Genomic DNA, 72,089 nt, shown 5'->3' on the forward strand with positions numbered 1-72,089 from the left:
TTGCCTATACATTTTGACTCAAAGCAACAAGAACAAAAATGTCACCAATCCAGACCAATGTTATGTAGTTTTACCCTATTTATTTTCTTCCAGTAGTTTTAATGTTTCAGGTCTCATGTTGAAGTCTTTAGTCCACTTAGAATTGATTTTTGCATTAGATGTTCAATAAGGAACTAGTCTCATTGTCCGGCACATGGATGTCCAGTTTTCCCAGGGCCATTTATTGAAGGGATTGTCCCTTTTCCAATGTATACAGTTGTGATCTTTGTTAAAAAATCAATTGATATATCTTGGATTAATTTTAAAGCTTGCTGTTCTGTAACATTGCTTGAGTTAATTTTTATGCCAGTACCAGACTGCTTAAATTACTGATGCTTACTTACTGTTCTACCCACAGAGAACCCAGAGTGAAGAAGAATGATGAGCATGTAATACTTACTAGAGTGACCATGAATTAAAATCCAAGTTATCACCAACTGTGGAAATTCAAACAGGTTTCTATTTTCTTTAAGCACAAATGCCTTGGCTAGTAACTCGGATATAGAAATAATTACACTTGACAACTGCAATATAGACTCCATTTATATTAATTTTCTTCCTGTTCCTAACACATCAGAATTTATTTGTAATAATCCAGAAAAGGTAGAAAACAAGGAGATCTTTCTGGTGATTTCTGGGTGCATGTCTTGAATAGCAACATCATAATCAGGTTTAACATAGTCAAAATAATGACTAACATGTGGGCTTTTATGTAGCATAACAAATGATCACAATTTAGTGGCTTAAAGCATCACACAAAGTATAGCATGAAAAGAAATATCTCCATACCTCTTCCAGTGTTTTCTATTATGTGACTAGGTTCCCTAGTCACTGCTTGTTTTCAGAGAGACAGGTTTGCTGGGAAAAAAATTGGTAGTGATGTTTCATTTTATAGTTTTGCTTTTCCTATAGCATTTTGAATTCATACTTCCATTCTCTTTTGGTTTGCAGAGTTACTACAGAGAATTCCAATAGAATGATAGAAATATTTGAAATTCATTGTCATTTTTTAAATTTAAGATTTCTAAGTAGATTTCATGTGAAAATTCCATATATATATACACAGGGTGTTTTAAACAAGTTCACCACATCTATTATATCCCTTTAGCCACTTCCATCTTTTAAAATAAATTTTATTAGGATATATTCATTATACAGGGTGGATTCATAGTAAGAATTCGGATTAGACTTCTGTTGTACATTACTTACATTGCCCTCATCATCTCTCCCTCTCTACCCCCTCCCAACCCCACTTAAACAATTGTAAGAGGTTTCTTGGTTCTTTTTTACATAGGTATATGAAGTCTGTCTACTACATACGGTCACCTTAATCTCCTTCCTTCACCCATATTTGGACATTTTTGTAGGTGAGGTATCTATCTATTGTTGTTCTGAGAATTTTTTTCTTTGTCTTTGATTTTTGATAGTTTGATTTTTATATGTCTTAGTAAGCTCCTCTTTGGATTGAATTGGAATAGAAATCATGTATCCTTGTGTCTGTATATTGGTGTCCTCCTGATCAGGGAAATTTTTGGCTATCATTTCTTTGAAGAATGAATATTTGGATTTTCTTCTTTTGAATTACAAATCACTTGACATTATACCAAATTTCCCATAGACTTTCTTCACTTCTTTTCCTCTGAATAATTTTAAATGTTTAAATTTGAGCTCAATAATTCTTTCTTCAGCTTGGTGGATTGTGCTTGATACTGAGTCTCTCTCTCGTTCTTTCACTCTTTTGCTATATTGTCCAGGGCTGGTCTTGAACTCCTTTGTTTAACTGATCTTCCTGCCTTTCAAGTAGCTGGGGCCAAAGGTGCATTTCATTACATCTGGCTTTCTAATGAAGCTTCCTACTACACTTTTCATTACAGTCTTTCTATTTTTCATCTTTAGGTTTCCAATTCAGTATTTATACTTCTATGTTTTGTTAAAATTCTTCTTTTGTTCATGTATGATTTCCCAGATTTAATTTGTTGTTTCTTAATTCTGTGAACTACTATAAGAAGATTATTCCTAATTCTTCATTAGCCATTTCATAAATCTCCCTTCCTTTAGGGTCTATTTTTGGAGATTTGTGAGTTTCTCCTGGACATGCCATGATTTCCCAAATATTTGTTTTCAGTATGTCCTTTCATTGGTGTCTGTGAAGTGTAGAAAACAGATACTTTTTTGGCTACCAAAAGTGTTCTATGACAGAGATTTACATTCACTGTTTAGTCTAGCCTGTAAATCTGAGTAGGCTAATAAGTCACAGTCCTGGAAAGAAGTACAATTGGCTGTGCCCCAGGCTCCCAACCAAAATATACTGCCCTTCTCCCCACTAGAGGCTTGAGAGCACACAAACTTGGACTGAAACCTGCAGGACTATCAGGCCAAATAAACCTTTCATTTTCTAAAGTTGATCAGTCCCATGTACTTGTTATAGTAACTGAGCAACACAGTTTGCTTGTCTTCCCATTTTGGAAGGCATTGGATAGTTTGAGAAAGATTGGCATTATTAATCATTAAATATTTTGTGAAATTTAGAGTGAAGACATGAGGTCCTTAGCTTTTGTTTTGGGGGTAGATTTTTTTGATAACTGATTCAATCTCCTTCCTCATTATTCGTCTGTTCAGATACCTATTTCTTCAGGATCCAGTCGTGGTAGGTATATGTTGTTAAGAATACATCCATTCTTCTAGATTATCCAATCTGCTGGGATATAATTGTGCATCACAGTGTTTTATGATCTGTCATATATCACTTGTAATGTCTTCTCTTTCATAATTTTATATGTGTGACTCTTCTTCTCTTAGTTTAGCAAAGGTGCATTAATTTTGCTTACATTTTTAAGAAACCAAGTATTAGTCACTGATCTCTGCTGTAATTTTCTAGTCTATATATCATTTATTTCTGTTTGATCATTATTATTTCTTTCCTTTTTCTAACTGGTCTTAGCATGCACATTATCTTACATGTCACCTGCATTATCTATGTATTGCTACATTATGTATTAAAAGAAATGATTACTTACTCTAAAGCTAGAAGGAGGAAGTTTTAAAAATGAGATACTCATGCCAAAATACCAATTTGTCAATTACTCTGCTTTGGAATTTAGCTGAAGTTGAATTGTGAAAAATTGGGTATATACTTTATTATGTAATCAATGAAAAGTAGATGATTTTTCAATTGTGGGTCTGGATTACTTTCCATAAGCAAAACAGTTCACAGAATTGGCTTTAATTCTTAAATAATACAGGCATTTATAATGTTTTATAAAAATTTAAACTTATTTTAAAAATTCCTGGTAATAGAGCATGCTATACTGCAAAATTTACTTTTAAATTCATCTTAACATAATTATAACCTACTAATGATAACATTACTTTATCCTGAAAAAAAGTGAAATGACAAAACTTTCTTTTGGGAAATTTAAAATAATGTATGTATCTCTTGATTTAAGTAAGATTACATAAAGCTGTTGTTATCCAAGCCAGAAATATTAAATTTCTTGAGATAATGATAATAACAATCCAATGAAATGTTCAGCATTTAAAGATTTAAATGATTTTAGCAATTATTCATAATTCTTTCTCTTTATTTAAAAAATTTTCTTAGGAAATAATGTTTTGATTTGCAATAGGTGAAAAGCCTTGCAAATTTTAAATAATCTGCATGTTTGCAGATTATTTATTATCACTTGGTGTGATAGGTTTTTTTTCCCACACATGAAATAGATGTGATAATAGGCTATGTATTGAAATCAACACTATGTGTATAAAAGTTTAAAGTGAAATAAAATGTCTTACAGTGTAGTATACAAATAATTGCTCAATTTTTCAATATGGCCACATCAGCAGTCATGTAATATGATTCACTTATTTATACAACACTGCATATACCCACACTTGTTTAAAGTTTATTTTCAAAAATTACTTTCAGGATCTGTAGAACTATGTGCTTATTCTAAATAAGAAATACATACATTACATCCTATTGTATACATACACCCTAAATTCCTAAATGATCAAGATGGATAGAAACAGTCATCAGAGTCCTTTGCAGTACATACCAGAGTCTGAAGGCAAGTTCAAAGACAAAGTTAACAATGTCATTTTATTTATTGTTGCCCTCAAAAATACACATTATCTGAACCCACTGTGTGTGATAGAAGTTGGTATTGAATTTGAAATAAAGAAAATACCAGATATATTTTTATTCTGTGATTATATTCCAGTGAGACCAACCAGCTTAAAAAAATTAAACAGCAACAAATATATATTTGCAAAATAAGATCATTGCTATAAAACCCAAATATAAAAACTATCTTAGGAAAAATAGTATCATATGGGAAATCACAAAGTTAAGAATCCACTTGCTGTCATCCCTGACGTGTACAGCAGATTTTGAGAATAACTTGTGAACTGATGAGATGTGGAAGATCAATCAGAGTTCCAACAGCTTAGTAAGGAATGTGAACATGGACTCAAATTACTTGGAAGTCAGTATGACCATAATAAGTATCCATTCTCCAACAGTTACACACTTAAACATTCATTTATACTCACTTCTTTAGATGTGTCTTTTTCTTATACACTGTAAAACTATAATCCTACTACACACTCACAAACACAATAAATAATTAACATACATGGGACTCCAGATAAAATACACTTTGAAAAATAATTCCTCCCCTCTCCCTGCCTCCCCCCAATGGAAAAACTTCATATGTTTAATGAAAGAGACTTAGAGCAATGTATTATTCACATGTGGGTAATAAAAGAATGTAGAATGCTCAGGCTTTTCCTGGGGAGCTGAGAAGAGTTCACATAAACCCCTAAGAGACCTGCCTCTAAATATTTCCACACTGGAGTACAAAACAGGGAGCACCATCTTCAGATCAGATCAGCAACATTCACGGGCGTGTCGTCGATGTGAGTAGACTAGCATTGCTCAATGTCTCTTAGTATGACATGTCATCATTTTTTATAAATTTAATGGCCACAACCTTCTGGACGTAACAACCTGAACACCTGATCATTTGTATGTACAGTTGTCTATGATGATGAGGAACGTCCAGCCTACGGGCCCAGATGTCTGTGGAAATGAGCACTCGCCGGGTGAGGGACTCTCACTCTTTTGGGGGCATAGATCCATGAATTAAGGACACGGTTTACCACATTTTCACTGTCAGCCAGTCAACCTTCCCTTTGGTTTGGCAAAAAATGAGTGCCTAAATGATTGTCAGTGTGTCACAGAGGTCACACAGGGTATCGAATTTCCACTCCTCTCTTTCCACTGCCACAAAAAACTGCTCGATGCCTTTCAGGGTCAATTCATCCCGCTTCACCAGGATGCAGATGGGGTCCGTCATGAAGTTGTTCATAACTCCAGGATCTTGTGGGGCAGCATGGTACTGATGAGGACCACTTGTGTGGCTGGAGGCAGGTGCCTGTGCACATCGTAGATCTGCTCTTTGGAACCTTTATTCAACATTTCATCAGCCTAATCTAAACCCAGCATCTTGATAGCACATATCCTTGAACTTCTGCCTCGAATCACGTCAAAGACATGCCCTGGCTGCCTTCGACGACATGCTGTCCACAGTCCAGTTTTGGATGTCCTCCCCATTTGTGGTGCCCGATGCAGGCCTGGCACTGCACAGTGTTTGTCCCCAGTGCAAGCTGGACGTTTGGATCCGTACAGCTACCTCTCCTGTTGCAGCCAAGATCAAAGCCTGTGCTCCTCAAACCTGAATGTCCAAACACACGGAGGACTGAGATTCTGAAGGTGACCATCTTGCCTGTGCTGGATTGAGACTGCAATGAAACCTCCTTCTTTAATTATTTGCTTGATAGCTTGATGTTGGTTTTTCAAAACACTAGGCATAGAGGCCATGCAACAGTCCTCCTGCAGGACCCAGGTGTGGAACGTGGGCATCAGGTCTGCCTCCTCTCTAGTCTCGAACTCCACTTTAGTCCGGTCCTCCTCTTTACCGGGCTCGCCAGCCTGGCCCCGGCCACCGTGACCCTAAGCTGCTGAGAGCCCAGCACGCCTCGTCTGGAAGCACCGCGGCCACCATGCAGAAGGTCAAAAATTAAAAATAACCCCCTGCTGGAGATAAACATTCTGTCTTGCTTGATAGACACGTACACATATAAACATACAGAAAATCATTCAAGTATGTGAATGCATGTGCATTCATGATTCTGTGTATATATTTCTACATTTGTGCATATGTGTGTATACGGTATGAGAGAATAAAGGACTATTTTGGTCTATTTTTTGTTGTTTTGCAGATATATACTTTTTCACTAAATTAGGGAATTCTTAGGGTGTAGTAACTGTGATGAGAATGCCTACAATAAAAATAGAACCGCTGCTTTATGTAAATATTTCATCAGGGTAACCTTTATAATCAGTAAATAAAATGTCACAGCTTGTTATAACATTTCTCTTCTTTAAGCTTCTTATTTTCACATAGATTTTGTTTACAGAAAAGTTCCAGGACACTTATAAGAATTTTCATGTACCCTTTACTCACAGCCTCAGATGTCAACATTTTACTATCTATGTGTCATTATTCTGAGTACCAGCTAAAATTCATTTTCCTAAACCATCTAAGATTAAGTTCCAGATCTGTTTTCGCTTTACGATACTTAAGCATGTTTTTAAACATACTTAAGTATGTTTCATAGAAACAATAACTTGTTCTATAAAAATACAGTTATCAGTATCAGGAAACTAACCTTGATATCCTATTATATCCACTACCTAGAGGTACAGTGAATTTTAATTTCTCATTTTATTTAATAATATTCTGGTCCTTTTAGCATCCTCCTTTGTAGTGATGCCACAACTGCTCTTCGCCTGTAGATATTTTTGAATATCTAGTTGGTAAAAATTTAACTCCATAAACTCTCCCATGGCAGTTTCCATGTGTAAGATAAGCAAAATTTGCTGAGGGTATTGTGTGTTTGTGAAAAGTATTTATGCTATGATTTTATTCAAGAAGTTGTTTTTTCAATCCAATTGTTTTTCAGAATTTTAAATCTATAGACAGGTAAAAATTATTCAGGGATTTCACTTAAACAAAAATAATTAAAAATTCCATCTACCATTAGGTCTTTTATTTTTCTTCATTTTTTCTTCTTTATTTATATTTTTAATAAAACATAGTGACTTATCTAGGAAAAAATATAGCTTGAACAGAATTAGCATTTATACATTATTGGTTTATTCATTTTATACTTCCTGGATTTTAAACTCAGTGTTAAGTAATTTATATATAATTTGAAACCAAATACTCAATTTATGCTTTTATACTTCTAACAAACATATGCATCTGTATCTCTTGCTAAGATTCCCTTTCCTTTATGTATCCTACAATTTATAAAAACAAAAGTTTACACTTTGTAAAAAAAGTGTAATCATTCTCCTATTTTACTTGGATGTTATACTGGAGATTATGATATATAAAACTTCATGGTGTATTGTCTCATTTAAGAATAGACAGTGAAAATGAAAGCATATGATGTATTTGTTCATTAATATCTCATGTTGGTTTCAACAAATCACTTGATCACAAATAATGGCTCTTCAACAGATATCATAGGGCCTAGCTGCACATATGCCTATTTCCATGTGCATGATGTTATTCTAGAAATATGCAAACCATTCTTGTAATAGAGTGAGTGTTTATGTGCCCTGGATTCATGTGTAGAAATCCTAATTCCTGCGATGACAGCATTAAGAGGTGGAGGTTCTGGGAAGTGATTAGGTAGGTCATAAGGGTGGAACTTCCATGAATGAGATTAGTGCACATATGAATGTGAACCTAGTCAGATCCTCTACACCTTTTGCCATGTGAGATTACAGTGAGAAGGAAGCCATCTATGAGGACTTGAGTCCTCACCAAAATTTGAATATGCTGGTGCCCCATAATTGGACTTGTCATCCTCCAGAACTGTATGAAATTAACTTCTATTGTTTATACCCCAGTCTAAGGTATTTATGGTATAGCTGCCTGAGTGGATGCTTTCTATGTCTTCTTATGAAAATACATCTAATTTTCAAGTGCAGTGAAATAAAGTGTGGATGTTGACTCTCCACAAAACTTCTCATTGTGGTAGTCTTTGGCTGCATTAAACAGTCTGTCACCTTCCTGATCATCAATATCCAGTCATAGCTGACAGCTGCTGTCAGAGAAGGCTGGAAACACCTACTTCCTAATTAAGATGAGTTCAAATAGATACAAGAGAATAATTCTTGGGGCTGGAAAAATTGATTACTATGATAAAATTATACAGCCAAGGAACATTTTGATGCAATATTTCTTAAACTGGTTTATTGTGAAGAACCTGCTATCCATGACTATGTTAATATTTAAATAGTTTTAAAAATGTTAGTAGATCACATTACAAAACATTTTATTTATGAATCACCACTTAAGGAGAAATGCATGATCTCTAAGAAATACTGCAGAATAAATTAACTTTCTGTATTCATTTATGCAATTTTAAAATAATGGATTGAACATAATTTATTTTTCAAAGCAATGGCTACTTTTTGATTCCAAATAGAATTTTTTCAAGGTATTTTCCTCTTATTCTATATTTTACTGTTATTTCCTTTTCCCTATCACTTTTGAAATATAAATGGGCTTTTCACTAAGTATGTTTAGCTTATATATTACTAGTGGAAATGCAAATTAGTTTACATAGTAGCCATAAATGAGAATTTGATATAACTTATAAAACTATATATGTCTTTACCCCTTGACACAGAATTCCCAATTCTAGGAATGTAGATTCTGATAAACTGCAAAAATGTAAACAAATAATTAAATATATGCATGATAATATTCCTTATGACACTATTTTTAAATGCTAAATTGCAGATACAATTAAAATGTCTATCAATAAAGTACTGGTTTAATAAAATACAATGTAGCCATAAAATGTAGTATTGCAAAGCTGGAAAAGGAACAGAAATTATCTCTATAGATTCTTATAGAAAAAACTTCTAGGGATATCACATTAAAATATGGTTGGAGAACATGCACATGGCTTGAATATTGGTGCCTTGAATAGCTAAGAGAAGTTTAACATAACATGCACAAACTTAATATGCATTTACTGGGTTGAGAGTGGGATGAACGCTAAAGGTTGTGTGCAATGACAGACCCTGCAGTTTCAGGCCAAGCAAAGTGGACAAACCTCATTAAGTATCTGAGGTACACAAATCACTCAGTAGGAGGTGTATCCTTAAAAATATGAACCTGTACTAAGATAAATGTTATCTTAGTATCTAAGCAATTCCAAAACCAAGCTTCAACAAAACCACTTTAAGCTGCTCAACAGACTAAACCAGGTATGGTGTTATATTTCTGTAATCCTGGCTACTCAAGATGTGGAGTAGAAAGTTTGCCATTGCCAGCCTGGCCAGACAAAAGTTAGTGAAATCCTACCTCAAAAACAAGCTAGGTGACATGGTGCATGCCTGTGGTTCCAGCTACTTGGGAGACAAAGGTAAGAGGATCACAGCTTGACATCAACCTGGACAAAGACAAACATGAGAACCTGTCCAAAAAACAAATAAAACAAGTAAAAGGATTGGGGTGTGGCTTACATGGTAAAATACTTGCACATTCTTCTCAGCAATATACAGTGTTCTACAAAATAGACCATATTTTAGTATATAAAAGCCAGTAGTAACAAATGGCTGAAAAATGAAATAATTTCTTACATTTTTCAGACCATAAGGTGATAAAATTAGAAATTAGTAGCAAGAGAAACTTTAGAAAACATTCAAACACATGGAAATCAAACAATTGTTTCTTGAATGATCTATGGATATCAGAGAAAAGTAGAAAATTCCAAGAATCAAATTAAAATGAAAACAAAATTTACCCAAACATTTGGGACACAGAAAATATAGTGCTAATGTCACAGGTTATAGTAATGAGGCCTTCATTAAAAAATCAAAGAGGTGCCAAAAAATATAATGATATGCCTCAATGTTTTAGAGAAAAAAGGACAAGTCAAAACCAAAAGCAACAGACAGAAAGAAATATAAAGATCATGGCACACATTAATAAAATGGAGACAAAAGGAATAATACAATCAATGAAGGAAGAAGTTGGTTCTAAAAATGATAAATGAGATTGACAAACCCTTAGCTAAACTAGAAAAGAAAAAGAGGCAGAAAACCCAGATTAATGAAATGGTCAAATTTCTAGATGCATATGATGTACCAAAATTGAACCAGGAGAATATAAACCACCTAAACACATCTACAACAACCAATGAAATTAAAGTACTGAAAAAGAGTCTCCCAACAAAGGAAAGCCCATGATCTAATAGATTCTCTGTTGAATTCTACCAGAACTTTAAACAAGAGCTAAAACCAATGCTCCTCAAACTATTCCATAAAGTAGAAATGGAGATAATAATATAAAACTCATTCTGTGAAGCCAGTATTATGCTTGCACTCAAACCATTTAAGGAGACAAGAAAAAGAAAATTAAAGGCCAATTTCCTGATGAATATGAACACAAAAAATTCTCAATGAACTACTTGGAAACAAAATTCAACAGCACATTAAAAAGATCATAAACCATGGTCAAGTTGGTTTCATTCCAGGAATGCATGTACAGTTCAGCATATGTGAAACAATAAATGTAATGCAGTACTTAAATAGTATACAGTGCAAAAATTATATGATATTTCAATAATGAAGAAAAAACAAAACTCAACACCCTTTCATGATTAAAAAAATAACCTGGTCATATTAGGAACAAAAGGAAATAGTTTAGCATAATAAATACTGCATTTAAAACCTACACCCATAATCTTCTTAATAAAGAAAAACTGAAAGCATTTCCTCTAAAGCCAGAAATAAGACAAGGATCTCCATTCTCTCTACTCTTGTGCAACACAGTGCTCAAATCATTATCCAGAGCAAAAACACAAGAGAAAAAAAATAAAAGAGACACAAATAGGAAAGTAAGAAGTTATTCCTACTTACAGATAATATGATCCTATACTTAGAAGATCCTAACAACTGCACCAAAACTCTTAAATCTGATAAATACTGTTGCCAAAGCAGCAGGATATACCATAAACATAGAAAAGTCAGTAGCTTCTTTATACCAATAATTAGCAGTCTGAGAAAGAAATTGGGAAAACAGTCATATTTGCAACAGCATAAAAAATATTAAGTACTTAGGAATAATCTAACAAAGGAGCCAAAAACTTTCCAAGGAAAACTAAAAAAAATCTTGAATAAGTAAATAGAAGACACTAGAAGATGGAAAGATCTCCCATGTTCATAGATTGGCAGAAATAATATTATGGAAGTGGCTATACTAACAAAAGTGATCTATACATTCCATGAAATTCCCCTAAAATAGCAGGGTCATTTACCACAGAAATAGAAAAATCAGTCCTAAAAGCATAATTGTAAGAGATTCCAAATAATCAAAGGAATTCTGAGCAGAAGGAGCAATGCTTGAGGCATTATAATACCTGACTTTAAATTAAAATATAGAGCTACAGTAACAAAAACATCATGGTACTGACACAAAAACAGACATATAGACCAATAGAATACAATAGAAGATCAAGAAATAAGCCCACACAGCTAAAACCATATTTTTTTTTGACAAAGCTGAAAAAACATATATTGGAGAAAAGACAGAATTTCCAACAAATAGGTATAGGGAGAAGAGTGATGTGAGTCCCTATATCTCACCTTGTACAAAAATTAATTCAGAATGGACCACAAATATAAAGTTCCAAAAGTTTGAAATCACTAAAAGAAAGCACACTCTTGAAGATGCACAAATACTAGACAAATTTTATTAATGTGAGTTTAACTATTACATAAAAAAGATAACATATAATAATTAATTGGTATATAGTCTAAGGAAGCTAGGATGGATTACTAGTGAAATATCAATCAGTACACTGACATGGTAGCAAGTAGCTAAAAATGAGAATACAACTCATCATCGAGGATGCAGAAAAATCATTTCATAAAAATGTCCCATATCATCTACTGTTTATGACCTAACCCTCCCTCTGCAGTAAGTCACCAAGGTCCCAAGATATAAATGAGAGGTGGTTGGTAAACTCTAAACACTTGAAGAAATTTACATTATTATTTAAATAACTTTCTTTTAAGACAGAAAATTTTATTCATTTATCTTAATTTTTATTAACATGCATGAATTCCACATATTAATTAATGGATTGCAGTGTGATATCACTGTACATGCACAGAGCACCATGTGGTGACTGAACTAAGGTAGTCATAATTTGCGTTTCATCATGTCTTCATGTTTGAAGACTTTGAGCTCCTGTGTTCTTGGTTTTCATTCAAAATATGTGTGTATATGCATTTATAGACACATTAGTATGTCTATCTATCAATCTATCTATTATATATCTATGTATTTACCAGTTATTGTGACTTCTTAGTCACCTCACTGTGCATGGAACACCAGATTTTATTGCTTCTCACTAACTGTGTTTTGGAACATGCTATATAGCTCAATTCAAGCTGGATTTTCCCTTGGAGCTGAAAATTCATAAAAAAATAAAGGAAATTGGGGGATTCCAAAATGACAACTGGGTGCAGAGGCAGACAGCATGAGCTCTGTAAATCAGCGACCTTGCTGAGATGCTGGAGTCACACTTGGTGAAGGTGAAGCACTAAGGAGATTTGAAACTTCAACACCCTGAACCCCTGAACCCCTAGCTCATGAAAGGCTTCTCCATGCCACATTTCACTGAGAAAACAGGTGGGCTGCTGCTACCACCAGTTGCCAGCTCCAAACCTGCTTGGGAGATCTTCAGCAGTCCAAACAGGTGAGTGCCAAGCATCATGCAGTATTCTCCAAGCCACTTTGGGATAAACCAGCACAGCCTCTGTGCAGACTGACCACTCTCCTAGAAAAAAAAAATACTGAACAACAAACTGAAAAGTAGGGCACACTGCAGGGGGCAGAAACACAGTACTAGAGAAAGGGGAATGGGCAAGGAGCTTATCTCCATGCAAACTGTCAGTAAACAAATGGCTGGAAAGACAGGAGGGCCTACAGCAAGCTGGTGATAGGCTGATCTCCTGGGCCAGTGAGCAGCACCCAAAGTCAGACTGCTCTGCAGGGTTGAGGAACAAACAGCAAACCATCACAATATGCTGACAGCAGAGGAGCTGGCTGACAGACCATTGACCTTGCCCCAGGGAAATGGGGCAAGACAAAGAAACAAGCCCCCAGTAAAAAAGCACAGCAAAAATCCAACTCCAAAGTAGGACAGCTGGTGGGATACAGAGCTGATCTTCTGAACCTGACTGAGGACAGCATGCAGGCTTAAACTGCCACACCTCACTAAGGGAGGAGCTGAACAAGCAGCTGCTGCTGAAAGACAGAACAACAAAAAAAGAAAACACTAACCACAGGACAACCACCTACTGAGACTACTACCACAGAACTTCTGCTTAAATACCAACACTAGGACTGAATACTGGAGGAGTAACATCAGAACATAAACTAAGATTGAAATTCTATTATTCCTGAATCTGGAGGGTTTTATTTGTTGTTGTTTACTTTGTTTCTTGTTTGTTTGTTCATCTCTCCCCACTGATTTCATTTTTTTATTGCTGTTGTTGTTGTTAGTTTTATTACTGTGAATTACTTAATACTAAATTGCCCCAGATCAGGGACAGAAATAGCACACAAACATTTAGCTAAAAACCCAACACAGCCACAAAACAAAATTAAAGCAAGGGAAAAAACAGGTGACTGAAACCACCAACTAGCCTATCAAGAACATAGTTGTAGAGTACCAAGTAGAGTGATGGGAATATGAAAAAGGGATGGAAACCATTCCCCACCAATAATAATTTAATACAGGATTCAGAGGGACATGAAGTTCCGGGTTCCAACAAAACAAAGATAAATGATGACAAGGAATCCAACAATTTCCACAAGAACATCCTCAAAAAAGAAATCCTGCAAGTAATCATTGAAAATTTTACAGAGATGTTACCAGACATGGTTAACCAAAAAGCATAAGAGGCACTCAGGAAATTTCAAGGCACCAAAGACAAAGAATATGAGAAGATACAGAAACAAATAAATGATCTCATAGGATCCCTAAATAAACACCAAAGTGAAACAGAGAACAATATAAATGAAGAGATAAATGAATTAAAGCTGAAAATAGACAATATTAAAGAGGAAGTGACCCATGATATTGAAAACCTCAGAAAAAAGAATGAAACAGAAACACAAAACACAATGGAAGGCCATTTCAGCAGACTAGAACAATTGGAAGACAGAATCTCAGAACTTGAAGATAAAATGGAAATTATAAAAAAAACTGCAGAGCTGTTGTGCAAACAACTCAAGACCTGCAAAAGGAATATGCAGGAACTCACCAATTCCATAAAAAGACCAAACCTGAGAATCATGGGGATTGAAGAAGAAGAGGTGCAAGCAAAAGGAATACATAATATATTCAATAAAATCATAACAGAAAATTTCACAAATTTTGAGAAAGTTATGCCCATTCAGGTACAGAAAGCCTCCAGGACACCAAATAGACTTGACCAAAATAGAACTATCCCAGGACATATTATCATTAAAACAACAAGCACAAGGAATAGAGAAAGAATATTGAAGGTTGTAAGACAGAAAAAACAAATAACATACAAAGGTAAACCCATCAAAATCATAGCAGATTTCTCAACAGAAAACATAAAAGCAAGAAGAGCATGGAGTGAGGTATTCTGGGCACTGAATGAAAATACCTTCAACACTAGGATATTTTACTCAGCAAAACTATCATTCAAAATAGATGGACAATAAAAGTCTTTCATGATAAGCAGAAACTAAAACAATATATGACCACCAAGCCACCACCTCAAAAGATTGTTCAAGGGATTCTGCACACAGAAAGTGGAAACCAACATAACCATGAAAGGGCAGGCAGTACCAAAGTACAGGAAAAGAAAAAGCAAGAACATATAGAATAACATTGATTTAGCTACACACAATGAAACCCTAAAATAATTAAGACAACTAAATGACAGGATTCATCACATACCTATCAATATTAACACTGAATGTTAATGGACTTAACAACCCCATCAAAAGACACCGTTTGGCAAACTGGATTGAAAAGGAAGATCCAACAATCTGTTGTTTACTGGAGACCCATCTCATTGATAGAAATAAGCACTTGCTTAGGGTGAGAGGCTGGAAGAATATTTACCAAGCCAATGGCTCCCGAAAACAGGCAGAAGTAGCAATACTTATCTTGGACAAAATAAACTTCAAATTTACATTGATAAAATGAGATAAAGAAAGACACTCCACACAAATAAAAGGAGAAATACACCAAAAGGAAATAACAATTATCAACCTTTATGCAACCAATGTCATCAAACATACTCTGAAGTTTCTAAAAAGAAACTTCACACAGTGGTAGTGGGAGACTTTATTATCCTCCTATCACCAACAAGTAGGTGTCTGAGACTCCATCTCAACAGAAAGTCTAATATAGTCCAGGTTGACCTGAGCAGAAAGCAAGAACCTATATCCAAAATAACCAGAGCAAAAGGGCTGAAGGTGGAGCTCAAGTGGTAGAACACGTGTCTATCTAGCATGAGTCCTAAATTCAAACCCCAGAAGCACTCCCCTAAAAAAGTATTGATATGTAAATTGGATACAGATAATAATGGACCTACACTTCAGTGTCAGAAATTTTGAGTAGATCATTGAAAGAATGGAAAAGCATTGAGGGAGAACTTCAGCTACCCAAGCTAGCAAATGAAAATAACTGCTTTCATCATGTGATAATTCAAGTGCTGTGGTTACAAAGATGAGGAAGGTGCAGTTCTAAACGAGATTGTTAAAATGTCATTCAGCTTTAAACTGAACTTTTCTACAATAGAAAAGTTCTTATCGGAAAACTATTCTGCTCACAAATACTGGGTGGATTAGATGTGAAAAGTAAAAATGACAGCTATAAATGCACATCAATTAGGTGGAAATGAAGTGTAGGACAGGCTGGAGGCATGGCTCAAGTCATAGAGTGCCTGCTTAGGAAGCATGAGCCCCAAAGTTCAACCCCCAGTATTCCAGAAAAGAAAAAGCATGGGAGTGACATCTATGATTGTCCCAAAGTGGTGAACAACTGTAGCAGTGAAATCAGAGATGCACAGTGGAGGGAAAGCATGTTTTATAAGAAAATGCTTTAACTTTCCACACAATTAATTTATTATTTATAGTTTCCATGCACACATCTGCCTTTCCCTGATAGATCACCAAACCACCTGAAGGATGGCCCCCAAGTCTGTACACTGCATCCCTCATGGTACCTACAAGAGTAAGTAAACATGGTAGGTGATGAAGAGCACTATTCTATTAATTTATAAAGATATTTTAGCATTTTCATTTGCTCAGGTTGTGATCAGTGGAAATAGACAGAAACAGAGATTATTAGGATTAGAAAAAGAATTGTCTATCCCATGGGTTTGCAGAAAAACTTCATTTGTGGGGAAGACAAGTATAAAGAAAGAAAAAACATTGCTTCAAACATTTTAGATTTAGTACATAATTTTGATACATAAAATTCTGGTTATATACCCAACAGAATTTAAGTTCTTTGATTATGGGTAATTTTACTTAATGAGGTTTGTTAGAAATAAACAAAATTTATTCCAAAGGAGAAACTGTTAGAATTATTAGTTTATGTGCAAATTGATAACATTTACCCATCTAATATAAACTTGAAAAAAAAACACAATTAAAATAATATTAACAGTGAGTAGTTTCTCATTCATCAGACTAAGGCAGAGAACACATCTTTGTATTTTAGCACTATGGAAACATAGATGAAGCTCTTTTGTGGCATTGCACCTTCAAATAGACTGCTTTCCTAGAGACTGGGCTGCCACTTAGGGTTCATCCCAGCAGTAACAGTGCCCAGAAGTCAATTTCTCTAACACACACTGTGAATTTGCAGATAGGAGAAGTTACAACACAAATGACTTTAAAAAGAGGAGCTGACAAGGACAGAATCCAATATTTTAGTGCACACAAAAAGGAATGAGGGTGAAAGACAGCAGGGATCTATGCTTATTGATCAAAATAGTGTTTCCAAAGACTCCTGGACCATTTTGTTCATATATAAAGTTTCCAGCATATTGTGCTGACAAGAAACATCATATTACTCTACTTCTGGTCTTAAAGTCAGCTATTGCTCCTTTCTAGTTAACAGCATTGTTAACAGTAAGAGGAAATACAGGCAGTAGATGGGGAAAGAATGGAAAAAAATGCCTTGGAGCAATTTCTTTCATTGTCAACTAATGCTCCAATTCTTTTCAAATAGCTTGTTTTTTGATGGAATAAAATTCACTCTGCAATGAATTTACCCAAATAAAAATAAAGTAAATTTGGCTTTTACACTGGCTATACTTTCAGCTACCAAGCATTCAGCTGATTTCCAAATCTGACCAAGATGTGGGGCAAATTCCTTATCTCACACAGAAGTTAAGGGGTTCAGCATGCATTCAGGGCATACAAAATTATGGATCCTAAATATCTCCCAAAAGTGCTTGGTCATCAGTTCTATTTGTGTATATCTCTCTCAACAGGTTAAAGGAATTGAGTGTCATTGACAACTTCAATTTTAAACCAGTAAATCCAATCCTCCATTTCTATACAATCAACAACTTCTGTTGAAAATAGCAAGGCTACATCTTAATATTTCAAAGGTCAAAGTTTCCACCTTTGCACTCTTCAGATGATCATTAAGTCCTCATCTACTATTCCAGATTACCATAACAATTATTTCTTGGTAGTTATGTGCAAGGCTTAGAAAGAATCATACATAATTGTATTGAAATATTTTCTCTGCAACACAATCAAGACCAATGAGCTTCCAGAAGTCACTTAACCTCTCTTTGATTTAAAGACCTCATATTTAAAACTGAATAATGATAAGTACAATACTAATTCTGTGAAGTGTTAAGTAAAATAAAAATAATACTCCAAAAATATAACATGGCTGTCATTATCCAATGGAAGCTCATGTATTTTTTGCTACCATGGTGCATTATAAAAATGTACACACAAAAGGGAATGAGGTTAAAAGACACCAGTCATCTGTGCTTATTGATCAAAAGAGTATTTCCAAAGTCTCCTGGACCATTTTATTCATTCATGAAGTTTCCAGCACATTGTGCTGACACAAAAAATCCATCATATTCTCTACCTCCTGATCTTAAAGTCAGATATTGCACCTTTAGTGTGTCATGTATCTTTTTATGCTCTAAGGACCCAAAGTCAGTTGCCTTTATGATGTGACTTGAATGATGCTTGGAATTCTACAAGCTGCTAAAATTACACCAGGATGTTCTCTTACAATAAAGAAAGTATATTGAGAGTGTGTGGTATTTCAATATTGAATATTTGATGGGATGCCCCCACATGCTTACATTATCACTAGATGTTGGATGTGAATTGGTTTTATTATCTTTTCTCTGCTGGGGAAAAACATGCTCCTTGGTCAGAAGAGAGTGGGGCCATTAGTAATAAATGGATATTGATAAGGCAGAAAGCAGAAGACATAAAGTGGAAATCCACTAAAGAGATTCTGAGTCTTCCATTGGATCTCCCTAAAAGCATCCTGAAGTAGATTTAAAATATATGGGAGCATTGGTATGTTATATATAAATACTGCACTAGGGACTTGAGCACATTCAGTGTTTATTGAGGGGACTATACTACATTCTTTATGGATACCAAGGGATATGATATATTTAATGTATCAGAGACACTCATCTAATATTTATTCTGTTTCCATGTATAATGCTTTGATCCTCATTTTTTGCTAATATTTTATTCCTAAATGTGTGCCTTATGGTACAAAGTTTTGAATTTGTCATAGAAAGAGGCCTGTAGTATTAGATATGTTAAATATTTATAATCCTATATCATTTTTCATTAGAAATTTTAAAAGGGGTGAGAATAGCATTGACTATTCATTCAACCATATTCTAATTACGGACTAAGAAACTTGATTGACTGTGGATCCAAGTGTAAGAACCATGGCTCAAGCATCTATACCCACCAACAGAAAATATAAAATAAAATACTTTCCAAACATGTTTTTAGCCATGTTTGTTCAGAGACGTCTGTCAAACGGGAATTACACCCTCACTGTTCTTCACCTTGACCTGGGCTTCCAGCATGAGGTTGCATTTGTTCTGTTGAAGAGCCTGTTTCATTCAGAAAAGGCAAATTGTGTGCCACATGGTGCTGAATGAGTGGATCACCTCTCAAATATTAGACTAGGACATGAGTTGACACTGTCACAAAAAAGGATATGCCAAGGCATCCTATACAACTGTCTCACATCTTGTTCTCATGATTGCAGTAAAATGCCTTATCTCTCACTGGCAACATTAACTACTTGTCTGACCCTTGGTGAATGTAAGTCATCACACAGCTTCAACCATGGATGCCTAATTCTTTCTATGGATGTGAAAATTCTAAAGCAGGAGAGAAATGTAGTAAAACCAACCACCACCAAAACAAAAGCATGACAACATCTTCAAAGAAGAACTCATCATTATAGCCTGTACATGCCTATCCACTGCCAAGAAAAGTCTGCACTACTCTGAATGGTGTGATATTTGTGGTAAGGAAATGCAGCATGGTTTATAAAAGCCAGTTCTACTGCAAAACAATCATCATTTACACAGAGAAAAGACCAGACCATAATCACCACCTGCACATGATTTTATATAGTTGACTTTCCAGAATAATGACTTGACAAAACAGCAGACAAGCATCATTAGTCTTATTTAAATACACCTCAAAGTTCCAAAGTAATTTTTAATAAAACTGTTTGAAGGTTGTATATTACAAGGGAAAACTGCCCCCCCTCTCAATTTATTTCTGTTGTGACAAAAAGGCCTACCAAAAGAAAATGTCAGGTTTTTTTTTATTTTTTGCCAAAAAATTATTAAAAATCACCTTAATTGTTTCATTATTTTGATTAAAAAAATAAATTAGTAATCAGTGTCAATTAACTCGTTAAATTGATTTTTAGCATTATTTTGTCAATTAATGAAGAACTTTTCTGTCACTTGCTATAGGAAACAACAGAAATTATTTAAATTGTAATATATTTGAAACAATAATACATATTTGTAGTTGGCAAATCCTGGATTCCTTTTACTGCTCAATCCACTGTAATCTTACATCTTTTGCCAAGGCTGTATTTCTAAGCATAGTATATCTAGTGAACCCTGATGATTTTTAATTAAGCTGTATGCTAACATTTTGTGCTCTTTGTAAATGAAAGATTGTAAGTAATCAGTTTTCACTCATATTTTGAAACAGGGAACTATTTTCTTTGTGTAACTAATTAATTTTAGAAAAATGTGCAGCACTGTATTTACATGTAGCAAACTCTGTTCACATAACACTCAGAAAATATGCTAATATTTCCTATGAAACACAACCTTATCATGGCAGAAATCTAGGCACCTATCTCTCACTTAGGGAATTTATGCATAGGTGAAAACAGAATTTCCATAATTACTTTGTTTCACAGATAATGTGACAAGGAATGGCACTGTGTGTGACTGTTGTGCAGGAATTTTTAGTACTAAGCCAAAATTCAGATATCATATTGAGGTTCATGTCCATTGTGAAACATAATGGAAAGGAAGTATTTTCATGGAGACTCCTTTAAAAATAATCAGACTCCTGACAAATTAAAATTTATATTTAAAATAAAAGTATACTACTTATTATAAATCAATATGGATTCATTAAGGAAGATCTATTATATGCTAGTAAACAAGATGAAAAGTAGATTAAAATAAAAAATGGGTCAAGGCTCTCCTACTAAAATGTCTGCAGAAAGACAAAATGAAAGCAGAATTGCTTTAGCATAGATCAGAGACATCTGATGAGCAGGATGTTAAATAAAAAATTCTGAATACTGAAAAGGGGATGGTAGTTACAGACAAAGCTATTACACATTTTTAGTTGGTTACATGGGAATTTATATTTCAGGACTTGTCTTAAAGTGAGGTGACATAGACTCACAACAACCAGGGCTTGTGGTTCAGCTGATTTTGGGAGGGAACATGTAGAAATTACTGAGTGTGCAGAGCCTTTCACAAGGTACCTGACCTCGCCCACCAGAGGACAAACTTCTCCCAGACTGCAGGACTCACCTGGGCCACTGGTGACCTGGTCCCTCAATGAAGATCTACTTATGGGGGTAGTATTACATCATGAATTTTAGGCATCCCATGTGTAGGTTTCTGGGCTTCTGTTCAGCATGATTCCTTACTCCATGTGGATCGGCAACTAAATTCCATGTCTCTTCTCTGACTCCTCCCAGAAAGCTCCTTCTGACTCAGACCTTCTCTATATTTGAGGTGACCCTTCCTGTGCCTTCTCCAGGTGCAGAAAGCAACAGTAATAGTAACAGTTGCATCCTGGGTTCTACTCAATCCTCTGCCCTGTTTCTCACATCACTGTCCTGTATTGTGCTTCATCTGATTCCCCAAAACTGGTTTGTCATGTATTTTATCCACTGTGCTGGTTGTTTACAGTAGCAAAAAAGTTAATGCCAGCACAGTGGGAACCAGAACTCCTAAAGAGTTTTAAAGGTGAGAGCATTAAAACTAAAGGCCTGCTTATGAATTTAACATGTGGTGCATTATGAAAACATGAATTACAATTCCCATAGCATCTGCATTTGGTGCTTTGCTTATTCAGTGTTCTGATCTATTAAAGTGGAAGAGTTAAGCTATTTTATCACACTTAGGCACACTTATATAAAAAGTAGTAATATGGAATGTGTTAATGATTGATTTTAGGATTAAATAGAGATACATATATGGTGCTACTATTTGAAGAGGTACCCATTGGAAACTTGGAAATAATTTTGCATTTTGAACGGGACATTTTAAACATAAAATAAATGAAGCTCTATGTTATGATTACAGGATAAATTTCTGACCTGATAATTGAACTGTTAAAATTACTGACATTCCCAAAGAACAAGTTAATCTGATTTTTGTTAAAAATTGAAACAAAACAAACCAACTAAAAAACAAAAACAATGAAGAATAAATAAAAGGAAAAGGAAGGAAAATAAACCATACGATCATCACTTTTTCCCAAGTAGGGCCATGCATTCTGAGAATTTTAGCATTCTGGTCTCAGAAGGAAGACCACATTTTCTGTACACTCTACATGCCAGGCTTTCTTAAATCTATATTGTAAAGTGACCCACACTTTCTGTAAATTATTTTGTTTTAGTTTATTTCACAAACAACCTTGCCATGTTCACTGAGCTTCCAACTCATGTCTGTATGGCTGGAGGCCCCATATCCTGCCTCTGTGACTAACTGGTCACATGTATACAAATCCTTTGTTTTGTTGTTGTTCCACCTCTGACACTTTGCTTTTAAGAGAAAGAAAAAATGGACTATTTATACCATCATGAGAATGTTAGCCCATACAGCAATGACACACTTCCTATTAAATCACTAGATGCACTAGTTCACTTTACAGGTTAAAGAATTAGATTTACTTTAGTCCTACATGGAAATATTTTTGAATAAAATCAAGTTGTCAGCCTTGCGAGTAGTAAAGGTGAACTCCTGAGTAGTGATAAATTTACTAATGTAATGAATTCCTGTTGGTTTTGCTGATCATCTAAGGATTCCTCTAACATTTTTATGCTGACAGTAAGCCCTTGATTTTCAATTTTCTACACTGTTTTGTTCTTCTGGATTATTCCTAAATTTAAACTTAATATGACCAAACTGTGGCATGTGAGAGACAGAAAACTTAATGTAAACTTTCTCTCAATAAGAGTAGGGGAAATTATTATTTGTGCATTATCAAAGTTAACCTAATTTTCTGTAAGTCACCACAAATATCACCAACATTGTCATGTTTCTTGTCACCATCACCACTGTTGAAACCATATTGTCCACATCAAATAATAGAAGGAACAGTGAAGAGAAAAAGACTGGGTACAGATGGCAGTGTTTGTGTGTGTAATTCAGGTTTGATATGATTATATTAATACTTAGATTTCTTCTTAATTCTATCTGGGAAATGTCAAACTATGATACTCCTAGTTTTGTTCTAGCATCTGAGATATTCTATCAGTTATGCAGGGTAGTCCGTTTATCCCAAGGGGCATATTCGTCATTTATACTGCATAACATTGAAACATTCTTCCAAATTAGTGGCCTACAACCCTTAAAAGAATATTTTGAAAACTGCTGATTCTCCCTCATTAAGGATTTAGAAATAGCTTATTATTTCTGATTGGCCAGTGCTTGTCCTTCCAGTAGGAAATGTGTCTAGCAGAATCTTGGCTAATTCATTCATTCAGTAAATAGTGCTTGAGTAGCCATTTTTGTATCAGGCATTGTGAGTCACAGCAAAAAACAAAGAAACAAAAACAAAAACAAACCAAGCACTGGTGACTCACACCTGTAATCCTAGCTTCTCCGGAGGATCATGATTCGAAGCCAGCATAGGGAAAAAGTTCCATGAGACCCTATCTGGAAAAAACCCTTCACAAAAAAGTCCTGTGGAATGTCTCAAGGTGAAGGCCCTAAGTTCAAGCCCCAGTACTAGAAAAAAAAAAAGAAAAGGAAAACCATACAGAACTTTTCTCAACTAGCTCAAAATCTTGTGGGAGATATGAAAATATAAAACCAAATGCTGTATGGTAGAGCCAAGAAAGGAAACAATTTTCATTCTGGTTGTTATTTAAATTTTATGTCACCTAATAAGTGTGTATGGGAACCATTAGCAATCTTTCTCATTTTTCCCCTTTTCTTAGAGCATTCTGATCACCTGTCACATTCTTCATGTTCCCAGATGTCCTGCTTAACTTAATTGTCCTAGTGTTTATGACCTCATGAAGGAGCGCTAAAGATTCTACATTTTGTGTCTGGCAGAATTCAATTAACAAAAAGAACAGAAATTTGAAGGCAACAAGATACATGAATATGCAGATGGTACAAATAAGTTTCACTATTATTATGAAAGTGTTTAATTCAAGAAAGTTTTTGACTCCAAATAATTTTGAGATTGCTTGCAAAGAAATATTCGCATTATTTCCATACTTGCTTTATAATAATGAAGGAATGAAAGGCGGCAAGCTCATATACGACATCCATTTTACATGATACATTTAGTTGATAATTACATAGAGAAATTTATGCATAACTAGACTTTTTGTTAAATCAGACAATGGAACCCTAATCAATATTCATACCTATTAAGTATCATATTTATAACAGTAGCTACTTAAGCATTACTAGAATGAAAAACAATACATCTCTTTGTCTTATTCAGAAATCTATTTCATTGACAATCACAGTCACAAATATTCTAGAGCTATAATATCCACAAAATGTACACTAGCTAATGGAACCAAAATTGTTATACTTTTTTAGGTGAGGTCTCACTATATAGCCCAGGCTGTCCTTGAACTCCAGATCCTCCAATCTCAGCATCTTGAAGGCTGGAATTACATGTACCTGCCATCATGCCCATGTTGATAAAATCGAATGAGCTGTAGCAAATTGCTCTATACCAGTTGGTCCATAATGTCTCAATGGAAGATTCTGTTTACTTGCTATTAAGTCCATATTGGCAACACATGTTATGAACTCAGAACTAATAAATAAATAATAAAAATTCCATGGAATAGTATCATAGTGTTCATTTAGAGAGCAGTTCAGTGAAGTTCTTGAATATCAGGGCTAATTGATTAACAAATGATTGCTTTTTTTCCCCTTTAATTCATTTAAACTCCTTTTGATCACCTTCTATTATTACACTCTAAAACTTGAAGGAAAAATAAAAACAAAAGAATTTATTTAAAAGGGTCATGGAAATTTAAGTGAGACTTTCTCTGACAGAGTAAAATAAATCCATAGATCAAGCCCAAGAAGTTTTTAGGGACCCCAATATGAGTCCCATTCATTCATCATAAGTTATAGAATTGAACTTTATAGACGTGTTTTAAGGGCCAGGAAAAAATGAGTGCTATATTTTTTCTAAGTTAGCTAATTTTAATAATGAGGTCATTTTATATTATCCCAGATGATGTTCACTAGTGATTTGTGCCAATCATTGTTTATTGATCAAAAGGATTATATCAACTAATTATAAATCAAAGCCATCATGACACAGGTAGATTTTTAAATGTTTTTTACATATGAGATCATGTCATGTCATCAGCAAACTCCTTCCTTTTCAATTTGGATAGCTTCTATTTATTTTTCTTGACTAATTTTTCTTCTTAATGTCAAAATGGATATCCTTGTGTTATTCCTGATCTGAGAGGAAAAGATTTCTTTTTCATCATTGAGTATGTTAGCTGTGGGTTTGTCTTAAAAGCTAAAAATCACAAAACTGTTAGAAGAAAAGATCAGGTAAAAGTTTCATGCATAGGATTTGAATATGAGTTTTTGGATGTCATTTCCAAAGTGCCAGCAACAACAAGAAAATGATAAATTGGATTATGTAAAGGGCATGATCAACAGAGATAAGGTAGCCTACATAACAAGAGTAAATATTTGAAAGTCATACATCTGATGAGGAGCTAACATGTAGAATGTAAAAAATAACTACAACAATACAATGACAAAAAGGCAAATGACCAAATTCAGAAATTGTCAAAGACTGTGAATAAAAATTTCTCCAAAGAAGAGAAGAAAATGATCAATGCAAACATGAAAAATATTCTACATATTGATAGTTGGGGAAATGTAAATAAAACCACAGTGAGATACTGTTGGAGCCAACAGTGGGACCTTGCCTTTGTGAGTTGGCATCTGGCCTTGTGAGAAAGCTCCAAGGAACTGAGGCAAAAGTCTCAGACCAGACCTTGTCTATTTGAGTTGGTATCTGGCCTTGTAAGAAAGCCAGACATCCAGAAAAACAGAATTCAAAGTTACCAGATGGCTTCATGTCCTTCAGATGTAAATAAGAAAGTTATGCTGACCGTGTTCTTCTCCTGCTTCACTGTTCCCATTTTAAAGAAGACATATAACAAAGAGTTAATTGTAACTATGCTTCCCTGTACTTAACCTTGACATGTAATGCTTGGCATGCTTTTTCTGAACAAATGCTCTCTGTGTAAAAGGAGTTTATAAAAAGCAAAGGATGCTTCATTAAAGTGGCTATTGGGCAGGTCTCAGTAGTTCCCTCATCTTTTACAGCTTCAGTCACCCAGGTTCCACTGGTAAATGGCTTACAGTTGGTGCCTAAACAAGAACCTGAAGGAGAATATTGAAAGTGACACAAAGACCCTCACACAAGGAGGTAAGTGAGCCAAGATAGGACAAAATCAGTGCAGAGTCCAGCCTTTTCTTTTACTCATGCATCATTTTTTATTACAAGGAGGAGCTCAAGATTCCAAACAGCAGTGAAAAGTCTGTTTAGAATTAATTTATGAGTATAGTCCTTGGTTTCCTGAGGCATGCACTTTATGTAAAGAAGTTTGGGAGCAAGCATGTAAAACTGTTGAAAAGGCATAGAGACAGGGAGAAAAGATACCTGTTCATTTTTGGATAACATGAACACTGGTTAAATCTGTAATTCTTATACTTAGGTGAGAGAGAAGGGAAGAAAATTTAGAAAAAGATACTGTAGACTTCCTTCATGAATATGATATAGGAGATATGGAGAAAATCACTAAGGAAAGTAAAAGATGCTTTAGTCATGGCCTTACTGTGCCATTGGAAACTGAAAATAAACCACCACTGCTTGCAGCGCCAGCAATGGCAACAGCTCCTCCAAAAGAGACTCCTGGTTTTTTCCTCCTCTCCCAGAGGAGGATTGGAATGAACATCCTGAAAGGGTAAACATTAAAGAAGAAGTGTGTTACTTACATATTCACCCCTACAAGGGCTTAGGAAAAAAGAATGACCCTTCATGAGCAGCTCACATTACCATCCTCTCATGGCCACATGAATTGTGACTGCTGTTATGTTTAATATGAATATCAATTATACTTATAATGGATTAGATATAAATCTTATAAAAGACTTTAAAAAGGCTTGTGTAATTTATGGTCCTGCTTCTCCTTTTTGTAGAGAATATTTGGCAGGATGGAGCAATGATGTTGGGTGGATTCCTTATGATTATCATATTGTGGCAAAAATGACATTACCATCACCAGAGTTTTTACAATGGAAAATGTGGTTTTCTGATGAAGCCCATGAAAGAGTTAGAGCTTTAGAGCAGCAAGGCAATATTGGGGCTGTTTCATATGAGATGCTGACTGGTACAGGTGCTTGGTTGTCACAAACCCATCAGGTTAAAAATATACCTTCTGCTGCTATGCCTCATGTGTGTGTTGTTGCTTTGGCTGCCTGGGACAAAATTAATATGAGGGAAGAACATCAAGGCAGCTAAACAAAAATACAACAGAGACCAACAGAACTTTATTCTGATTTTATAGGAAGATTGGAAGAGTCCATAGAAAAACAGGTGAGAGGAGATCAAACACAAAAAAAATTTACTGCATCAATTGGCTTTTGATAATGCTAATGAGAATTGCTAAAGTCTTATTTGATCAATTAAGGACACTGGCAATATTGTGGACTATTTAAAGGCCTGTCATAATGTAGGTACTTTTAAACATAAAGCCAGAGTTCCTGCATTAGAAACCATGGCAATACAGAAACAAAAAACAGCCAAATGTTTTAATTGTGGCCCCTGAATAATGAAAAATTACAGGCTTTAAAACAATAAGTTCAAGAACAATTAGAACACAAGCATATAGAACCTTCCTTTTCTCCTTGGAATTCTCCAGTGTTTGTTATTAAGACAAAATCTGGAAAATGGAGACTTCTTATGGATTTAAGAAATGTAAATGCATCTATGGTAACTATGAGATCTTTACAACCTGGATTGCTTACTCCTACATGTATTCCTAAAGAATGGTCTTTGACTGTTTTAGATTTACAAGATTGCTTTTATACTATATCTATATATCCCAAAATAGGGAAATGTTTGCATTTTTCATTTCTAGCTTAAATCAGCAAGAACCTTTACAAAGATATCAATGAACAGTGCAGCAACAGGGTATGACTAACTCCCCAACTATGTGTCAGTATTTTGTAGGAAAATATTACAGTAACATTTCCTGATGCATATATCATCCACTATATGGATGACATTTTATTTTCTCATGCATGTTCTAAACAATTACGTAAAAATTTTAAAACCACACAAAAAGCTTTACAAGTAGGAAGATTGGTAATAGCTCCTAAAAAAATACAAACTACTACTCCTTTTCAATATTTAGGTCATGCATTTGAGCAACTCACCATTCGTCCTCAAAAATCTGAAAGGACACATTAACAACTGTAAATGACTTTCAAAAGTTACTAGAAGACATTAATTGGCTTTGTCCTTCTTTAGGTATACAAAATTATACACTTACTAATTTGTTTTCTATCCTTAAGGTGATATCACCTTGGACAGGACTCGGAGTTTAAAACTTGCTGCTGAACATGAATCACAATTTTTTGATTCATGGTTACAGACTGCCTTTCTAACAAGATTTGATTCTTTAAAACCTATTTCCCTGTTAATATTTCTTTCTCCACATTCTCCTACAGGAATTTTTGCCCAAGAGAACTCTCCTTTAGAGTAGTTATATTTAAAACAAAAAGATGCCAAGTGTTAACTTCATATATTAATTTAATATCCCCCTTAATTATACAGGGAAGAACAAGATGCCTACAGATTTTGGGATTTGATTCACAACTCATTATTTACCCCTCACTAACAAACAGTTTGAAAATCTGTTACCCCTTAATGATAATTTAAGTAATAGTATAAGTAATTATTATGGATATATAGGTAATCATTACCCAACAGGTAAATTGTGGGATTTTTAAAAACAAACTCCATTTATTGTTAACACTATAGTAAAATTAAATCCTATATCTCATGCTTCAGTTTATTATATAGATGTATCATCTTCTGGTAAAGGAGGCATAAATGGACCTGATTTACATGAAACTATTCAAATTAATTATTCCTCTGTATAACAGGTAGAATTAGCAGTTCTGATTTATTTATTGCAAAAAATGACAGATAAACCATTAAATATTGTCTTGTATTCAGTTTATGTAGTAGGACTCTTTCCTGCTATTGAAACTGCCCTTATTTCTACTACTTATAAAGTTATGAAAACATTATTATCCACATTGCAACATCTAATGCAAACCTGTACTTATCCCATATATGTTACTCATATTAGGGCTCATTCTAATCTACCCAGCCCTCTAGTACAAGGAAATGATGTTGCAGATAAACTTACATATTCATTGTTTTCTTCCCCTGAGAAAGAACATCAGCATTTACATACTAATGCCAACAGATTGCATGTGCATTATAAAATTCCTTTTCATACTGCTTATGATATAATCAAATCTTGTTCTGTATTTGCTCCTTTACATTGTAGATCTCACCTGTCTTGTGCTAATCCTCGATGTCTACATACTAATAAATTATAGCAAAATCAATCACACATGCTGTGGACTACCCAATCTAAAATTATTGAAGAGATAGAAAACAAAATAGGAGACCTACAACAAGCTGTATCATGGCTAGGGGATCAGAGAGTTAGCATACAACATCAACTAATGCTTTCTTGTGATTGGAATGTTACTATGTTTTGTATTACTCCAGCAAAATAGAATGCTTCCCAATAGAGTTGTGAACAAATAAAATACCATTTACAAGATATTAGAGGTAATATCACCTTAGATGTGAAAGAATTAAAAAGGGACATATTTAACACATTCAGAGGTAAGTTGCCTGGCATTTCTTATGAAGGCTTGGCAAAAGGTTTTGCAGACACTTTACAAAGTATGGATCCTAGGTCTTGGCTTAAAATCATTATGCATAGTCTATTAGGAAACAGTATTACTTTTATTGTTTGTCTTGTCATTTTTTGTATAGGATAATCCTGTCTCCAACAACAATTAAATTCTTACAAAACTTCTGTAGCCATGGTCACATTGGGATTGCTATGGTTAAACAATAAAAAAGGGGGAATTGTTGGAGCCAGCAGTGGGACCTTGCCTGTGTTTGTATCTGGCCTTGTGAGAAAGCTCCAAGGAACTGAGGCAAAGACCTCAGAATCACACTGTTCCTGTGTGAGTTTGCATCTGGCCTTGTGAGAAAGCTCCAAGGAACTGGGGCAAAGGCCTCAGACCAGACCTTGCTTGTGTGCATTGTTATCTGGCCTTGTGAGAAAGCCAGACATCTAGAAAAACAGTATTCAAGGTTACCAGATGGTTTCATGTCCTTCAGATGTAAATAAGAAAGTTATGCTGACCATGTGCTTCTCCTGCTTCTCTATTCCCATTTTAAAGGAGACATAACGAAGAGTTAATTGTACCTGTGCTTCCTTGTGCTAATGTAACCTTAACACTTAATACTTGGCATGCTTTTTCTGACCAAATGCTTTCTGTGTAAAAGGAGTTTATAAAAAGCAAAGGATGCTTCATTAAAGTGGCTATTGAGCAGGACTCAGTAGTCCTCTCATCTTTTATGGCTTCAGTCACCCAGGTTCCACCAGTAAATGGCTTACAAGATACCATCTCACTACCATTAGTATGGCTTCTTAAAAATAGTTTAATAAATTTTAGTATGGATGTGGGTTGGAACCCTTATTCTTGACTGGCAGGAAAGTAAAATGCAGCAGATTATATGGAAAGCAGTCTGGTGGTTCTTCAAAAAGTGATAAATTGAGTTACTGCATAGCTCAGCTTTTTCACTCAAGGGACTAAGCCCAAAATCATTGAAATCAGGATCTTGAAGAATATCTGTGTGCCCACAATCACTGAGGCATTATTCACAACAGCTAAAAGGTGGAGTCAACCCAAGTGTCCATCAATGGATGAACAGGTAAACATAATGTGATGTATAAATGCAATGCAATATGTTTCAGCCTTAACATCTATGGAAATTTTGGCATGTGCTAAAACATTGATGAACCTTGGTGACTTTATTCTAAATGAAATAGGCCAGATGGAAAAAGACAACTATTGTATGATTCCACTTATATAAGATATCTAAGTAATTACATTCTATCTAAATAATTACATTCATAGGCAGAAAAGTCCAATGGTACTTGACATGAGCTAAGGGAGGAAGGAATGGGAATTTGTTGCTTTATAAGCACACAACTGTAGCTTTCAACATGATAAATTTAAGAGAATGAGTGTGCAATGTTAATATACTCAACACTAATGAGAGGCACATTTAGCATTACTTTTTGGTGAAATTCCTGTTTGAACTCAGGACCTTGTGCTTGCTCAGCAAGGGCTCCACCACTTGAGCTATGCTTCCAGCCCTGGAATGTAGACTAAGAAACAAACAATTAGATTGATTAATTATGTCATGTACATTTTTTCACAACCTAAAATATTTTAACATATTTGCTCTATTAATAAAATGTTTCAGTGAAAAATTCATATATTTTATAGTTGTTTTAAAAAATTCTTTCAATAATGACAAAGATGATTTTTGCTGTGTGGTAAAACATAACTCTAAAGTAATACACTGATTCTTTAATGATTTCTGTAGTTAACAATTTTTATAGTTCCTTATAAATAAAAGAAAGCTTATGGTAAAATTACGAAAAATCTTAGATTATTTATTTCTCAGTAAAGTTTATTTTTAAATAATCTTTAAATAATTCCATTACTATAACTTATTTATTTGTGTTTCTAATATTTAGTATGCTTTTAGCATCTTGATTCCATTATAGCAGCATATCACACAATAATGCTAAGGAAGTTAAATGATATGCATAAACATAACTCATATACTAATCTATTGATTTTAAAGTGCTTACACACAACACTCTCAAATACACACACATTCACTTAACAATTTATGGAATCACAATTTTCTTGACGAATATGTGATTTTGCATGAAGATACATGATATAAATTTAAATTACTTTCAGGAACTAATTTTAATTGTGGTTGAAATGTGCTGCCAAGAGATGTAGCAGAAATTCCATTATTTCTATTGCTTCTCTTAATGATATTTTCTCTACATGCTTTCAGTTGACTTGGTTTGATATGCTTTTTTCCACTATTTTTTTAGATAAACATATCTTCCTACCAAAGCTCCCCACCATAAAGAGGAGCCTTAAAACAGAGCTATTCAATAGAAAATAATAGTTGAAAAAGGACATGAGGTCTACTCAGGCAATTAGGTTAACATTGAAATTACATGATATATATTTTATTTTCATAGCTTAACTATTAGACAAAGTTACATTGTTCTGTGAAAGATCACATAATAAACCCAATTATAATTTATATGTAAATTGCTTTCCTTACTTCCATGTCTTTTAAAATTTCCTTCTAGGAAATTATTTAAAATTTTAACACATTGAAATCAAACTTAAGATAATGGTAATGATATACATGATCATTCCACCTATTTAAAATAATTGAGAATTTTATAAGTGTCAGGCCCAACAAAAGATTTATTATTTTTCAAAAAGAAAAAACCTATTACAGCAAGGCTAATAACAACTTTTTTATAAAAAACCTAGTCTGTAGTTAACATTGGTAGCTCCAAACCCAGGGTTTTTTGACTGCAGAGTCTCAGTATTTAATCAGGTTGCTGTATTCAGAAACTAATTGTAAGTCACTGGAAGGTGAAATGGAGCAACTTGACCAAGCATGTTAACACCACCAGCTCATGGTAGTGTTAATATAGCACCCAGATCTCCTCAACTGTGAAATGCACTCAACATCCTGTCCTTCATGTTATTTCCCAAATGTCAAATGCATCATTTGCCTTCAACAAATTCTGTTTCTTGACCATCCTTACTTCCATGGACTCCCCACCTTCCCAGAAGCAATACTAATCATTATAATATGGTGCAACATCATAGACCTATGGGAGAATATCAACAATGCATTTGATAGTGGAATAACAGCAGTATTCAGAAAAACAACAGAAGTAATTCTACAGAGGGAAAAAATATGACAAAAATGAAATATATAATTGTGTTTCTTTATAAAATTGATTCAACCTTTATGCATAAATCAATAGATCCTTATTTCTGCATAAATTCTTACCGAAAGATTCTTAGGAATCTTCTTATGATTTTTGTGAGAAAAATCAATGATTATATCATTTTGTCCCTTCAACACCACATTCAGAAATCAATGGAAAAACAGGTACAGAAGAACCCATGTGTGTTTTAGTCAATTTGTGTTGTTATAACAAAATATCATACATAGTCTGGGTGGCTTATAAACAACATAAGTTTATTTTGGACAGTTTTGGAGGATGAAAAGTCCAAGATGAAGGGACCAGGAGACTCAGTATCTAGAGAGAGTCCACATCTTTATTCTTAGATGACTCTAGGAATGTCCTCTAGTATATTCAACTTATGTGGTGGAAGCTCAAGGAATCTCCAGATCCTCTTTTGCAAGGGTGCTAATCTCATTTGTAAGACTCTGCCCTGATGACCTAATCACTTACTAACAACCTCAACTCGTAATACCATTACCTTTGGTGTTAGGTTTCAACATGTAGATTTGGGGAGAATACACCCTTCTGTCTATAGCAGATTTCATAGTTTGAGAGAGCAGCATCAGTTTTATTGGTAGGGCTGATTTTGGAACCTTGCTTAGAATTACATCTTCAGCAAACTTCTTTCATCTCAGAATTTGCATTTAGCTTGCTCTCCAGTCCCTGTTTTAATACAGTATTGTGGACATTCCCTGAAGGGATAGCATATTTAAGGAAATAGGAATGTCATTATGGTTTATGATTATTAAGAGCAAATCCTAAACTCTTTTTTGTGGATCAAGCCAATTAGATCCAAATCAAAGTAAATGAGTTATTTTTTGCTAAGGAGTCTCAGTTATATAATTAATAACTTAGTAAACAACTAATTATTTTTCACTTATGAGAACATATTCCAAAATAGGAGTTGAATAGTCAAAATTATATGCTCAATATCTTAAGTCAACAGGAGAATTATTTTAAAAATTTAAAAAAGATTTATTATCTTTATTAGTATATAATAGTTTTACAGGGTTTTTTATGTGACATTTCCACATATATGCATGCAATATTCCTTGCTTTGGTTCATCTCATCAATTATTCTTCCTCTTCCCCATCCCCCTTCATACATGTATAGAAAATACATAGACCACAGTCACCCTCCTTTACCCTGTCCTTCCCATTCCCCCTCATTAAAGCCTCTCTCTAGCATAATCTGTTGTACTTTCATTTCCTTCATTGTTTAAGCACCTGTTCATTGTTCCAGGAGGTTTAGCCTTGGTATTTTACCTGTAAATATATTGTAAATTTGTTTTATTTTTTAATAAGCCCTTTCTACTTGATAGAACCAGATAGAAAATCAATTACAAAATGCAAAGTTACTTGTATGTAAGCCAAATTTTGGTAATACATATATAAATATGTTCTAAGCTATTCTTATGTAACATGATGTGGTGGCATTTCAAGGATGGGGTTTTCAGAGCAGCTGTGTTAGCCTTCCCTATTCTCCCATGTGCATAATTATTACTTACTATCCACTGCTACAACAGGCTCTGAATTCAGCTATTCTTTACCTGCCAAGTCTGAATAAAGGAATCTTGGTGATTCAGTTTGGATTTCCCCAAAGGGACAGAGAAGCAAGGATCTGGAGATCTTTTACATCACAGAGGAAACTGGAAGGCAGAGAGGGTGGGGGGAAGCAAAGGTCACATTGGTTGAGCTAGTGAGGGGAATGGTGAAAGACAAATCAGGTTTGCATCTGTCTCTAGGATTCCCACATCTAAGAGCCTGAGCTTTATGTATTATTTGTATCCACTTGGCTTTGACTTTTATAATCAATGAGAGACAGTAGACTCTTGCATATTAACTTTGGCTTATATTTGTCATATATTATGGAACTATAGTTGACTAGAGACCAAGAACCATATGTTAATGTTATATGTATGAAGTAGGTTGAGGTGTTTGTGCTTTTTTGTATATGTGTCTTTTATCTTTTGCTCTAAGGCAGATGGGTCAAAAATAACGTATAAAATAAAAGAATAAATATAGTCTTTGCAAGGGACAAAAGCCTCAGACATATATCTCTTTTTTAAAACATTGCCTTTAAAATGTAAAAAGTAATTTTTCTATCCTTGCAGGCAAAAGAAAAAGAAGCTTTGGACTGAATTTCACCTGAGGGCTATAGTTTGCTCTATAGAAAGAATTATTTAGTATTTAGAGAATATGAATGTTAAAGACCCTAGTTTGGAAGTAATAACAACTCATTGAATATATTAATTACTTTTTGTATTATTGGAACAAAATCCCAGAGATAATCAACTTCAAAAAAAGGAAAAATATATTTCAGCTCATAATTTCAGAGCTGTCAGTCCATGGTCAGTTAACACCCAGGTTTTGAGGTCTGTATGGAAGCAACACATCATTGTGGGGCCACATGGCAGAGGAAGCTACTCACCTCATGACAGATGGAAAGTGAAAGACAGAGAAAGATAGTCAATGCCCAATGTCTGCATCAGGAGCACACCCTAGTGACCCAAATCTTCTCACTAGACCTCACTACTGGAAGTTACACCAGGCTGAGGACCAAGTTTTTAACACATGGGCCTTTGGGAGACATTCCAGATCAAAAATACAACAATGAACTTTTCAAGAAAGTAAAAGTGTGCCCAATGGAGGTTGTGTCAAGGAAGGGCCAGGAGGGAAACAGAACTTTCACCCATGCTGGGCACTAACAAAAACACCATCTCCATGGTATCAATAAGATCAAATGCACAGTGAGCCCTTTCACTGCTTCTGTTGCCACAAGGAGCCCCTCTTCTCCTGAGGGGTGATGTCAGAGAAGACTAAGTAGACAGTCAGGACTTTAATCTAACTCCCCCATGGATTTGGAGGAGGCCATATCAGGAGAAGTAATTGGAGCCATCCCACCTGGCAGGGATGAAGCTGTGCCCTCTATTTCCCTCCAGAATAGAGTCAAAGCCAACTGCAGTAGGTTTAAATAAGACCTTCACTCTCATAACACAATATTCAGGAATGTCCATATTCATCTTAGAAAATCACTTGCCATACCACAGCCAGAAAAGTCTGAATGAGAATAAGAAAAGACCATAAACAGAGGAAAAGAATGAGATAACACTGATGATTGATCCTCAATGATCTTAAATCAGCTATAGTAAAAATACTCAATGAACAACTGCTAATAAGCTGAAAAAATAAAAAGTAGAAAGTCCTGGTGACGAAATGGCACATTATAGCTAAGAAATGAAAGATGAAGGGACAAGCAGTAGAAATTCCATTATTTAAAAAGCACTACCATCAATTAAATAAAAAAAGACTTTAATGGATGGACAGAACAGGAGAATGGAAAACATAGATTAATGTATCACTGAATGTGAAGACAGAAAATACCACATTTGAAAAGCAGAAAGAAGAGACACCATAGAAAAAGATATGAAGATATCTTTGTTACAGTTGGTATATTACAAAATATCTTTGAGGTTAAGAAAAAAAAGAGAAGCAAAAAAGGATGTGACTGGAAACAGTTGAAAAATGGATGAAAATGTTCCCAAGTTGGCAAGTCATAGAGCAACAAATTCAATAAGCTTTAAGTCCACTACAAACAGGAAGAACCCAAAGAAATATATTCTGAAACACATCATATTCAGAAATCTGAACACTAGAAATAAAAAACCTTGAAAACAGCAAGGAAACAAGACAGATTACCTGAACAGGCCATAATTCACATAGTAGTGGTTTTCTCATCAAAAAGTATATAGTCCAAAAAGATGCAATTCTGCATGATTCAAATACTGAAAGAAAAGAAATGTCAACCTAGAATTATACTTAATGAAGACACCATTCAGAAATGATGGAGAAATCAAGACATGCATAAAACTAAAGGAATTTGTCACTGATGATAAAACCTACAATAATGCCTAAAGGAATTTCCCCACAGAAAATTAAATTAAATGAAAAACCTTAAAATATGGGGAAGGTGGAATGAATGATGGAAACAACAAGTATTTATCATTTACTCATAATAAATACAACAGATTGCAAGTTTCATCTTGAACTCAAGATGAAACTTTTATGAAAAAGTTACATAACATGTCACACTTACTTGAACAGCTCTAATTAAAAATGGTGACAATACAAAATGCTCATGAGAATTCAGAGAAAAAGAATTGATTTTTTAGTGGTCCAAAAGATAGTTTGACAGTTTCTTAAGGAAAAAAATCAAAACATAAATAAATTTAAAAAAACACTGATCATAAGGCTCAGTAGTCACACTCCAGTGCATTTTTCTCAGAAAAATGAACAGTTTGTTCACAAACAAACCTGTACATCATTGTTCATAAGTATGTTTACTTATAGTAGCCCCAAGCTGGAAATAACTATGATGTCCATGTATGGTCAAATTATAGTACTTATATACAACTAATACCAAATACCTGTAACAAGAAAAAAATAATAGGAAGTGTTGGAGAGTGGAGATATTAATGTTTCATGAACTATTGGTGGTGTCAAAGAGATAGCAGCACGTTATTTGCCATGAACATAATGCTGATCCCCCCAAAATTTGTGTGTTGAATCCCTGTTGCCCAATGTGATGGTATTTGAGGTGGAGCCTTAGTGAGGTGACCATATTTAGAGAAAGACATATGGGTAGAGTCGTGGCGATGGAATTAGTTACATACTAAAAAGTGGAAGACATAAGAGCTCTTTCTCCCATGTGAGGACACAAGAGAGCAGTCATTTGTAACCCAGACAACACTTATGCCAGCACCTTGAATTTGGGCTTCTACACTTCCATACCTGAGAAATAAATTTCTGTTGTTTAAGCCATCTAATCTGTGGCATTTTGTTATGAGATATTTAAGATACAAATTAAGTGGTAAAGACACATTTAATCAGAAATATACTATTGCAATAAAGAAGAGAAAATATAAAATGCATGATCTTGGCTATGATTTGAATAGAGATGACTGGAAGTATTAAAGGGGAAAAAGAAGGTAGTAGGGACAGAGGACAGCAAGAACTAATGCATAGTAGGAAGTAAAAAGCTTCAAAACAAGAGATGTATTTTCCATGTGGAAGCCGTCTGTGTTTGTCTACTGCTGCTTCCCAACACTAGTTCCTGCCAGGTAGACTGATAGATGGGGCTGACCTTCAGGAGTTGGCTGGAATAAGCAGTAAAAGCTTTTTGTGTTCTTAGGCAGAAACTTAAGGGAACTTAGGGAATCCTAGTTCTATGCCTTATGCTGTAGAAATGTTAATGTTTGTTCAATTTTTATAAAGCAAGGCTGAAGCCTGGTCTAGAAGAGCACTCAGAATCTGAAAATGAGAGGAAACAGTACAGTCACAGATTTCTCAAAAGTTAGACAGAGGGTTGGCTTGTGACCCAACAATTCCACTCTCAGGTATTTACCTCTATTTGTTTCCATATCTGTACCTGTATCTTTCTCTATATTTATATTTAGCAAGTAACTGATCAGTCAGATGATAGACAGACAGATAGATAAAAAGGTAGATAAACATACAACCAGGAGAAATGTAAATATAGTTCCTTACAAAAACTTGTACTTGAATGTTTCTGGTAATATTATCATAACAGCCAAAATATGGAAACGGCACAAATATCCTTCAATTAATTAATAGATAAACAAAATATGATTGATGCATACAATGGATTTTTTGGCTATAAAAAAAGGAAATAATATGGTGAACATTTAGAAATTATTAACATTCTTTAAAAGATAAGCAGGGTGATAGCAATGTACTGTATGTTTTGTAACACATGTAGAAATAAAATAATGAACAACAATGATAGAAAGGCAAGAAAGAGAGAAATGGAAGTACTCTGTGATTAGGTTTTCATACTTATATATGAAGTGGTAATGTCACATAAAGGCACACTGTAATACTGTAAACATATATAAGTGTAAACCACATTTAAAATAAAGCAATAAAGTCTTATAGTCAATAAGTCAATGAAATTAAACAAAAAAGAAAATAATAAAGATAAAGTCATGAGAATTTTTCAATTAATCCAGTAGAAGGTAGACAGAGCTAGACATCAAACAAAGAAAACAATGGATGAAGTGAAAAGAAATAATAAGATTATAGGAATAATTTTATTATATTTAAATTGTCTAAATATCCTAGAGAAAAGTAGTAAGTTTGGATTAAATGCTAGGCTGCTTGCTACTCTGTGCTACCTACAAAGGAATCATTTTAGATACAAAGACAAAGACTCAAAGAAAGGAATAAAAACATATATCACCATCATCAAAAAAAGCTGGAGTTACCATATTATTATCAGAGAAATACCTTTCAGAGAGACAAATATCACCAACACTAAAAAGGCTTATCTTATAATCTTATAAGTATAAATTAATCAAGGGGAAATAATAATCACAGAGTTAAAGAAAAGTATTGCAATACCTGCTGTATAATTCCATCTGGATGCAATTCAAGAAAATGTGAGCTATCAGTATTGATCAGTGACTGCCTAGAGATGGGATATAGGAAAGGGCAAATGAGAGTAAGAGACAAGGAAGTATTTGAGGTGGTCTTGGTGATGGCTTTGCAGTTGTAAACACATACCCAAACTTACCAAAATGTAGACATCACACATAAAATTTTTTCCATGGCCATTATATCTCAATAAGACTATTGTATATTTATTTCATAAGAAGGTGAATCTACTATTTATGATGGTACAAGTAAACTATCATTTCCCCACTTGTTTCATGCAGGTAAGAGGCAGGACTGTGGCTTTGTTACTTGTCTTATCTGGTAACCATATTCTGCCACATCAATCCATCCTCCTGCTGAATTCTACTGAATTCCTTCCATCATTCTACAGTCATGCTCAATCACCATAGAGAGACTGGGTTTGTGGAGAGCTGCTTTTCCTGGTCTACAGAAGGATGGTGATAAGAGCGCAAGAAGAAAAGATCTGTTCTTCATGTTTCAGGTTGTCCAAAGTGGACACTTTCTTGTGTACACTGTCTATGATAAGCATATATTTATTAACAACTTTATCATTAATAAGGGAGACATTTTCATCTCCACTTGCTTAATTCCTTTGTCTGCCCCTCAGTTGTTTCTCAACCAGTCTTGACAAGAATAATTATTTCTTGGGTTTTATGGAATCCACACATCCCTTAACAATAGTCACTCCATAGTCCTAATTATCACATGTGACAAGAACAAGAATTTAAAAAATAACTTTTGTTTCCATACACTTGATCATTAGCCACTAATAACCCTGCAACTTCTTCAATCAACACATTGATCTAGCTCACATTTATTACTCTATCTTTACATATGAAAATTTCATTTAGAGAGGTTGTCTGCAGAAAGTATAAAAAATAATGTCCAAATGAGGTAGGGATAGCACAAGAAACTTCTCCCTAATTTCAAGACATCTCCTACCTCTGCCAGCCAATGGACAACCTGAAACATGAAGGTACAAGTCTTTTCTTCTTTCCATTTATTTTTTATTATCCTTCTCTCTGTGTACAGAGGTATCCCCAAACAAAGACCATGGGTGTGGGCCATATGTACCTGGCAATTCTTCCCTTCTCCCCAGCCAGATCCTTCATGGGCACCTGGAAGGCAGGAATGAGTGGGCATAATGGCCACAGTTTTCTAATGCTGCGTGTGGAAGGAAACATGCCACCGAGGCACAGCTGTTCCTGGTAACATCACCATCTGAGCCTCCTAGAACAGTCAGGATGAACACAAAACAAAAGCAGTGCAATACTGTGATGGCAATTGACTGATGGTTGAAGTTCACGCTCTGCTCCATGTTGCAAAATTACGAAAAGAAACACTGACTTGTGAGAGCACTAGTGGAGTGTTCACCTAGCATGCACAGAGGCCTGTGTCTATTCCCCAGCATCAAGAAAGCTAATGCTGGTACTGGTACATGATACCACAGACATAGAGGTCAACCACAATAGGTATGAAGCAAGTAGGTTATGGAAGGAAGAGTGAATGTAATAATAAGTCATTTTCCCAGAGATCCATTTATTGGGGATTGGTAGTAGACACAAAGATATGAAATCTGGCCATTGCTACTGGGATGTCATCACTTCTTGCCTTCTCAGTCAGTGGACAGATGGCAAGAAGCATATGGGTACAGAATAAATTTTAATTCACATATGTTTATTATGTTCTATTTTCCATGTAACTATATATCTGTCATCTATCATTTGTCTATCTATCTATATTTATCTATCATCTATCTGTCTACAGCCTATCATCTATGTATCCATCCATCCTGTTGCGTGTATATTAAGCTAAATATGAACTCATAATGACTTCATTCAGAGCATGAAATCCATTTTAGCTTTCCTTCCTGCTAATCTATAACTTCTCATTCAAAAAGTGAACAATATGTTATCAAAGTTCTTAGTTTTGCAGTCCCAGTATTAAAGTACAGTGGAGTGAGGGCTCCTAACCCATACCCGATTGGACATTATGCTACTAACTACAATACAGAGCATAATACTAGCTGTGCACCTTTATATCTATAGGATGCACTCATTTATAAATTCACTTATTTAACTTTTTCCTCCATATCTTTCAGTGAGGATATGTTGTTGATTTTCAATACAGATAGAGTCTTTATCACAGTCCATGGTTAATGTATTTCATAAATTTTATTTTAATATATTTCATAATTTTATTAGGATTCACTCTTTTTTTCTGTAAAGTTACATGAAGTTTTATAAATGCATAGGATTATGTACCCATTTCTAATATAAAGATTAGTTTTCCCAATCAGCAATATTACACATTTGCCACTATTACACTCTGTCCCCTTCTGGAAATCATTGATTTATTTGTTTGTTCCATCTCTAAAGGTTTTTTGTTTTCTGGAATGTCACATAAAAAGGATAGTACAGTGCCTTGTTTGTAAACTGCCTTTGTAGTTAGTGATGTGCTTTTAAGATTCCTCCTTGGATTGATAGTTAATTCCCTTTTTTGACTAGATAGAATGCCAGTGTAAGGATGAAGCAGAGTTTATGCATTCATTTTTTGAAGAATATTTTTATTTCTTGCAATTTGGGGAAAGTTATCAATAAATTAGATACATGAATATTGTTACTAAATCTATTGTAGATATTTTTGTACAGCAGTTTGTATTGGCATAAAATTTTTAAATCAATTGAATAAAAAAGTAGGAATTCAAATAGTGATTTACATTCTAAGACTATTTGTAGCTTTACAAGAAACTGTCAAAATGTTTTACAAAGTGTTCAGAACAATTTGTATTCTCACCAGCAATAAATGAAAGTTTATAACATTCTAGAGAGTTGCCAGCAATTCTATTGCTAGGCTTCTGCATTTGAACAATTCTAAGGGGTATACAATGATAAGTAATTATTGATTTAATTAGAATTTTCCTCATGATGAATGACATTGGAAATCTTTCCATATGCTTTCTTGACTTTATGTATCTTTTTGGATGAGGTATTTTCTCAGATCTTTTGTCCATCCATTAACAGGTTTGTTTTCCTAATGTTGAGCTTTAAGAATTATTTGTATACTTTAGAGATAAGTTCTTGTGGATGTGTGTTTTGCAAACACAGTTTGTGTCATGTCTCTTCATTATTTTTAGAGATGAAAATATAGAGGTTATTTAAGCTTTCTCCTATCATAAACATAGCTATGTTAACACAGGAGATAATCTCATAACTTCAAAATATCCAAATGGATAATATTCTTATACTTTGATCCTGGTAATAACTATGGCTTTGGTTTCAATGTCAGGCTTTAAATGATTTAAAACTATTTACTATTCCTTCCTTCTCTTTGAAAATAAATTTTAAAACATTAATCATAATTGTTCCATGATCCAGCCTGATCATTTATAAGATAGACAAGGGAACAAATTTTCTTTCAGTCATCATTCCAAGGATTCTTAATATTTTCTATTGCGACAAATTGTGCATATGTCTTTTCTTAAAAGATATGAGCATAAATATGAACATAATAAAATAAAGCTATATTATTATGTATTTATAAATATTACAAAAGATTGCAAACATATTCATCAAAACTTTTAGAATTGTTTTCAGAAGATAGACTTCCTTAGTTAGAGGAAAGCGAGAACACTTAAGTTCTTCTGTGCACTCTTTGCCTGACTCTTGGAACCCAATTAATATAACAGCTGACAAAATGGAAGTTTTATTCAATTTATATGTGTACATCAGGACCTTCGTGAAAGAGTAAAGTTTGAAGAAATGACCTTTTATACGTTTTAGACAAAGAGCAACAGACCTATGAAGTAATAACAGGATAAGTGGATATCTGGACTAGATCCAAAAATTCTAGAGATGGCAGAATTTGGGGTGGTGGGTAATGTAGAAACTTAGTGAAAGATCAGTTATGCCAGAGTTCATTTACTCAGATTCACAGTAGCCCCAATGGCCAATCTCTGGTAATCAAGGCTATTTTCTGCCTTTGTATATGAAGGATGTCCCTTCCCAAAGAGTGTTCATGACTTACTGTGTATAGCAAAATACAGATCAAATGGCTCTTTCTGAAGTTAAGTTTCCTCAAGTGACTTTAGCTTCAAATAAGCAATGCACCAATTGAGCATATTTCAGGATAGCACATCCTTAATTCTTTCCATTCCTTCATTGATAAGCCATATGACTTTGCTAAGTCCTAATTACTTTTGATGGTTTTGCTACTAAATTTAGAAATGGTAATAAAAGGACAGAAGTATTCTGTGAAAATAAATGAGATGGAAAATGAGTACTACTGAAAATGACATTATAGAAATAAAGGCTCAGGTTACCTAGGGAATAACAATGAGTTCATTTTTCTATTCTTGTTTCATTTATGTCATATTAACTGACATAAAATATGTCATTTTTCTATGATAGAGTTTCCCAGGGTAGGAGAACAAAATTAATGGATATAATTTTCCTCACAATGACATTGTAATGACTTTAAAATGAAGATCTATATATACCAAGAATATTCCAATATTCTCATTAATTAAAAACATGTGCATTTTAGAGGAATTAATAAATATTATATTGTTCAAGAGAATTTCAATATGACTGTATCCATTTATCATCCTACTAACAGTGTAATAGATTACAGTTACTCCATATCATTGCCATCAATAGACATTCTCAGTTTGCTCTGGGGGTTTTCTTTGCTTTAGCCACGGTGATGTATATGAGTTGTGTCTCTTTATGGTTTTAATTTTCCTTTTCCTGACTAGTAATGAAGCTGAATGCCTATTCTTATGTGTATTGGCAATTTTCATTTTCTCTTTGATACTTATTCATATGTTTTGCTCTATAATGGCTACATGGGTCAGATAATTTTCAAATACAAAATCTTATAGAACATATGGAAAGCATAAGTTATGGAACAGCAGTTACAAAATGAAAAAAAAAAACCTGACATGCTAAGGGCTTAGTAGGTTTCCAGACTCAGTCTCCAGAGTCATCTCTTGAGTTGCTCAGTGTTCACTTCATCTCTACATTGTGAACCAATTAAAAAGAGGAGCAAAGGATCTCCTTTTCCAGAAAGTCCCCAGCAAGGTTTCCAGGGGAGTTTTTTTATACTCTTGTGGTGAAGTTAGGTGAGCTAACTGGTTCCACTAGGTGTCAACCATTTACAGACAAGCTTGTCCTATGTCAACCAGGGGACATCACAGTCTTGAATTGCATACATGATTGATTGGACCATGAATCTTTGGAGATGAGCTCTCCAGCCCTGCTGTAAAGTTGCTTATACATTTTTCACAAATGGTTTGGGAAGAAAAACATAATATATAAACCTCATGTACATTCTATGTATTTGAAATTATTTTATTTAAGAATTCAAAAATACATAAAGTGGGTGAAAGTAAACTTTGATAGCACATATGAATAAAATAAAATTAAAAAAAAAAGAAAAATTTGATAGACAATTGCTATCTGTTCATCTGGATAACTAACATCACAATGATACCACTGACTTACAACCAGTGGTCTGAACTGGCTCTCTGCCCCACACAGAGGACACACCAATCATCATATTCACTTTGCTGTTTTCATTTTGTATTTATTCACTCTTATGGTTAGGCTTTTAACTTTTTTTTCAATCTCTTGACATAAGTAATCCCTTAAGGAATAATATACTAATTAAGAATTCAAGAAAGGCTATTCTCTCCATAGCTACAATCCAACTCTTAAAATTAAGAAATTGACATTGACGACTGTTTAGTCAGACCTTCGTTCCATTCACATTGGACTAATTGTCCCAATAATGTCTGTGATTTGCCGTGAGCTGTCAGGTATCAGTGGTTTACGTCGGTGTGGAACAAGTTCTCATTTTTTTTCTTTATTTTCACGACCTTAGCAGTTTTCAAGATTATAGGATAATTTTGTCTGATATTTCTTTATGATCAGATTTAGCTAATGCATCATTGTCGGGAATATTTTAAAGGTGATGCTGTGTTCTTAGCGCATCCTTTGACAGATCAATAATTTCAATGTATCATCCCATTGCTGGCAGTGTCACTTTTTTTTTTCATTTTTCTTTTATTATTCATATATGCATACAAGGCTTGGTTCATTTCTCCCCCCTGCCCCCACCCCCTCCCTGACCACCCACTCTGCCCCTTCCCTCTCCCCCCCTCAATACTGGTTGAGATAAGGATAGCTATACAGGGCATTGACTCACATTGATTTCCTGTGTGTGGGTGTTATCTTCTAGGTTAATTCTTTTTGATCTAACCTTTTCTCTAGTACCTGTTCCCTTTTTCCTATTGGCCTCAGTTGCTTTAAGGTATCTGCTTTAGTTTCTCTGCGTTAAGGGCAACAAATGCTAGCTAGTTTTTATAGCAGCCTCTTCAAAAACTGCTGGGAAAACTGGTTAGCAGTCTGCAAAAAACTGAAACTAGATCCATGTATATCACCCTATACCAAGATTAACTCAAAATGGATCAAGGATCTTAATATCAGACCCCCAAACTCTTAAGTTGATACAAGAAAGAGTAGGAAATACTCTGGAGTTAGTAGATATAGGTAAGAACTTTCTCAATGAAACCCCAGCAGCACAGCAACTAAGAGATAGCATAGATAAATGGGACCTCATAAAACTAAAAAGCTTCTGTTCATCAAAAGAAATGGTCTCTAAACTGGCAGTGTCACTTATATCTGCGATTAAGGTTGTGTTTGCCGCTGTGAAGAAACTCTGCTCAAGAATTTTGTGAGAAGGTAGTTTCAAAGTACCTCCTAGTTTCTAAGCAAACGTTGAGTTTATTTGTATGGGCACAAAATTTCCTATTTTATTCAGGGGGTCAAAACCTATTCTCAAAAAAATGTATTATTCTCATACTCTGATGCTCGAAATTTGAGCATATTATTTGAACGATATCTTACTCTCTGGCCCAAGAAACACTAGACTTACTATGTAAGTCACAGGGTCATCTCCCCCTGTGAATACCTTCTTCCCGGTGAGGCTCCAGCGTCCTGTGCTGAGCCTCAGCACTTCAGTCTGCGCCATTTTTGCCTGCCCATGCTGTGATCCTTATTTTGTGCATTTTGCCCAGTAATTTTAGGAATGAATTGTTGGGTTAAAGACTTTTCTTTGATGCAACTTCTCTTTTTGACATAATTTTTGTATTTTGAATAAACATATAGGAATATTAACTTATTCTAGTGTATAATTTAGTGAATTTTAACATGTGCACAGGTATATGTGAACACTTTTGTAATTACCCTAAAATAGTCCAATCACCTGACGAATACCAGAATATTTTGTGTTAGCATACATGTTCTATACTCAGCCTTCTTTAAACTTTGGAAATCACTAATCTAGTTTGTATGGCTTTGTCTTTTCAAGAATACATACTACAAATGGAATCATATGTAACCTTTTAAAATTATGTTTATTGAAACAAATTCACATACACTAACCTATTCAAAGTGTAATTCAGTATGCACGGTGTATGTCACCATCACCAAACGCAATTTTAGAGCATTTTCATTTCAAGTAGAAACTTTGCACCCCTTAGCTATCTTCTCTTTCCCTTCCCCAACTCCCTGTCAGCCAGCAACCACCACACTTTTCCCTGTTCTAGATATTTCATATACATGCCATGATATACTATGTGGCATTTGGTTACTGGATTTTTTCACTTAATATAACATTCTAGCATATGTACTGATGTACTTTCATTTTTATGTTTGAATAATATTCCATTGTATGGCCCTATCACACTTTGTTAAATATATTTGTTGGTTCGATGGATGTTTGGGATGTTTCTATCATTGATCATACTGAATAATGCTACTATAAATATTTACATACCAATTAAAAAATATTTACACATTGTTCGAATTTCAGTTCTTGGTCTTTATTTGTAATTTATTAGTTACAGATTTGTAGGAGTACTTCAGATAGGGTAGTCTTTCCTTCTTGGAAATGTGTATTATGAATATTGTCCTCCATTGTGTAGCTTTCTTTTCACTCTATCACTGATGATATTTCATAAACACATTTAGTTTAAGAGACCTATATAAACAAAATAATTTTAATTAATAAAATTAATTGTAATGAGTTCCAGTATATTGCTTTTTATGGCTAGTGACAGGGAAAGAAATTTGTGCCTATCTCATGTTCAAGAACATACAATTTCATGGTGTTTTTCTCTAGAAGTTTGATTGTATTGCTTTGCATGCTTTGGTTTCTAATCTTTCTTAACTCTGAGGTGTGACTGTCTTTATTTTTGCCATTTGGATACCCCATAGCTCCCACATAATTGATTACAATATTCATGTGCAAGTATAGTTTGGCCATGGAAGTTTATTCATGTGTGAGATTTCTTCTGTACTCTTTTTGTTCTAATAATCTATTATGCAAGTTTATGCCATTAACACCTGTCTTATTCATATTATCTTTATTTTATATTGTATTAGCATTGCTGTGTACTGTAAGTCTTTCAACTTTATTATTTATAATTTTCAATATTTCCTAAGATATCCTAGATCATTTGAATTTCCATACAAATTTTAGAAACAGCTCATAATTTTTCAAATATATAATATTAATTTTAAATATATTAATATATTAAATAATATATAATACATGATGAAAAGCCTCTTTCCATCTCTATGTCCTTAAGAGGATTCACCAAAAATACTTTGTGTTAAATTTATCAAAAATGTTTCTGCATTTATTCAGTTAATCATGTTTTTCTTTTTATTCAGTTAATGTGATGAATTGCATTGACTGATCTTTCAATGATAAGCTGAGTAGCACTACTAAGAAGAGCATCATTGATGTATTACCATTCTGACACATGTTGTGGATTCGAATTGCCAATATTTTGCTGTGTTTTTGAGTTAATATTCATGATATTGGTCAGTAATTCTTTGTCTTTCCTTCCTCCTTCCCTTCCTTCCAATGATTTTCAGATAACAGCATATGTATTGTGCTGCCTTCATCAAACATGTTGGGAAGTTTTCCCTCTGGGTTGTTTTTCTAACAATTTGTGTGAGACTGGAATTTGCTCCTTAAGTGTTTGAGATAAGTCATTTTTTAAGACATCTTAGTTTGAGTTTTCATTGTGGTAAAAGATTCAATTTCTTTAGACAGTTGGTTTATCAGATCATTCATTTTTACACTTTCCTTCCTTTAAAGGTTGTTTTTCATAAAAAAACATCATGATTGTCCCAAAATATGTATATAATATTAATATGTACGCATGTAGATGTCCAGTTTCTCTGATAATAATAGTGAGTTTACGCTCTTTTATTCCTTATAATTCTCACTAAGAATTTATCTTATTAACCATTGTTTTATTTGATTACAGTTTTTACTTTTGGTATAAATTAGAACAAAATATTTCTTAATTTGCCTGTTTTCTCCACTGGTTATTCAGAAGTGGTGAGCAATTTCTAATATGGGATGTTATAAAAATATCTTTTATATGCTCTATTTTGAATGTATACATTCCCTATGACCAGAGAACACCATGCATCTGGTCATTTTTTGAAATTTGCTGATAATTGTTCTGTGGCCAGCACAGTCTCTTGAGGAAACATCCCATTTTTAATACAGCACTGGGTCGTGGAAATTTGGAGTATGATGTTCTTTTAATGTCAAGTAGGCTAACTTCATAGATCTGTTTGCTACTTTTTCTGCTTCATTTATTTTATTGAGATTTATAACAATGTCAGTGTATAAGTCTGAAGTTCATGTGAGTTGTGCCAATTTTAGCTTTATGAATTTGAAGATATAATTGTAAGTACTTAAAACTTTAAGACTATAATATTGTTCTGATGAATTATTGCACTCTTTATTATTGTTTTTATCTCTGATAAGGCAGTTAGTTTAATATTCCACTGTGTCCATTTTTTTCTTGGTGGTGGTAATTGAACCCAAGCTCTCACTCATACTAAGTATGTTCTCTACTACTGTACCCCCAGCCCTCCATTTTTCATTTTTTCAGTGATACTGAGCCTTGAACTCAAGGCTTCACATTTGTGAGGCAGGAGTTCTACCACTTGAACTATGCCTCCAGCTTATTCAACATTGGTTATTCTGGAAAGAGGTTCTTGCTTTTTGCCCAGTATTGCCTGAACCAGGATCCTTCTATTTTCTGCTTTCTGCTATAGCTGTGAAGACAGGCAGGCACCACCATTGCCCAGCTTTTTTCTGTTGAGATGGGATCTCATGATCATTTTAGTCCCAGGCTGACAATGCTCCTGATTTCAGCCTCCCAAGTAGCTTGGATTAAAGATGTGAGCCATTGCTTCTGGCTGCCTCCAATTCTTGCTAAAGCCACAATGTATATTTTTAATAATAGTTTTGTGCTGCATCTTTTCCATATGTCAGTTATCTGTGCCCACTATATTGTGTTGCTTATAAACAATCAAAAATTCTGTCTTTTTCTTTATTATTGAGCTTGATGACCTTTCTATTTTAAGTGGGATAATTAATTCATATTTACTAATCTAGATAGGTTTTAACTCTGAAAAATTTTATTATCTCTCTTTTTTTTCTCACTCATTTTAATAATCCTTGGGGCTAATGAAAATCCTTATTACATTATTTTATTTTATCTTTTCATTAAAGTTGCTACTCATATTGCAGCTTCCCCCAGAAATTAATATATAAGCTTGACTCATTAGAATTTTCATAAAATTGATGACTTAACCACATCCCAAATAAATTGAAATGCTTGAAAAGTTTACCTCTATTTATTGATCTACCAAATGTTCATTATTATTATCATATTTTGTTACTCTTATATAATAAACCCCATAATATATAGCTGTTATTTTTTCTTTATTTGAGCAAAATTATGTGATAATTACCTACACATTTATTCCTTGCATGTAATAGTCTTAAATGCAATGGTTTGATGTTGGAATATAAAGTTTGATCTAAGAATTAACCCTTGTTGAAATTCTTGGAGAATGGTGAAAAGGAAGTCTGAAAAGAATCTTCTTGAAGGGGGAGAGGATTCACCAGTAAGACAATCTGAGAAGTCCAACTGCTAATGTGGGACCTCCAAGTGGTTACTGGTTGGAGTGGCCATTGAGAAGCTACCACCTCTATTATTTTAGAGGCAGTCTCTGGCCATCAGCCAGGGCCACAGTCAATCATTGAGAGCAGTAGAGCATAAGCTGGGACCTACCCAGAACATCAGCATCAACCAATTTTCACATGGAATCACCACAATCATCAAAGCAAAATTGCTTTTGTTTGATTTCTGCCCACAAAACAGTTATAGCTTTCCCTATTCAAATGTGACTTGTACTCATGCACTAAGAGATCGTAGGAAATCTATTTTTCAGCTCACATTAATTGAAAATAGTACAATGCAGCAAAGCCCAACTCTTATTTACATAGGATTTGTGTACCTATTTCAAAAATTAACTGTCAAATGATGATGATAGGAAATTTGTACTCACAAATTTATACTATGATAAAGCTGTTAATCATACAATCAAAAATCATGGTTGTCCTCTCCATTGAAAGGCTGTGTAAAGTCCTGTGATTCTAAATACAGTGATGTTCATTTCTTCATCTTATTCATATTCTATATCAAATATACTGAAATATGAGATTAAACATTTTAACAAATTTTGTGGTAAAAACAGATCAATTAAAGAAAGATAAAAAGAAAATGGTATATGCATCAATATTTTACTACCAAATAATTTACAAACATCCCTAAGTACTATATTTCTCATTTCTATAACTACTTATGTGTAATAGCTAGCATTTACAAATTCCTTCTTCCTCTGTGTTCTCCTTGTACTCAGGAATTCCACCAGCTGGTCATCATTCTTTGCCTGACCAAAGTCTTCATCAGTGATGGATCTATGCATTAGATCCATAACTTGACTATGGCAAGTTATTATAATTTAGTTTCACATGTATCAAAGAAAGAGAGAACCAAAAAAGATTTCCTAAATTTCAAACAAACTCCTCCCTAATCCCATTGTGTAATAAAGATGCAATTCCACCTGGATATCAAGTAACAGCCAGTCACTCTAAAAGATGTAGTAATCATCTTTTCAGTTGATTCAGTTGCTTGAGGAGTCCAATGTGACTAGAATTCATTGTGAGCTTTAAATTTACTGGGACTATTGTGTATTTTAAGTTGAACATTTAATCTGGAGGAACAAAGGTTTCTAAATCTTCAAAGTCTAAAGTTGTATAGATGAAATGTGAATTTTTTACCAGTAAATCATTATGGTAATAACAAAAGGAACCATTTTGAATTCCACTCCTTTTTCCCAGACCCATAAATCTGGACAAAAAAAGAGTGAGGACCACATCCTTGATACTGAGTCATCCTCATGAAGTGTTGGCTTCCAGTTAGTGTTGTTACTAAGGCCTCAAAAGGACAAGTAAAAAATTGAATTCCTTAATAAATAAGGAAATTAGGATAAAGACTGAATCTACTTGGTAATTTATAAGTAATGGTCCATTAATTATAAAAATGTAGCACAGTTATGTAAAATGTCGATAGCAAGAGATGTTTGATATGGGGACTCTATCTTGGTACTTTTCTATAATCTAAAACTGTAATAATCTATGAACTAAGAAATTATATTTTAAAGCTTACATATTAAAAGAAAAAATACGGAAATAAACACCACCCCGCCATTCTTTGGGCTTACTGTCTTAAAGTGACAAAGACCTTGCAAAGCCCATGAATCAGTAGTACTTGTGCTGCATTTCACTTGGTGTAAATTCAATCCCATGTTCAGAATCAATGTGGTGGAGTTTAGGATAACATTAAATAATTGGTAGGGTAGGTTCACAGAAGGGGATTTTGGTAGATGCATTCTGTCAGGGAAGGAAGCATAGGCATATTTAAGGTGAGTTCATATTCCTCTGTAAGGCTTACCACAGTGAGGGCTCCAGTGCCATTAACCTGCCAGGCATTATCTTCCCAGAAAATGCTGTGGTTGAAGGACTGTGGTCTTACTCTCAGTAGGATGAGTAATTCCCAGTGGTAACTGGTCATTTTGTGTGATTTTCCACATTGTTAATCACATTGGTATGCACCTCTGTGGCTAGGCACACTTTGCTCATGTGACCCTTGGTCAAATTTAAGAGTACTGGAGAGAAGACACTGCCTGGCATTGGCTTAACCACTCATCTTGCCTACCTGATACAGAAATCTCCCCTATGGAAGAGTGCTCTTTTCTCAGCATTTAAATAAATAAACATTTTCACTCTGTGCCCCTTTGGAAGTGTCATTCCACACCTATTACCTACCTCCATTTATTTTAACCAAGTTCCTATTGTGTCTACTCAATATTCCCAAACATTGAGCTACAGGATTATCCTTTCTTCATGAATCATTGAATATCCATATAAGTATGTCTCTTTCCAGGTAAAAACAAACAATAAATGTCCTGCTTGAAGTCCTAGTCACTGAATGTGAGGTGGTTAGTAGGATTGCCCTTCAGCACAATTCTTCTGCAGGATGACATCTGATTCAAAGTGTAGTCTCTCAGACTTCTCTTACTGGATGGTACTGGCAGATTGTGGAGAACAGTCTGGAAATCAACCACAGTCTTTATTCTCCAGATTGCAGGCTGTACAGAAAATTACCTACAGGCTGAAAGGAAGCAAACAATGTACCAGGGGTGCATGCTGTGGTGATCTGAGTCATTGGGTCATGAAATTCACTTGTGCCTGACCTCAGTCATGCTGTAAATCCACTCTAAGCTGCAATGCTTTTCTTTTTAATTTTTAAATTTTTGTTATCATATTATTGTTGTACTGGAGGTTTATTGTGACATTTACAAAAGTTCTTACAATATATCTTAGCTAAATTCACCCCATCCATCATTCCCTTTTGTCCCTCCTCCCCTCATTCTTATAATAGTTTCAACAGGTGTCTTTTTTTTTTCATTTTCATATATGAGTACACAATATTTCCACTATATTCACCCTCTTATACCCTTTCCTTATGTCTTACTTACTTGTCCTTCTTTGTTTAGGTGTTTATTCATTGTTCACTGGAATTTCTTTTGTTGTGCTGAAGCTTTCTAGTTTCATGTAGTCCCATTTGTCAATCCGTTCTCTTAGTTGCTAAGGCACTGGTGTTCTGTTTAGGAAGTTATTGACTATGCCAATAAGTTCCAGTATATTCGCTAGTCTTTCCTGCACTAACTTCTGTTTCAGGTTTTATCTTAAGGACTTTAATCCTCTTTGAGTTGATATTTGTACAGAGTGAAAGACATGGATCTCATTTCAGTTTATTGCATGTAGATATTCAGTTGTTTTTTAATGAATTAAAACAATTTATTATTTCTCAGTAGTCTGTTGTTTTACAAGGCATTTCTATTGATGTAGACAGGTTCTGATAAACTTGACTGAGTTTTGTGGTTTGTGTTTCAGCTTTTCTCAATACATCTTCTCATTCTCAGCCAGTTTTTCCAACAACATTTGTTGAAGAGGCTGTCTTTTTTTCTGTCTTATGTTTCTGGGCAACTTTGTCAAAAATCAGGTGGGCATAGTTACATGGATTCATATCTGGGTGTTCTGTTCTTTTCCATTGGTCTTCATACCTGTTTTTGTGCCCATACCATGCTATTTTTATTGCTACGGTTCTGTAGTAGAGCTCAAAGTTTGGTATTGTGGTAACTCCAGAATTGCTCATTTTGCTTAGTATTGCATTTTGTAATTCTATATGAACTTTAGGGTTGGTTTTACAATCTCTGTGATGAAAGTCAGTGAAATTTGGATGGGGATTTCATTGAATGTATAGATTGCTTTTGAAAATATAGCCATTTTTACAATATTGATTCTGCCAATCCATGAACATGATAGATATTTCCATCTCTTATAGCATTCTTCAGTTTCTTTCTCAATTATTTATAGTTTTCATTGTAGAGGTCTTTCAATTCCTTTGTTGAGTTTATTCCTGGGTTTTTGTTTTTGAGGCTACTGTAAATGGAATTCTTTCTCAGTCTGTTCAATATTGGTAGATAGAAAGGTAACTGATTATTGGAAGATGATTTTGTGTCCTGCTCCTTTTATTAAATTAGGATATATTCAGTGTACAGGGGAGACTCATGACAATTCCAAATAGGCTTTCATTGTACATTGGTTAGATTGCTCTCAACATCCTTGCCCACCTTAAGCCTCTTCCTCCTGCAATTAAAGCAGCTGCAAGAGGTTTCATTGCTCTATCTTGTATATGCATATGAAATCTAAAAACTATACTCCCTCACTTTCATCTCTATTACTCAGCCTCCCGCTTTACAAGTACCCTGCCACAAACATCACCTATTATGCAGTCCTGTCTTTCATTATTAATTCATAAGTTAATTTTTAAAGGATTTTCTCAAAGTATCCCATCTGTGAGTGTATTTTACTGTATCCTGTTACTGTGCTTGAAGTTGCTTATTATGGCTAGCATTTTTTGGTGGAGTTTTCTGGGTCTTTTATGTATATGATCACATCATCTGAAAATAACGATAGTTTGCCTTTTTCTTTCCTGTTTGAATTCCTTTTATTTCTTCCTCTTATCTTATTGCTCTGGCTAAGAATTCTAAGAATATATTAAATAAGAATGGAGAGTATCTCATTCCTGACTTCAGAGGAAGTGGTTTCAGCTTTTCCCCATTTAATATGTTGTTCATTGTAGGTTTATAATATATATAACCTTTATTATGATCAGGGACATTCTTTCTACTCCAAGTTTCATCAGAGGTTTATCATGAAAGGATATTGAATTTTATTGAAGGATTTTTTCTACATCTATTCAGGTGATCATGTGGTTTTTGTCTACTTGTTTTAATATGATGTATTATATTAAATGATTTATGTATGTTGAACAATCCCTGCATATCTAGGACAGACCAACTCAATCATTGTGTGAAATCTTTCTGACATGTTGTTTCATTCAGTTTTCCAATATTTTATAAAGAATTTTTGTATTTAAGTTCATTAAAATATTGTTGTGTCCATGTCTGGTTTTGGAAGGTATACAATACTGGACAGCATAAAATGATTTTGGCAATGTTCTTTCCCTTTGTATTTCATGGAAAAGAAGATATTAGTTCTTCTTTAAAGGTCTGGTAAAGTTCAGCCATAAATATGTCAGGTCCTGGACTTTACTTTTTTTGCTGCTAAAATTTCATTATTTTTTTATAGATCTATTTATCATGGATCATTTTGTTTCTATTTTGGTTGATCATATGTTTCAAGAAAGTTGTCCATTTCTTCTAGATTTTCTAATTTATTTGAATATAGTTTTTCAAACTAATCCTTTTTGATTCCATGGATTTTGGTGTTGTTTGTTGTGATTTCCTATTTTTCATTTCTAATTTTGTTTATGTGGGTTTTTTCCCACCTCATTTTAATCAAATAAGCTAAAGGGTTATAAAACTTATTTATCTTTTCAAAGAACCAATTCTTTTATCTTCATTCTTGATATGATTTTTGAGAGTCTTTATTTAATTGATTTTGACCTTATTTTTATTATCTCTCTCCTGCTGGTTTTGAGATTAGCAAGTTTTTGTTTTACTAGGAGTTTGAGATGCAGCATTTGATAATTTATTTGAGATCTTTCCATTTTTTAAAATTTTATATACATTTATGGGTGCAAATGATTTCCTTAGCACTGTCTTTGCTTACCATAGGTTCATGTTGGTTGTGCTTTTATTTTCATCAAATTTTAGTGTATTTTTAATTTCATTCCTTATTTGTTTAATGAGCCAGTGATCACAGAGCAACATGCTGTCCAGTCTACAAATATTTAAATATTTTCTGTTGTTTCTTTTGTTAAGTTCTAGTTTTATTATTTTGTGGTCAGACAGCATAAAAGGGTGATTTCAGTTTTCTTATACTTGTTAAGAATTACCTTGTTACCTAAAATATGATCTATCTTGGGGAGTTTCATGAACTATCGAGAAGAATGTATATTGTGCTGTTTCTGGATGGAATACTCTGTAGATGTCTGTCAGGTCCATTTGATGTATGATGACATTCAATTCTAATATTTTTTGTAGTTTTTTTATCTGTATGACTTATCTATTTGTAATAGTGGAGCATTGAAGTCTCCCACTATGACTGTGTTAGTTTCTATCTGTGTTTTTAAGTCCAGTAGTGTATGTTGAATGAAATTGTGTGCACCAACATTGAATACATGTATGTTAACAATTGTTATTTCCTCTTGATACATTGCTTCTTTTATTAGTATGAAATGAACTTCTTTGACTGTTCTGACTAAATTAGGTTTGACATCTACTTTATCTGTTATAAGTTCAGCTGCTCCTGTTTTCTGGTGTTCTTACCTTGGTAAATCTTTTTTTACCCTTTTATCCTGAGTCAATATTTGTTTCTGTCTCTGAGGTGGATTTCTTGCAAAGAAATCATGAGGTGCTGGTGCCTCAGGTCTATAATCCTAGCTACTCTGGAGGAAGAAATGTGGAGGATTATGGTTCACGGTCAGTGAGTCAAATAGCTCAAGAGACACTATATCAAAAATATGCAACACAAAAAATGAATGGCAAAGTGGCTCATGTAGTAGAGCACCTGCTTATTTTGTGTGAGACCCTGAGTTCAAACCCCTGTACTGCAGTAAATAAATAAATAAATATTGAAACTTAAGTAAATAGTTAACAGTAACCAACAACAAAACTTTCATAAAAACTTGCATCAAAATATTTATAACAGCACTATGAATATTAATGTAGATACTCATGATAAAATGATTGGAGCTTACAAATAATCTAGTGCTTATTTGTGAATCTTTGTGATTACTTCAATTACTCTGGAACATAACTAATTACCCAAAAACCTTGATAGGTATAAAATGACCCTTATTCTGACAGATTCTTTGAGTCTGGACAGAGCACAATGTTTTGTTTTTATTTTCTTCTCTCTCTCTTCAACATATCTGAGTCTTTAGCTAAAACAATCAAAGCTTAGGACTGAAATTAATTGAATTTCTTAGCTCACATGGACAGCATTGTTAGTTGGCAGCTGAGATGTTTGCTTGGACTGTTCTCAAATTACATATGTTCATCCTTCCTTCTTTTACATGTTGACTAGGTTCCAAAGTTGATTGTCCCCATAACGGAGCAAAGAAGAGAGGTTAAGGGTGCAGAGTGGAAGCCCTGGCTTTGTTGTGATCCAGCCTTGATTGACTCATAGCTTCTCTTCCACCAAATGCTATATCTCAGTGGTGTCATAAATGCTCTCAGGCTGAAAAGGAGAAGAAATATACCCTCTTTCTTTCCTTCTTCTCTCTCTCTCTCTCTCACTCTCTCTCTTTCTCTCTCTCTTCTTCTTGCTTTCTTTCTTTCAATGGTAGTTAGGTTTGAACTCAAGACCTCACTCTTGGTAGGTAAGTATTCTAGCATGTGTGGCACACTTCTAGCTCTTTTTTCATCCTTACTCTTTTTTTGGATAGGGTCTCATAGATCTGCACAAGGCTGACCTCAGACCACAATCCTCTTGCCTATACCTACTATGTAGTAAGTATTATAGATGTATTCCAACACTCCTGGATTATTGTTTGAAATGTGGTCTCATAAATATTTTGCCTGGTTTGGCCTCAGACTGGGATCCTCCCAATTTCCTGAGTAGCTCTCCCTCCTCCTCTCCTACCTCCAGAGTAGCTGTGATTACAGGCATGTACCACCACACTCAACCCTTAGGCTTCATTTCTTGATAGTTTGGGGAGAACAAGTAATTCTGGAGAAACTGCTTTGTGCAGTTTTGGAAATTGAAGTCTTTTACAATCATAAAGGTAAATTACTTCATATATTTTTTTCAGGAGAAAATCCAGTCTACCCATCAGCAAATAATTAGATTGCTTTGTGTCTAGGATTTCTCTTAATTTTGAGTATCTGCAGTAATAAGGTAGACATTCTCACTTACATTTTGTAACAACTGTCAAAATAATATTATTCATCTACTTAATGCTTTTCTTCTGCTTTGAAGACAGCCTTATTACAATGCTGATGGACATCACTAAGCTTATCGAAAAACAAATGACAAAATCAAAAACAAAATGCCATGTTATATAACAATATTCAAGAAAAGCCTTATGTGGTAATACTTACACTTTTGAGGCTTGTATGGTGTTTCTCCCATTATGATGACTTAGTAGACTACCTGCTCACGAAGACCTATTGTTTTCTAACCTATTATATGGCAGTGTACATTGGACATGGATTTTGGAAGCACGTAGATGAGAAATATGCAGTACACATTGCACATCGTTTGCATGGACTTTTTTGAGGCTCATACACTGAGAAGAGAAGATATGGATGCTGTGCCTTGTTGTCATCTTATCAGAGGTCAGAAATACGGAGCCAGGTGCTGTGGTATAGATGCCCAGCTCCAGTTGACTCTCCTGCAGGACTTGTGTTTCGGGTTCATTCTCTCCACAAAACTCTATTCCCTTGATCTGAGACAGAGATTTTTATAGTTTCTAATTGGCCCAATTGCTACTTTTACAACTTTGACAGCAATGACTCAAGCATTTTCCCCAAAACTGTGTATTTTAGTTCACTTTAATTTTCAAAAACTTAATTTTATAAAGCATTTCTCCTAAGACAGTTCAGTAAATCTGCCCATTTTTAAGGTCTTGTGGTTCTAATTTTGACTGTATGTAAAAAGTATCTTGAAAGGCAGAAGGATGTACTATTTACTTTCCCATTTAAAAAATTATAATTTCCCCTCAGAAGAAATGAAAACAAATTCTTCTTTCTTTATCAAGGAAGAATAAAATGAACACCTGTGCATGCTCAGGACATCATATTCAGTTGATTTTAATGTCCTCGTGGTCTATGGTTTATGTGTGTAAAGGATTTTGACAATTGATCTAATGACAATGACAGGCTTAGCTAGACACATCTGTGGGTTTATGAGTATGGTTATCTTTGGTGGGCTCATTTCAGCTCTGATGTGTTGACAAAGAAGTCCACACATAGATCTGTATTCTTCCCTCACCATACAAAGGCCATTTTTCATTCTGCAAGCCTGTCTGTCTAGTGGGAAACTACCAGAAAAGCAGAATCATCAATACACTTTTAATGCTTTCACTAGAACCACATCCGAGTGTGGCTCATATTTGTCATCTGGGTGCAAATGATACATGCATGCAGTGCTACAATGTACTTTATTCATGAAAATGTGAACTTTTTAAGTGTAATCATCATAATAATAATGATGAGCCCATGTTTTCAAGATTCAGGAATTCTCCTTTTTATTCCATTGACCTTTATTTTGATTGCAGTCCCAAGGCATCCTGGAGCCAAGTAGTGTGTTCACGATAAGTGGTAAAACAGTCAACTGGGAATTTCAGAAGCTGGCAGGACCCAGCTGAGGGACCTCCAGGAACAGTGGGACCTCAAGGAGCCTATCCTAACACCAGCATTGGATAGTGACCCAGACATCCACCTGTGGTAAAATCCTCCTGACTCCCATTGTGATGGGATTGCAGAATAATTAATTTGTCTTGTGGTCTGTTAAATCTGTGTAACACATGCATCCTGGGTCTGGGGTTATCTCCACAAACAGAGACCATCAGAAAGGAAGATCTGTGAAGTAGGGAGTTCACAGATCTGCTTATTGTTTGAAAAATTCTGATTTGCTTGTCAGACTTTGTTTGTGTTTTTTAAGTAGTTATATTTAAGGCCCAGGCTGTGTGAAGTCAGCCCTACAGATATGAAAGACAAATACCTTTTCTCTTGCATGGCTTACTTGTCTTACCTGAAGTAATAGCCACAAAGGCCCTGATGGAAGTAGAGACACATCGTTTTAGGATGAGAAGAAAAAGGAATCCATAGGAAAAAGACTCAGACCCAACCCTGTCCAGTTGCTTTGTGGAAAATATTAATCTTTTAAGAAAACTGATTCTGCTTAGAGAAGTTCTCAAAATTTATGTCACTGAAGAAAAAGAAAAGTTATCTGTGGAAATTGTGCATATACATGTTTCTTTGGAACCTTACCTAAATGTAACTTAAATATCTTAGTGGATGATATAAAGTTCTTCTGTATTTTGCTTGTTTTGTTTTGTTTTGCTTTGTGTAAATTGACTTTATGCAGTTAAAATTCCTGCTTCTGCTATTAAATTTTAATATATTTTAAATGATTATAAATAGATAAAGCAAAATCAACAAAAAGTCACTTTGTTTCTGCACTCCAACCTCCAAATCCCATTTTTCCCACTACTATCTATATGAATGAATGAATCACTGAAAATAAAAAAATACATTCCATATTGACAGAGTTACTGTAAGGGTAGAAATTATTTATCAGATAAAAGAAATGAATTGCATTGATTTTCCAAGGCATCATGCTGTTGTAAGTTCCTGTAGTATCTCATCAGAAGATTCCCAGTTTTGTTGTGTCCAATGTGGAAGAATCCAGTGAGAGCAGATGAATGTATGTATTAAGGGAATTAATAAAATATTACAAAGGGTTGTGTGATCTCTGCCAGTCACTGTGGAGAAGCAGTGAAAGGGAAGTAAAAAGTGAGAGGCCCTGCATTTCAAGGCATTTTAAATCACAGATAACCTTTCTGGAGAATAAAGAGCTGGACAGTTTCTGATCTTCAATAGCCTGAGAGTGGAGTGATTTGGACTATGCCTGTGCTAGGGTGATGAAACTCTGCACTTGTACCTATGCTAATACTCAGTGCCCTAACTTCACATGGGTGCAAGTATCCATGGCTTTTCTTTTAGTCTAACTCTAGGCTAGCAGAGAATTAGCAATTGAAAAGGAGACCTGGTAACTGCTAATTTTTTTTTCAATTGAATGAAAGGTTCAGAGGGCTTGAGAAAGGGTGTGGAATCTCAGGTGCTCTAGATTAAAATATATAGTCTTAAGCATCTCAGTCTTTCCCTATTTTCTATCCTGCCTCAATCTATAGATGCTGAAAGATTACTGACCCAACAATTAGGCATAATTTTCAGGAGCATAAAATAAAATGAAATAGATCCAGATTCACGTTCTGGCTTTCTTACTTATTGCCTGTCAAATAACTGGCTTTTTGTAGTCTTCAGACACTCCTACCCATATGTAAAATGTGAGTAAAAATAGCTTTATTGAGTTTAGTGACTATTAAAGGAAATGACTATGGCAAAGCAAGGATTCAGACAAGAGCCAAGAACAGAGCAAGCACACAAAGAATGTTCACTATGTTTATTGTTATCTAGAACAGACTTACTGAACATTTAAGAGATTTTCTTTATTTTGAGGAAGCGATGAAATTGGGTCAGAAAATATGGCATGGCCACAACAATCTCGGTGTTAATGAACTTTGATTTGTCTGAAAAGAGATAAGCCTAGTCTTTTTCCTTTGTTTCCTAAGAGGGGCTTGATTTTTCTTCCTACTGTTTGAAGTGAATTAAGATTGAGTTCTGAAAAATGCAGAATAAATTTTCCTCAACCCTGAGTCCAATGCTTTCAATTCAGTGAAAACTGATTTAAAGCATTACAAAGAAAAAGAATGTGTTCATATTTGAAAAATGTCAGTAAATAGACAGAAATACTCAGGTGGGAGTCCAATGACATAATGATAGTTATTTTTTTCTGCTTTTAGAATTTGTTCCAATACATCACTGCCCTACCTATTTGAGCAATAACACCATTGACTTCAATTATTCTCTGTGTGGAGGAGTTTACTGAACAGTGATAGAGTAACAATGTGGCCATTTTATCCTCAGGCCACACTTCTTTGCCTTGTTGATTGCTGGCTTGCGCTACCACAACCAGAGACTCCTGTGCATGCACTAACTTCCTCAAGCTCTCTCTTGTATACAAACCACGTCTAGCCCAGAGTCAGCTCTGTGCCATCTTTCCCTGGTCAGCCTGACAGTTCAAGCCTGCCATTAAACCTTGCTCTTGGATTTGAGACTTTTTTTGAGAGTTTTCTTTGTGAGCAGTGTTTTTCTAACATTTTGGTGCCGTGACTCGGATCAGGTGCACTCCTGGCACTGACCTTGCTCTCCTGGCCTCCCCCCACCCATCCCGCCCTCTCTCTCTCTCTCTCTCTCTCTCTAAACTCCCATTCCCTTCCTCCAGGATCTGAGCTGCCTTGCCAGAACCCCTAATCCTAGAAGTGAAGCCCTCACCACTCACAGGAAATTTCCTCTACTCTAGTGTGTCTCCAATCTCCAACCAACACCAGCCAATCCTCCCTCAAGGGCCTCTCTCAGTGAGTCCTCCTTGCACACAGAATCATGATCTCACTTTCTCATTTCCTCAAAATCCTAGTGCTAGGTCTCAGATGGCTCTTGTCCCTGGGGAACAGGTCTCCTAGGACAGTGGGCCCCTGGTGACAGAGAAATCCCTCCCAGGAGTCTCACTTCTACTCTCTCCTGTGGAACCAATATCTTGGTGATGCCTGTTATATCCTCTCCTCAGTTGAGGCCTAACTATGGGAGTTGGACCATCCCAAATCCCTTCAGACTCCCGATTGGGATGTCTCCTGGTCAAACTTGGGCCCTGTCACCTAATGCCTGATATTAAGTCCTGAAAGCTCATTTTTCTCTGTAGTCAGGCATGGCACCAATATCTATTAGACAATGCCTCCAAATGGCCACTTATTGGCACTTTTCATTCCAACATATTAAGGTATTTATACAATTTCTGTGAGCATGCTGGTAAATAAAAAGAAATACCCTACGCCCAATCCTTTTCCTAGCTCTGCACCAAACCCTTCCTCTGTACTTCCTGTTCCCCTGTGCAGGTTCTATTAGTCTCTAAACCAGCCACTAAACCAACCAAATTCTCTCCTGTACCTCCTCCTTCCTATTTAAACAGACTTCTTGCACTGCTTCCCTGCCTGTCTCTTCCTATTTTCCTGAACAACTGTCCTGTCATTGTGTCAAGCCAGCCACTCCTTGCCAACTCTGGCCTCAAGGCAATTCTGACTCTGGCGGAGCTCATGCTCCCTCCCTGTAGGCTGAGACCAAGCCCAGGGTTTATTTAGGTATGCCACATACTACGTTGGGGGATTCCTGATTGATTATGGCTTCTGATGACTGCTTCTCTTTTTCCCCCATCTAATGTCCCTTCTGCCTGAGACAGTGACCTGAGAGTTGAGGTTACATGTTGCTGAAAGTTTTCCAGTACGAGTAAATGTGAGCAACCTGGAGGCACAGGTGATTACTAATCCCTCAGGAGTGTGTCATGCCTCTAGGCTCTGCATTCCCCTCCCTTACCTAAGATGTTGGGACACCCTTTAGCTCCCTCCATGGTCTCAAAATATGTCCTTTATCTCTGTCTGCCTTCCCCTCCCTGGGCTTATTGGGACCACGGCCTCCCATGAAAAGTTGTAGCACTGTACCTTGTAACTTAATTTATTCCCATTAATTTGTCAGCCCCCTTGGTCTAAAACTGTGGCTGCCACACTCACCCTAACTCCATGCCCACAAAAGGAGGAGGGAAAACAAACAGGCCCATTCATGCACAAGGGTCTTGGCCCCTGAGCACAGCAGGAACACCTCCCATAGCTAAGAGAATCCATAGAGAGGTCCCAACACACATCCTAGGCTGCCAGTTGCACATGGTGGTGGCTGTGGCTTGCCACCACTTCCCCTAGAATAAATGCATGCAGGTACGAGTACACAGGAAGGGAGGAAGAACAACAGGCCACAGGATCAGGCCTAGGCAGACAGGTTTGCTTGTCCTGGGTGTATGTGGGGGGTGAGCGATGGCTTGCACAGGCCCTGCTCCTAGCCCCACTTTATGACTCAGGCCACTGGACCCCAGCCATTGTAAGCCAATTGTTAGTTCAAGGTTATGGTCTCAGGAACAGCAAAATGGGCGTTACTGTGGTCTCTAAACGTCTCATTTTCATCTTTGAGACCACGAAGATTGGCTCCATAATTGCTATTTAGATACTCAAATGCTAGTCATTCTTTGTAAACCACAGGATAGGATATTATGCTTCCACTAGACCAGACTCTTTTTATCATTAGAAAAACAAAGGGTTCTGGCCCAGGCCACTCAGGTTGGAAATGACTAACATTTACAATGAGCCCCAATACCTGTGGCACCTAGAAATGTGGGAATAAATGTGCCTATACCTACAGGGGCACAGGGAGTCCCCTTACATACCACACTAAAAGGGGCTTGAAATATGGCTCAAGCAGTAGAGTGCCACAGTGCAGACATAAAGTCCTGAGTTCAAGTCCCAGTAATGAGGATATAGCTCAGTTGGAGAAGGTCTGCCCAGCATGTGCAAGGTCCTGGACTCAATTTCCCAGCATTGTTAGATAAAAAAAAAATCATGGTAAGGAAGATGAATGGTATTAATATCACTTCAGCCATCTTATAGTGGATGAGCTAAAAAGTGCCAAAGTCATACCTCTAAACTATTCCCAGGTGACTGTAGTACAGCAATGCATTGAAGAAAACTCTTGCCTTTCTACAACATCTTAAGGACAGTATCAGAAAGAATACCATGGTGGACCCAGGGTCACAGGTGAGAGAGGTTCTCCTCAAAGAGAAATTTCTATGTCAGTCAGCCCCAGATACTCACAAAAAGCTCCAAGTCTGAGGCTTAACTAAGAAATACAGCTATGTATAGCTATGTCTGGGACCTTACTAAGAGGAGAGAAAAAGATAAGAGACATCATGACCTCATTGTAACACTCAGAGAGGGCCCCACCTGACTGGGGCCTGTTTCCTGAACTTGCTACCATGGTGGACAGGAGGAGCACTTCTGCAGAGAGTGATTAAGGGGGACAGCTCAGGAGACAGTCCCACTCCCAACTGGGACCCTGCCCTCTTTGCAAAGGTAACCACTGGAGGTATAAGTGCCCTAATCTCCAGATAGAAAGGGAGGTGCCACCTCCTACAGATTGATGGGTCCTGGCCTCCTCTCTATGCTCCACTTCTTGGCATCAATGTTGAAAAGCCTCAGGGTAGCCATCATGGCAGAAAAGCAAAAGGTCATTTTCCTGCTAGAAAGTGGAGCTTGTTTTCCTGTCTTACCTTTCTCTCATGGTCCCTGGTCCAATGGCAAAAGTTATCATTCAGGGCAAATCTAGCCAGCCCCTAGAGTGCTAGTTTACCTGGACTCTGGCTTGGTTTTGGGGAGACCTCCATTCTATGATTCTTTCCTCATAGTTCCTGAAACTCCAGTGCCTCTGCAGGGATGGGATTTACTATCTCACCTAGAAGCTCAAATTCTCCTCTCCCCCAGGTAGCTATCTCTGCTGCCCCTTCTCTCAGGAACAAATAGATTCCACAGTGTGGACTGATAGGGCAAGCCAGGATGGCCCTCTCTATTCAAATAAAGCTCAAAAATCCCTCACAGTTTCCATACCCAAAAACAATATCCCCTCAAGCCTGAGGGACGATGAGGCTTTATGCATATCATCAATTCCTTAAAACAACAAGAGCTACTAATTAGTTGCTCCAGCCCCAATAATAAATTTAAAATTCTTATAAAAGTTAATTTTAAAATACACATTACAAATTAAACAACTGGGAAGGACATAGATAGGTATTGAGTGTGTATTTTTTGAGAAATTAAAGGAAAAAGGAATTTTTTTTTGGAAGAGAAAGGATTTTGTAAAGAAGGATTTGTCCTAAATTTTTTTCAAATAGGAGGGATAAGGACAAGCCATCAAAGGGCTTATCATGTTAAATGAAGGTCTGAGTAAGTTTTAAAAGTGTATATTAAAAAGCTTTGGTGTGTGATGAAGTTAAAATTGACTATAATCTAAGAGTTGCCTAAAAGATTTTTAGGGTCATGTCAAACTAAAATCAAATTCTCTATGTCTATAAAATAATAAGGTTATCTTAATATTGTTCGGCTCTGAGTAACATCTACAAAAAACTGTTACAGAGAAAGATTTTATCAAAGAAATTATTTGTGTTTTCTGCTGATTTTGTCAAGCTTGAAGGACAACTAAATTAGAGTTCATTTACATGTTTGCTCATGTGTCTTAAATGACCACCTTATAACAGTGTTGTGTCTATACTTTATCTAAATATGGTGTAAACATTTACAAAGTTATATAAAAATGACCTGGAGCTCTCTTTTATCCAAGAGTGTTACATTTAACCTAAATCCTGACAGTCAGCCCCTGCCTCCCACAGGTCACCTACCTAGGTGTGGTCTTAAAGGGACAGACTCACTCCCTGAGTCATGAGGGAATCAACCCAATCCTCCATCTTCCACTCCCCTATATCATAAAAAAAAGCAGCTTAGAGCATTCTTGGGAGTCACAGGATTTTGTAGAATCTGGATCCCTAGATATGCAGTCCTTAGAAGACATTTTTTTATGTTCCTTCTAATATTCTATTTGCATCTTATATAACAAATGCTCTCAATAATGTATGGCTGCCCATTTCTCTTAGGCAACTTGACTCCAACAGAACCTGCTCCTCTGGCTGGCTATCTACTTTAACTTAACCTTCTCAGGGAACTTCTCAGAGAACATGCAGACCAGATCCTGCCTCACCCTATAACAATTTCTATTAAATGAAGGGATCTTGTTCCCTTAAAGGATCTTCACAAAAGCCACCTCTGTCAAGCTCAATGGGATCCCCCAGTGGCAGCACATCTCAAGGATAAAACACCTCAGACTCTTCCAACACAGCAAAGGATAAGTATGCTTGCACACTGCTGGGCTCCACGCAGCTACACCTCTCCCATAAACTCTCTCCCTCTTACACTCCTATATAAGGTCTTAGTCCTCACCTGGCTCTCAATTTTCTGCCATAGGTGGATTTAAAACACTGGTGGGGCAATAATCCTATTTTTGGGAACATGCATAATACTTCCCTGCTTCTCTTAGGTCCATTATAGAGGCTACTATAGAAAGAGAAACAGCTACACATGTACTGATGATACTCCAAAACTGACAAGGTCTTGACCTGCTCACTGCAGAGAAGGGTGGTCTCTGCCTGTTTTTACAAGAAGAGTGCTGTTTCTATGTTAATCACTTGGTGGTAATAAAAAATAAAATTAGACAACTCCAGGAGCAGTTAGAAAAACAGAAGGAAGTTGGAGTACTCTTGGAATCTTCTAGGGAATGACATTTCACAGTGGTTCTAGCTAATGCCCATCATAATGCCTATGTTTCCTTCTCTCCTATTCTTAAGCTTTCTCCCTTGTATCATAAAAACAGTACAAAGATTTCTCTTAGATCACATGTCTGCTATTGGTAATCAAAAGTTTAACCAGGTATATCTACAGGGATATCAACCTTTCCAAAACCATCTGGAGAACTGCTGTGACGGCCCCTATCCATCCTTTGTTTAATTTACTCTTAGGTATTTGATTTTTTTAGGCTATTGTGAATAGAATTGTTTCCATATATTCCTTCTCACTTCATTTGTTGTTGGTGTATAGAAAAGCTAATGATTTTTGTATGTTGATTTTGTATCCTGCTAACTCACTGTACCTGTTTATGGTGTGGAAGAGTTTTTGCATCTTTAAGATATAGGTACATATAGTCTACATATAGGGATATTTTGACAGTTTCTTTACCTACATGTATTCCTTTTATTTCTTCTTCTTGCCTAATTGCTCTGGCTAGGAATACCAGGACTATGTTGAATAGGAATTGGGATAGTGGGCAACCTTGTCTCATTCCTGATTTTAGTTGGAATGGTTTTAATTTTTCCTCCATTAAGTGTGATGTTGCCTATAGGTTTGTCATATACAGCCTAAATTGTAAATTGTCATGTACAATTTTGAGGTACATTCACTCTATTCTTAGTTTTCTTAAAGCTTTTACCAAGAAGTGGTGCTGGATTTTATCAAAGGCTTTTTCTGCATCTATTGAGATGATCAAGTGGTTTTTCCCTTTACTTCTATTAATGTGCAGTATTACATTTATAGATTTGCATATGTTGAACAACCCTTTCATCCCTGGGATGAAGGTGACTTGGTCATGGCAAGCGATATTTCTGATATGTTGTTGGATTTGGTTTGCCATTATTTTGTTGAGGATTTTGCATAAATTTCATTAAGGAGATTGGCCTATAGCTCTCCTTTTTGGAGGTATTTATGTCTGGTTTTGGGATGAGTGTAATATTGGCTTCATAAAATGAGTGTTCCTTCCCATTCAATTTCATGGAAAAGTTTAAGGAGAGTTGGTATTAGTTCTTCTTTAATGGTCTGGTAGAATTCAGCAGAGAATCCATTAGGTCCTAGACTTTTCTTTTTTCAAGACTCTGTTGGTGCTTCAATTTCATTTTGTGTGATAGATTGCTTTAGGTAGTTAATTTCCTCTTGGTTCAGTTTTGGATGGTCATATGTATTTAGAAATTTCTCCATTTCTTCAAGATTTTCAAATTTATTGGAATCCAATTTCTCAATGTAGTGTCTGATGATTCTCTGGATTTCTGAATTTACTGATTTGGGTTTTTTCCTCTCATTTTAGTCAAGTTTGCCAGGGGTCTTTCAATGTTGCTTATTTTCTTAAAGAACCAGATTTTTGTTTCATTGATTTTTGGGGGGATTTTTGGTTCTATTTCATTAATTTCAGCCCTTGTTTTTATTATTTCTCTCCTGCTTGTTTTGGTTTTTGCTTGTTCTTGTTTTTCTATGACTTTGAGATGTAGCATTAGGTTATTGATTTGATATCTTTCTGTCCTTTTAATATATGCGCTCATGGTTAGAAACTCTCCTCTTAGTACTGCCTTTGCTGTGACTCATAGTATCTGGAAGGTCGTGTTTTCATTTTCATTAACTTCCACAAACCTTTTAATTTCCTCTTTGTTTTCATTGATGACCCAATGATAATTAAGCAATGTGTTGCTCATCTTCCAATTTTTTTCATGTTTTATACTGTTGTTTTTATTGTTGAGTTCTAGTTTTAATGTGATCAGATAGAATGCATGGGATTATTTCTATTTTCCTATATTTGTTGAGGCTTTCTTTGTTCTCTAAGATATGATCAATTTTGGAGAAAGTTCCATGGGCTGCTGAGAAGAATGTATATTGTGTGGAACTTGGATGAAATATCCTGTAAACATCAGGTAGGCCCATTTTATCTATGGTGTGATTTAGTTCTAGAATTTCTTTACTGATTTTTTTGTTTGGATGACCTATCTTTTGGTGATGGGGTGGTATTAAAGTCTCCCACTACCACTGTGTTGGACTCTATATATGTTTTTAGGTCCTTCAGAGTATGTTTGATGAAATTGGGTGCACCAACATTGGGTGCATATAGGTTGATAATTGTTATTTCTTTTTGGTGTATTTCCTCTTTTATTAGCATGGAGTGTCCTTCTTTATCTTGTTTGATCAATGTAAATTTGAAGTTTACTTTGTCTGAGATTAATATTGCTACTCTTACCTGTTTGGTAAATCTGGTAAATTTACCAAACAGGCTTGGTAAATCTTATTCTAGCCTTTCATCCTAACCAGTGCTTTTTTTCTGTTGATGAGATGGGTCTCCTTTAGGCAGCAGATTGTTGGATCTTCCTTTTTAATCCAGTTTTCCAGAAGGTGTGTTTTGATGGAGGAGTTAAGTCCATTAACATGGTATGTGGTGATTCCTCTTACTTAGTTTTTTTGTTGTTTTGATTGTGTACAGTTGAATTAATGTTACTTTCTGATTCTTGTCTTTTCTTCTTTGTGGTTTGGTGTTGCCTATCCTCTAATGGTTATTGTGCTTTCATTTTCTGTGTGCAGAATTCCTTGAAATATTTTTGTTGTGGTGGCTTTGTGTTCATATATTATTTTAGTTTCTGTTTATTGTGGAAGACATTCATTGCACCATCTATTTTGAATGATAGTTTTGCTGGATAGAGTATCCTAGGGTTCAAGTTCTTTCCAATCAGTGCCCAGAATACCTCACTCCTGATCTTTGTGTCATTTAGTATTTGCTAATTCACAATAGTAAAACTAACAACAACAATAAAATGACAACAACAAAACTGCACAGAAATCAGCACAGAGAGATGAATAAACAAACACAAACAAGAAACAGAACAAACAAACAAACAAAAATTCCAGGTTAAGGAACAATAGAAGTTCAATCTTATTTTAAGTTCTGGTGTTACCTCTTCAGCATCCAATCTTGGTTTTGGTATTTAAGCAGAAGCTCTGCAGTAGTCTCACCAGGTTGTTGTGTAGTGGTTTTTTTTTTCCATCTGTCAGAGGCTGCAGCTTGGTTCACTCCTCCCTCAGTGGGGTGCGATAGGTTAAGTTTGTATGTTGTATTTAAAATAACCTTTGTAAAAACCTGAATTTAGATAACATTGTTTTGAATAAAACTGTTTGTAATCTTCTACCTTAAAAGCCTTAAGAAGAAAATTTGATTAAAAGAGTTAAATGCAAATTTCACTCACATAGAATGAAACAAATTGATATTATTGTTCATAAAATTTTCTTTCGTCCTAAAACAGAATTAGGCTTGGTTGGTATCAGAACATTGGATAACTTTTGAGATAGTTGTTCACATTAACTTTACAATAGTACCTTAAGAATCATCCTAAATATATCTGCACACATCCACAGACATACAAATGTTATGACCTAGGCATTCAAGCCCACAGAATGAGATCAAAAAAGTAAAAAGTAAGTGGCTACAATAGGGAGGAGATAAAGACATACAGAAAACAAACACAATTGCATGCAATACAATCACAATAATTTAGAGTGCATTCTTAAACCATTAATTTATCATTATTTTTTGAATATTAATCAGACTCCTAAGTAGTTTATAACACATTTATAGTATAAATACCCTCTTTTTTGGGACTAGTCCTTAACAGATTAATGCACTAAAAGAACATGTATAGAAACTATATTATTCTAGAGAATTTTAACCACAAGTTAGTTATAATTTTCTAGAGAATGGCAAGTTTGCATCACCCATGAGTTTCCTATTCCTAAGGAGTGGCACAATGGTGTTAAACACATGGTTGCTCCATCACGGTGGCACTTCCTGTGACCACATGGTCTCTCCAAGGGATGTCTCAAATGGAAAACAAAGACAAGTTACATGCAACATACAGGCTCAAAACAGCAATCTGTTATAAGCATAAAAGACATCTTGCCGTGAGAGATAGGTGTCCATGAATTAGGTATGCTAATGGAAAGACCAGATAAATTGAAGCAAGCTAAGGTGGTATTTAAAAGATTTTGTTTCTTTCCAGGTTATTCCAAGTGTTTATAATTAGGTCCTGAATTTTCTTATAAATGGACTTTGTTATTACCTAGAAATCCATGAAACTAAACCCTGTAGAACCCAGTCATTTACAGATCTACAGCTTGGAAATGACCGTAAACAAGTTTGGAATTTGACACACTACTTAGAGCTATGGAGAACAAAGTTTTATTCACTTTAAAACAAAAAATAATTAATTGGTAAGACTAAAACCTCTAATTAAATTGTCTATTTTAAATGACCTAATATAAAAACTCATTTTTGTTAACCTCTTGGTTTTAAGCCTAATTTTATCACAGAGAACAATTA

The 72,089-nt window shown here is 35.1% G+C and overlaps 1 pseudogene; it reads right to left on the reverse strand.

Moving 5' to 3' along the window:
- Nucleotides 1–4,917: 4,917 nt before the first annotated feature.
- Nucleotides 4,918–46,698, reverse strand: LOC109703200 (eukaryotic initiation factor 4A-III-like; annotated as a pseudogene).
- Nucleotides 46,699–72,089: the final 25,391 nt, after the last annotated feature.

Source organism: Castor canadensis, chromosome 15, assembly GCF_047511655.1.
Source record: "Castor canadensis chromosome 15, mCasCan1.hap1v2, whole genome shotgun sequence".
NCBI lineage: Eukaryota > Metazoa > Chordata > Mammalia > Rodentia > Castoridae > Castor > Castor canadensis.